Raw genomic sequence first — 60,807 nt, 5'->3', positions numbered from 1 at the left:
CTAGAATAAAGAGTTACATTTATATTTTAAAATTATATTTAGTTTATAGTGAATTATTCTTCTCACTATTTTTGACAGCAAAAACTATAGGCAACAGCTATGGCTGGGGACAGGGATCCAGAGGGAAACAGGGAAATGTAGTTAACAGCAGAAAAATTGAGCTGCTGATAAAAAGTTAAATGATCAGCATCGATTGATGAGCTGAATCATTGGAGATCGGTATCAGATTTTAAAATCCTGATCGGAGCATCCCTAATATTCAAGTTGACTGTGTTTCAAAAACTAATGATGATGAGAGGGCCTGGGTAGCTCAGCATGTAAAGACACTGTCTATCACCCCTGGAGTCATGAGTTTGAATCCAGGGCATGCTGCGTGACTCCAGCCAGGTCTCCTAAGCAACCAAACTGGCCCGGTTGCTAGGGAGGGTAGTCACATGGGGTAACCTCCTCGTGGTCGCTATAATGGCTATGTCTCATTTGGAAGCCTGCGTCCTCCAGAGGTTGCATTTGTTGGCCACATACGTCATCAAGGCTGTCTTGTTTCAGAAAAGCGAGTAGGAGATTTTGAATGGGACCTTTTTTTCACGGGAATTATTAGGATACATGAGGTGTATCCTTCCTTCATGGGCACTCACAACCCACAATTCTTTGGTTCAATGGAAATGTCTAAAAAAATTATGCCAATTTGCCCATAAATATGATGTTCAAACGTAAGTAATTCCCAAGTTGAAGTACCTCAATATATGGGTGCAGAGTATATAATATGTAGAGTTATATTAATATATAATTTAAATAATGTATTAGACTAAAAGTACACATGTACAATCAATTTTCTTTTCTCTTTACATCATTATAACTCTCCTAAAATTTACCTCATACATTCCCTTCTAAAGGGACTTTGTTCCCTTCTCAAAGTGCTTGTTAAAGAGTGGCGTGCTGTCATAGCAACCATGTTATGTTCCGTTTCCCTTTGTCCTATGAAGGCCGTCTTGTTTAAACAAGGGTTGTTTAACTGAGTCACATACTCAGTATACTGCAGCCTTCAAAGGATGTGTCCTACCTAGCACGCAGCCTTCCAAATGACACAGCTATTATGTGGTTCTTGCTCTCAAAGGGGCACGTGATGAGTTGTGCATGGACGCTGCAGAGAATAGCGTGAAGCATCCACACATGCGCTGTCTCCACAGTAACGCGCTCAAGAAATCACGTGATAAAATGCGGCTTGACGGTCTCAGAAGTAGGGGCAACTGAGATTCGTCCTCTGCCACCCGGATTGAGGCGAGTCACTATGCCACCACAAGGATTTAGAACGCACTCGGAATTGGGCATTCCAAATGTATTTAAGTATTTAATTACGTATTTTTAACACTTTCAAGATCTGCCTGCAGAACAAATATGACCTTACATCCTCAACTAACAAATAGGTTTTGATTAGCTTTACTTTGAAAATAAAAACATACAAAGTAGGGTCATTGTTTATGACAACTGAGAAACAACATTTAAATCTGCTAAAGTCTGTATCTTTGTCAGTATCAACATACATAAGAATAATGGCAATCTAATAGAACTGTCTTTTTACACAAAATAAATGTATCATAAAACTGAAGAAATAAGAATGCATTATATCTGTTTTTCCTTTTTATTATTATTATTATTATTATTCTCCCATTCAATGAGGGCAAAATAAAAAATCTTATAATGCACACATTTATTTGCACACAGGAGCCAGATAATTGTGCAGATAATAATCTTTAGAAATGGTGAACAAACTGATTTGATGATGTTCAGGATTGAGAACAATGTAGAACCAAAGGCAAGTTCCATGACAATTCACATAATTATTTTACGAGCACTACAGAAAAGAATGGAGAATAAAAGCACATTTACCTGTATATTTTCTTTGAAGGTTCGATTTTAATCATCATTTTACCTCTTGAGAAAAAAGATTGTGCATGAACTGGCATAAATTCTGTAACAGCAATTTTTTTAAATTGTTTTTATTTTATGCCTGTGCTTTTGAATGCACCCAGCAGCTAAGCAATTTGCATAAATACATTTGAGTGAATAAGACGCGATAAAATGTGCTCAACCAAAAGTTGCTGGTTAATTATTTGGAGAAGAGTGTAGCTGAACTATGTCCAGACACGCTTAAACACGCGCGCTCCTCCGGAACTGACGAGCGCCGATGCTGGTGCATATGGCAAGCCGTTTTAACTTTTATTCATTTCCAGGATATTAATTCTTGATATCAACAATTCAATTTTCACTAGTTAAAATGATAGTTCTTGATATCAGGAATTCGATATCTACTAGTAACAATGGCAATTTTTGATATCAGAAATTACATTTCCACTAGTAAGAAATCAGTAAGAATTGATATCAACAATTATGTTACTAGTAAAAATGTCTATTCTAGATATCAACAATTGAACTGCTACTAGTAAAATGTTAATTTTTGATATCTGAAAATGTATTTCTGATATCAATATAATTTCAGATATTTAAAATGGCTTTCTTACTAGTACACTCTAAAAAATAAAACATTGGGTCAACAAAAAAAAATATGTTAACCGTTTCCACTAGAATTTCTAAGTTAAGACTGCTGGCAGAATTACATTAATTCAAAGCAATGTTTTGAGTATGGTGAATTACCTTTTAGGCCACAATAAAACACATTTTTAAGTAACATGAACTTAAAACATTATGTTGAATCAACTTAATTACTTGCATTCATGTTGAAAATTATTAAGTTCATGTTACTTAAAAATGTGTTTTATTGTGGCCTAAAATCTTCTTCACCTTACTTAAAACATTATGTTGAATCAACTTAATCATTTTCAACATGAATGCAAGTAATTAAGGTGAAGAAGATTAGTCCACAATAAAACACATTTCTGAACTGAGGCTAAGTTTTTATCAACTTAGCCTCCTGCTAAACTACAGGCTATCGCAATGCAATGCCTCCTGAAGACATTTGGGTCTTTGATCAAGAGAGTTGGAGATTTTTGATGGGACAATAAGGACTTCAGAGAGGAATTCAATTTTTAAAATATAAACAGACAACATTAATGATCACTTTTTTCCACATGATATTCAGGCTTACCATGTGCTGTGTCTGCTCTTCTGTCATGACCTTGAGAAAACTTCTTTAGCCAATATGTAGTTATCATGAAATCACACTGAAGCATTGAATACGGTTCACATACTGTTTATTTTGCATTTTTTCTGGTTTTAACATGGAATTCATTCTGTAAAAAATACTGTTGATAAAAAAATAAGCATTTCAAAACATTAATCATATAAAACCGTACCATCCTGCTGATTGTCAGCTTTCTCCAATAAGTGTCTGATGTACATTTTTTTTCTCAAAGGATGCTATTTCCTTGAGTTTTGGGATAATCGTCCCCTCCCATTTCTTGATAAACATGTCTTCTTTCCCATCTGTCATCTTGGAAAATTCAATGTCCACCTGCAGTGCATAAAACAAAAAACAAAGAAATTATTAATATTAACAAATTATGAAACACAACCTTTGTGTAAAGTTCTCTGCAGCTTAGTTTAACATGTATTACCAAGGCTGGCATGTCCAGAAATCTGGGATATTCCTTGAAGATTTGACCAACAGTTGGCGATTTCGATCGTTATCCATCTTCTACGGTAACTGAAGGTTTGGTCAATTGCAGTCTTTATTGACGATGAGTTCTCTGGAGAGGGTCGCATCCTCTTTATCAAGGTCAACCACTCAGTGGGCACTGTTTCATCAGTAATCGGCAGAGAAGGTTGGTCTGTAGGAAGACGTCGTTTCAAATTGTAGATCCGCTGGCTCTGTTGAAGTTTCCGTCTGATGTTCCGTAGTCTCATTTCTATAAATCCACTGTGTGATGGCCCATCAAAAAAATGCTCCTAACATGAGAAATGGACAAATAAAAAGTTGGACTCAAGTATGCTTTTGCAGTTTGTATACACACTGCCAAGTAATTTCATACTCATAAATTAATAATGTAAAACATCCTTACATGTCCTTCATTTTCGCCAAATGGGACATTAATCCTTAATGAGGGGAACAGTGACACAATCTCCTTTGCCAGTGCCAGCTTTTCTGTACCAGATGGATAGCTAAAAAAGGGGCAATACAAGCATATACATGCAGAAACTCGTATTAACACAAACATTGACATGCACACAAAAAAGTTCCCACTTTGAATAATACATTGATACTCTAGACCAGTGATGGGCAAACTCGACCCTTCCAGTGAGGCCACTGTCCGGCAGAGTTTAGCTCAATCCTAATCAAACACACCTGAACTAGCTAATCAATCTCTTCATGATTACTAGAAGGCTAAAGCCAGGTTTTATCAGGGTTGTTAACAAGTTAAATTCTGCAGGACAGCTGCGTTTACATGGACCCTTATAATCGAATTGACTGCTCAATCGGACTAAAAAACCTTCATGTAAACATCTTAATCGATCTGATTGAGCTCGATCCGATTGGAATTTCGATTGGATTGAAAGGGGTAGTTTATTCCTTTTGTAATCTGATCGAGAGAACATGTAAACACTTGATCGGATTGAAAACCAAAACTGAAAGGACTGTGCATGTGCAATGACATTGAAATAGCGTAATGACATTGAAATAGCGTAATGACATATGACGCACGGAACGCGCTGTTCTTCCTGTTGAATAAAGTGTCATCTAAATGAATTATTACGCTATTTCAACGTCATTACACTATTTCAACATCATTGCACATGTGCAGTCCTTTCAGTTTCGTTTTTTAATCCGATGAAGTGTTTACACTCAGATTACAAAAGGAATAAACTACCCCTTTCAATCCAATCGAAATTCCAATCGGATCAAGCTCAATCAGATCGATTAAGGTGTTTACATGAAGGTTTTTTTAGTCCAATTGAGCAGTCAATTCGATTATAAGGGTCCATGTAAACACAGCTAATGTTATTTGATGTTATTTATAACTTATGAGTGCAAATCTGTTAAACAGTTATATACTTACAATCCATGCTTTTCTACAAGGTCACTCACAGTCACTTTAACAAGTAACTTTCTCAAAGAAATTGACAATGTCTTTGTGTCTTCATGTTCTCTCAAGATTGTAGGGGCCTTTTCCTCGAGCAGTGTCAGCAGACCAGTTGTGGTGACAGTCCGGCTTACTTCTGTTGAATGAAACTAAGGGAAAAAAAATTACAACTGAAATGTTTACTTTGAAAATTATAAATAGGAAGAGTGAAAACATGACTCGCCAGTAATGACTCAACTCTTCCATCTAATGGATCCAGTGTGATACTAGCAGTATAATATATTTGGAATTTGTCAAGCTCCTTCACTTCTGAATTAACATCGATGTCAATAAATTCTTGAAAATCTGTGTCAAATCTCAGTATTCGATCAATGGATACTTGTTGAGAGAGCTCCGTTTTGGCTGAGTTAATCAGTTCTCCAACACTTCCAACTGTGAATAGTTTTCTCCATGTTTCCTTCCCGTCTATGAAGACAGTCGCGAGAACTCTGTGTAAAATTGTTAGAGTAAACGTGATTTGACCCTCGTCTTCCATTACCTAGATAAAAGATATAATAACACCATATTATAATGCTGTAATCATACAAGAGTCATAATTTAATGAGAAAATGTAAACGTTAAGTGTATCGCGTTATCAATACATGTAAATAGCCTAGTCAGTGACAAGCAAGGTAACTTAGCACAAATGGCGCGCTTTTTAAACCACACAACACTCATCGCCACAACTATGCAGTGGTTAAAAGGACGTTTTTGGTAAAATGACTGTTAGAGACTAGTCAAATTAGTTCAAACTTAAGGTGCCATGTATATTAACCTTTAACGTTTCGACTTTTTAAAAACAATTATTAGCAGTCATACCCAATAAATAAACAGCTTTGCAAAGCGTGAGAGCTCGCTTGCCTTGACGCTAGTTAACACACAAAACATATTCGGCTACGGAACATGAAAACGGTTAAAACAAACAAATTATGTTTCCTGGACAATTAACACAACTCTTTCTCATGCTATGTGGAGAAATATTTATTATTTTACACGTTTAATTATATTCACTCACCTGAGGCAGACAGACGCATTTCTGAATTCTGACGGCTGGCTAGGCGTCGGTTGGAAAAGACCGCCACCGCGCATGCGCAGCAAAAACATCCCCGTAGTCCCAACAGTTGTTTCCCCAGCGAGTTAAAATGCTTTATTCACATTTTCAACATGATAAATAAATCCAATCATTAAAGTTGACATCGCCTGTTGAGTATTTGCAACAGAATATATGCCTTTTATATAAACATGTACTACTAAATGTGTTTAACACAGTAATTGTGTAAACAGTTGAGCACAATATTTACACATCATGTGTCTGTAGTAACACAAAATGTGTTACAAATCCTTTTACACATATTTTGTGTTCATTTTTAACACATCAATTTTAAGAGTGTACGAAAAACGTAGAAAATCGAACCCGATCCAATTTTTTTTTTTAACGAGGGACTAAAGTTTCGGCGGTAGTGTGCAAGTGTGATTGACATAACGTCGTATTTATTTTTTAACGTGCAAAAATTTCAGCCGCGAATTTCGGACTCAGTGTGCAAGGGCCTTTAAGGACTTCCAGATTTCGGTATTCGGTTACAGTAGGCTATCATCACAAACAGAATCCTGAGCGATTGCAAATATGTGAATTAATTAAGCATAAAATTACTTACCATTCACCACGCGCTTCAATGGGTTTCAGCCATAGTATGTAGTCACTCGTCTGGCCTTGAACATGCGCGCACATGGAAACTGTGGGCCGTTTACACGTCATAAAATTGTATTTTACATTAACTGAACTTAAATTTAAATTATTTTTTATTAACTGAAAATGTTAAACTCTGACAACTCATGATTGTATATTTAATCAATAGGCACAATTTGTGTGTCATCCAAGCTCAATAAGATAACAATTACAAGTAAAAACTGTAACAGTATCTCAGAACTTGATTTTTTATTTCACAACAATATATATATTTAAGTAATGACTAAAGGTCCTCTGAATTAGTTTTTAGAGTGTAACAATCACATTGATGATATCAGAAATGAACATTGTATCAAGTGAAAATGGAATTATTGATATCAAAAATGAACATTGTTACTAGTAGCAATTCAATTGTTGATATCAAGAATAGACATTTCAACTAGTGACAATTGAATTCTTGATATCAAAAATAAAGATTTTTACGAATTGTATTTCTGATGTGAAATTGGAATTTCAACTAAGAAATCAATTCTTGATATCAACAATTGATTTTGAATGGCAGCCTATGGTAACATTTCACTATGAAAATACAATTACAGATATCAAGAATTATAGTTTTTACTAATTGAAATTCAATTGTTGATATCAAGAATTAGCATTTCTACTAGTGAAAATGTAAATGTTGATAACAAGAATTCATATCCTGCGAATGATTAAAAGTCAAAACGGCTTTCCTATTGCCATTCCCAGGATATAAATTGATGATATCAAGAATTAGCATTTTAACTAAAAATGTAATTGTTGATATCAAGAATTAGCATTGTTACTAGTGGAAATGTAATTTCTGATATAAAAAATTTCCATTGTTACTAGTAGATATCGAATTCCTGATATCAATAACTTTCATTTTAACTAGTGAAAATGTAATTGTTGAATTCATATCCTGGAAATTAATAAAAGTTAAAACGGCTTGCCAGGTGCACGCGCTGAGTTTTGTGCAGAGTTCGCTTCGATGTTTACCGCGATTAAATACAAATTTAGAAGGTCAGATAAAAGTGATTGGCGGGCTGCATCAAATCACTGACTTAAATTAAATAAAGACATTGCATCGTACCGGGAGACTCTGAGAAATGGTGGTACGCAAGAAAAACTGCGGGTAGAGTAAATTATAGAAGTATGTAGGGTCCTACTGCGTACCGCCCACTTAAATCACTGCATAAAATGAAATAAATTACTTAATAAATCAAATAAAGGGGATGGCGGTCTTTATATTCCTCTTCTAACCAGAATATATTCCTGAATTACACTAATAACCTTGCAGGACTGTTAGCCTTTAATTAAACTGCAATAAACCCTTATTCAATGACACTTAGGTTCAAGTGGGAATAGATGGATGTATGAATTATTGTTTGTTTGTTTAAAATGTATTATCCATTCGATTTGTCATAGAACGGAAACCTGCCTTTGTCACTGCAGGGTTAGATGACAGTTGAAATCAGAAGTTTACATAAACCTTAGCCAAATATATTTAAACAAAAATGTTCACAATTTCATTGTAGAAAACATTACCTGTCTTAGGTCAGTTAGGATCACTACTTTATTTTAAGAATGTAAAATGTCAGAATAATAGTAGAGAATTGTCAATTTCAGCTTTGATTACTTTCATCATATTCCCAGTGGGTTAGCAGTTTACATACACTTTGTTAGTATTTAGTAGCATTGCCTTTAATTTGCTTAACTTGGGTCAAACATTTTGGGTAGCCTTCCACAAGCTTCTCACAATAAATTTTGGCCCATGCCTCCAGACTGGTGTAACTAAGTCAGGTTTGTAGGTCTCCTTGCTCGCACACACTTTTTCTGTTCTTCCCAAAAATTTCTAGCGGATTGAGGTCAGGGCTTTGTGATGACTACTCCAATAGCTTGACTTTGTTGTCCTTAAGCCAGTTTGCTACAACTTTGGAGGTATGCTTGGGGTCATTGTCCATTTGGAAGACCCATTTGCGACCAAGCTTTAACTTCCTGGCTGATGTCTTGAGATGCTGCTTCAATATATCCACATAATTTCCCTTCCTCATGATGCCATCTATTTGTGAAGTGCACCAGTCCCTCCTGTAGCAAAGCACCCCCACAACATAATGCTGCCACCCCCCATGCATCACGGTTGTGATGGTGTTCTTTTGTTTTATCAGACAAGAGTACATTTCTCTGAAAAGTAAGATCTTTGTCCCCATGTGCACTTGCAAACTGTAGTCTGGTTTTTATGGCAGTTTTGGAGCAGTGACTTCTTCCTTGCTAATCATCCTTTCAGGTAATGTCGATATAGGACTCGTTTTACTGTGGATATAGATACTTGTCTGTTTCCTCCAGCATCTTCAAAAGGTCCTTTGCTGTTGTTCTGGGATTGATTTGCACTTTTCGCACCAAACTACGTTCATCTCTTGGAGATGTGTCTTCTTCCTACTCCTGCGAATACAGATGAACGTGGTCCCTTCAGATATTTGGAAATGGCTTCCAAGGATGAACCAGACTTGTGGAGGTCCACAGTTTTTTTCCTGAAGTCTTGGCTGATTACTTTTGATATTCCCATGATGTCAAGCAAAGAGGCACTGAGTTTAAAAGGCCTTAAAATACATCCACAGGTCCAGTTCAGTACACCTCCAATCAGAAGCTAATTTGCTGATTGTCAAATGGCTTGATATCATTTTCTGATAGTTTTCCAAGCTGCTTAAATGTACAGTTAACTTTGTAAAGTGTACAGTGTATGTAAACTTCTGACCCACTGGAATAGTGAAACAATCAGTCTGTAAACAATTGTTGGGAAAATTACTCATGTCATGCACGAAGTAGATGTCCTAAACGACTTGACAAATCTGTTTGCTAATTTGAAATCTGTGGAGGGGTTAAAAAAATGAGTTTTAAATACTACAGCCTAATTGTATGTAAACTTATGACTTCAACTGTATACATGCACACACATAGGTACATACAAAAGCATCCATATAAATGACAATATAACACCAAGCATGATAGAATAATGACAGCTAAATTAAGCAAACAACAGATGATTGACAAGATAAGTCTGAATGAGTGGTCTAGTGGTAATTAATTAGAGGTTAAAGGTTCTAATCCATATATATATATACAATTCAAGTAAAATGTCAAGATAATGCCAAACATCATAAAATGGTAGTATTAATAATTGTAGTGATAAAAAACAACAACAATAACAGTAATACTTAAAAAAAAAAATAGTCCTGTTAAAATTAATCACTGCCACTAGTACAAAGGATTTTTATATATAATTTTTTTTTTCTGGCCCTGGGCATTTTTAGTCTACAGCCAGAGTGTGTCTTTAATCAATCCGGTTGACACAAAAATGTGTTTCTTGCAAGTGAAAAACAACAGTAAGTCTATGCGCTCCCTGATTTAAAAAAGAAGTAGCCATAGTTGGTGCTGTTTACTGGGAAAAGGTATTGTTATTGCATCATAAATATTAGTCATAAATAAGACAAAGGAAATCTCCTATAAAATGGCTTCCAAAAAGCCTTTTTTCAGTTCTTCCTAACGAAACGGGAAACTAATTTAATGATCAAAGTACTAACAGAAAAGCAATAAAAAAATTTTTTTTTAAATTGCTTTTATGATTTTTGTGTCATTAAGGCCGTGTGTGTGTGTTCAGTGTTTTTTTTTTTTTTATTTACCCCTGACTACTTTTTGTTGTTAAGAACTGAGCGTTATAAAAATCGACTGTTCTTGGTGTTTTGGCGCCTCCCTATGTTCGATCTCAAGCCTTCTGCTTAACCAACACGACTCAACAGCAGCTGCGCAGTGCGCGCAGCAACGGTCGCAAGTACTTCCGGTGGGTCAGCGTCGCCTTTTCGAGAAGTTATTATTTCCCCGCAGACTTTTCCTCAAACATAAATCACAAAGCTATCTCTCGAGCAGAAAGACAACGTCCAGCAGAATGTTTTAACACAAACATCCTTCGGTGAAAAGGAGTTGTAAATCCAATAGACTTTGTGCACTGCACAGGAGTGTGCTCGAGAGAGAGGAAGTAGTATTCAACCATCTTTCCTCTGCTGGCAATAACAAGAACGAAGAAGAGGGTCCAAGTGGGGTCTACACTTCTCCATTTATCCTCATTTCTCCTTATTCGAACACGGAGTCGTGAGGTTGGACTTTCCACGACCGAGGAATATAAAGCATCCACTCTCGGGATCGTAGCATTAGTAGACTTGCTATTTGATTTAGAATTTCTTTTTTAATGTTTCCAACAGGTTTACCTTCCCCTAATGCCCCACCGCCAGCCCAAGAGCCCAGACCGGCAGCTTCTGATGTTTACAACGACAGTAGCTTAACATCTTCTAAAAAGAGGAAAATAAACAGTTCCGATAAGGAGGACATTGATTCAATATCTTTGTCTCCTAAAGCCATTTGCAATTCCTCCTCCACAACCACCACGTCCTGCTCGCCCACTTCTGCACAGCAGCACATCCAGAAGAAGTTGAGGTTCGAGGTGGATTTGATCGGACTGGATGTGAAGATGGCCGAAGAGTCGTGTATCCCCGCTGCATCGTGTTCAAAAGCGAAAAACTCGTTTCTGTCCGGAGGTGTAGATCATCACGCGAACGGACTGACCAAGTCTGCGGGCTCCGCCACCTTCTCCAACAATAAACCCGGTGCTGCAAAAAAACTTGTTATCAAGAACTTTAAAGGTAGTGAAAGTGCGAGGAGCGTTTTCATCTTCCATGTGGTGTCTGTACCCATCTTGTGTTTTCATCTTTGAAAACACCATTGCTCTGCTTGAAAACACAATGAGCTGACTACCTAGACAGCATTTACGCGCATCGAACCGCCTTTGATGGCCACAAATGCTGTCTATGTAGGTAGCTCAAACGGTTTAGATGCATTATCGCTTGTATTCAAAAGGCGTAAACAACTTGAATCACAGTTTTACAAAATTAAATGTCTTGCCTTAACTTTGTTCTGTATGTAGAGTTTGTTAAATAACTTTGGATAAATAAATAACTTTTTATTTTTGGATAACGTGTTACTCCTTCATTTAAACAAAAACAAAAGAAAATAAAACAATCTGATTTGTCTGAAGCACACTATATTTCTTGCACCGTTACTGTTTTTAACCACAAATCCCTTTCCTGTAATCTTTGTTTTGAATGTGTACTTTATCAGAAAAGCCAAAATTACCAGAGAACTACACAAATGAGACCTGGCAGAAGCTGAAGGAGGCAGTGGAGGCCATACAGAAGAGTACTTCAATAAAGTACAATCTAGAGGAGCTCTATCAGGTAGGATATACATTTAATGTGAATATTGCTCATATTTTTTTTCTATTCATATTGTCATTTAGTAAACGGGTAAAAGTGCTCCCAAAAAAGTTCTGTCATCATTTACTCACTTGCATGTTGTTACAAAACTGTAACAGACTCAGTCACCATTAGGGGTGGGCGATATGACCAAAAGCTAATATCACAATATGATTAATTTTATATTGCAATAATGATATATATCACAACATAGTACATTTTTATGAAAATCAATTAAGATTAGTTAATATTAGGGATGGGCATGAGTACTCAGACGTGGCAGCAATGATCGATCATGAAAACGATGATCGATGGTGATCACGCATGATGTGACTTTTCACTTAATTCAAAATCCAGTGACAATTACCTGACAACTAAATACAAATGTGTCAAAAAGGGAGCTTATTTTTTAATTTTGAGATTGATTACGTTGTGACTTTGAGGGTACATTGATTATCAGTGGTGGTGTAGTGGGCTAAAGCACATAACTGGTAATCAGAATGTCGCTGGTTCAATCCCCACAGCCACCACCATTGTGTCCTTGAGCAAGGCACTTAACTCCAGGTTGCTCCAGGGGGATTGTCCCTGTAATAAGTGCACTGTAAGTCGCTTTGGATAAAAGTGTCTGCCAAATGCATAAATATAAAAAAATATATAAATATATAATCATGACAAAGAGTATATTAACTGTGTTTTGAACACCTGTCTCTGCAAAACTTTTGCTAAACGCGCTTTATTATCATTGTAAGGAAGAACTTTGACTCCTTAATGGATATTATTTCATAAAAGTGAATGATTGTCACTGACTAAACGTCCCTGCCCTGCGTGACGTAACGCACACTTGCATCGCGATGAAATTAATGGAAGATTTCCGCTTGAGTTTCCAAGTTAGATATCCGATATAAAGTGTCATTCCGTTGCACTTTCCTCAGTTGAAAGGTGGAAATTCGGACTCTGATAATCCAGTGTGTGAATTAAATACTTCAAAATATTGCCTCTCATATAATTTCCTCTTGATTTGGAACTTGACAATCGTAAAAGTAAAAAAATACAAATAAAATGGAAAAACCCCACACTCAACTTGGTTTTAATTCATTCTTACAACAATGCAAAATTTCGAATTATGCCACATTTCAGTCTGATATGTTGTTTGACCAATATTCTTCTTACTATTTTCATAAGCTTATCAAGAAACTCAAGATGTTCGCAAAGCAATGCAACAAAGAATAGAAGTAAAAAAATACATTAAAAAATCCAACAAAAATATAATACTCAAAGAAAATATCCCAAATTTTGTAAACACTTGCAGAAATAAATATTAAAGAAATATTTAACCCTTCTCGCAAAAAAGCTAAACAAAAATAATGACATTCGTTCGGAGCGCATCTTTTGATATTCATAATATTCTTTTGCATGATTCATTTGAGGTAAAAAAAAATTGCTTATACAACCCCAATTCCAAAAAAGTTGGGACTGTATGAAAAATGCTAATAAAAACAAAAAGTAGTTATTTTGTAAATTATATTCACCTTTTGCCATATTGAAAACACTATAACTACACATTAAATGTTTTTCCTTGTGGATTTCCTTGTTTTTTTAATGTACAGTAATTTAAAATAAAAAAGGGCATTTGGGCAATGAAGGCACAAGTTTAAGTTTAGAACATGGAATTTTATAGGTCTTTAGCTGCACAATTGTACAGGGTCTTCATTGCCGTATGGTGTGCTTCATTATGCGCCACACATTCACAATTGGAATAAAGCCCAAACAATACCGATTTTAGAGGGGGAAAATTCACTTAAATGAATTTATATAGTTAATTTTGGGCTGGAATGAAAACAGACCTTTTATATGTGTTCACTGATTTTGCATCGATATGACTATGCAAAGGTACTCAGAAGGCTGCTTTCTTAAAAAAATATATTTTTTATCAAAGAATATTTGACATTATTATTATACATTGTCAACATATTTTATAAATGAACACTGAGAAAATATAGAATAAATAAAAATACAGTAAATAGCTTAAACATCAGTACAGTATGTTAATTATCAGTCAGTTGCTGACCATTAAAATAAAGAATAAATACAAATTAAATAAATAGCTAAATTAACCTCAGTACTGTTTAGTATAACTGACTAGATTAATAATGCCAGTCAGTCATTGGCAGGTCGTAAAACAAGAAGCATTTATACCTGACAAGAGATAAACAGAGGCAGCAGTGTTACACCGTATTCTGCTAAACAAGTTCAGGGGAAACTAGACTTTTAAATATTACATTTTATAAATGCAATGACTGGAATTGTTCGGTTGAAGGGGGTACCAGACTGAATCCTGAACAAAACATTTTGGTGAATACATGTTTACACATTAGCTTCCACTCAGCTGACAAGCAATGAAAGTTGCCATGTGGTTAGCTATGAGCTCGTTTTCATGGAGATGGGGTCATTGTTTATTAACCCTCTGGGGTCTGAGGGTGTTTTTGGGCCCTTTTTTTCAGTTGCTTAAAAACACATTAATGGCGAATGTCTGATAACACTGTATTCAGCACAAACTGGGCTACAATAATATGTGAGCAACATGTATTTACATGTTTGTATTTTGGAGAAAATAAAGTTTATGCGTGGCTTCTGAAAAAAACACAAATGTTAAGTCATTAATGTAAGGCTATACAACACATACTAAGCATTTGTCCACAATACTTTTGAGAACTGGATCTTGTAGCCTAGAGTTTTTGCTACAAAATGATGTGAAAACCATCCTGATCACTCATTCATACAAAACAATATAGTACTTTAACTTTGGTAAGACACTTTTAGTGTTAGAAAAGACATGTGTGAGGAGGCGTGAATTATCATGAATATTGATGTAATTCACACCTGAAGAGACAAAGACCTCTCCCCTGGGCCTATCAATGAGGAATGTGACAGAAAGAGAATGAATGTGAGGAGACTTAATGATCAAAATCACGTTAAATTAGAAGTAATCTGACAATACATTTTCTTTACATAAAGACTTACAAATTTTAGACCTACACTACTGTTTAAAAGTTTTAGAAGAAGTCTCTTCTGCTCACCAAGGCTGTATTTATTTGATCCAAAATTCAGTAAATTCTTACAATTTAAAAGAACAGTTTTCTATTTGAATATATTGTAAAATGCAATTTGTGATGAAAGCTGAATTTTCAGCATCATTACTGCAGTCTTCAGTGTCACATGATCTTTTAGAAATCATTATAATATGCTGATTTTCTAATATGGGCATATTTAAAGTGCATTTTACACCTGAACAGATGTCTGGAAACAGTCACACTAGGAAACTATGTACATGTTTATATCAAATAGCTTGTCAACTAATGTAAGTAAAACTAAATGACTTACTCATCTGAAATTGTATCCTCTGCTGGATCAAATCACTCTACAAAATGCAAACTTCCCGCTCTTTTTCTATGGAAAATGTTAAATCTTTGTCACTATCCAGGAGCTTCCTCACCTGTGCATCGTGCCATCTTCCAAACGCGCAGAAAAGTTAATGATCTTGATGTTTTTAAGGCACAGTCGGGGGCGTTTACCATTTGCATTGATCGTCTCAGCACATTAACATATGAATAGCGCCCTCTGCCGTGGGTGTGATCACATTAGGGATAATTAGCTGTGCCAGGAGAAACTTTACATCACTTTGTTTCATACGGATTATATTGCAGGATAATATTTGTTTTAAATTTGAATGGTTTTATTTAAATGTAGACATTTTAAGCTTTCTTTAGACATATATTTCATGTTTGTGTGATAAGTATTCGTGAAGTTTCAGTTCATTTTTGTTCATATTTTACAAAAGCACAAGGTTTTGTTGTTATTGTGAGTGTACACAAATAAAAGTAGATCCTTTAAAGTCTCTAATGATGCCTTACACTTATCGCCAAAATGATGGAGTATTTTAAGTTGTTTCCGCTGTAATGATGAAAAAATCCAGCAGGACAAGCCGGCACCTCCGTCGACCCCAGAGGGTTAACTTTCCAGTATGTATTTCACAAACCGTTAGCAACTTTCTGAGAAGACACCGCTCAGCTCCGCACCGCTTAACTCCACCATGTCTGCAGAGCCACTGTCAGCTCAGAGTCAGTTCTGTTAACAATGGAGTTGGAGCAATCTGGTGGACACACTACATGATGACTAAAGCATTGTTTTCTGCATTATATGTTCTGAAAAATAGTTTTCATATCTGTGCATATCGGTAAACATATGCCGAGACCGATATATCGGTCGGGCAATAAATTGGAGACCAGTCAGGACTGCAGGCAAGCCAATCTATCACCCACACTCTCTGCTTTCACAGCCATGGACTTGAAACCTGGGCAGTATGTGGTTTGAATTTGTCCTTCTGGAAAATGCAGGGACGTCCCTGGAAAAGATGGTGTTGCAGTATATGTTGCTCCAAAATGTGTACATATCTCTCTGCTAGAGGTGGGCGATATCTCGATATTTAAAATATATCGAGATATTTTTTAAACACGATATGAATTTTGACATATCGTATATATCGATATATTGTTTATATTCAATTCTGATTTCGCCACTTTGCTCGCTTGCTTTCTCTGTGCTGTGCTCGCTCCCGCCTCCGCTCGCCCCCGTCTCCTTGCTTTTGCTCCCCCTCCCTTCGCGTGTTGTCTCATTCAACATGGCGTCGCCCGCAACCAGCCCGGAGGCAGAACTCGTCTAAAAAAAAAGGACAACTGGCTCCATTATATGGAAATACTTCAGTTTTAAGGCGTCGGATGAACAGCAGACAGATGTCTACTGCCGTGAATGCCGAAAGTTGGTGCCAACCAAAGCTTATAGCAAACTTGTTTTTTGGCTATTTGTTGATGGCGACAACAGAGTTAATGCAAAGATGAGCTTGAGTTGTTTTATTTTTGAATGAAAAGGCAATATGTATTATTTGTTTTAATTTACAGTTAAATTATTATTATTTATGTAATCAGGGATTTTTTTTCTTAAATGTCGTAGAAGCACTTTGTTCTTATATATGCACTGCCTACCTTGAGTTGAGTTGTTTCATTTTTGAATGAAAAGGCTATATGTATTTCTTCCTTTATTTTACAGTTAAATAATAAGAAGCACTTTGTTCTTACGTGAACTGCCTACCTCTTTGCACTTTAATAAAAAAGGACTGTGGTATTTGGCATATTTGTTTTTGCAGTAGTTTTTTTTTTGGGGGGTATTTTTCCTGTAAAGATATCGAGATATATCGTATATCGAGATATAGCAAAATATATCGAGATATATTTTTTGCTCCATATCGCCCAGCCCTACTCTCTGCATTCATGGTGTTCTCACAGATGTGCGAGTTACCCATGCCATGGGTACTGTCACACCGTGGCCCATACAGACACTGGCTTTTGGACCTGACGCTAATAGCAGCTTGGATGGGCCTTTTCCTCTTTGGCCCGGCTAACACGACGGCTTTGTTTTTCAAAAACTTTTTGAAATGACTCTTCAGACCAAAAAACACAGTTCCACTGTTCTACTTTCTATCTAAGATGAGACCGAGCCCAGAGAAGTCGGCAGCGCTTCTGGATAGTGTTGTTATAGGGCTTCAGCTTTGCATAGTGAAGTCTTGCATCTGAGGATGCAGAGGCAAGTGGTGTTGACTAACAATGGTTTAATAAAGTTATCCCAAACCCATGTTCATGATATCCATTACAGATGAATGCTGTGTTTGGGGGACGTCTGAGGGATAAGAGATCACAGGCATTCAGAAGTGGTTTTCGTCTTGCCCTTTACGCACCAAGATTTGACCAGATTCCTTGAATCTTTTAACAATATTGTGCACTGTAGAGGGTGAAATGCCCCAAATCCTTCCCATTTGTCTTCGGAGTACATTGTTCTCAAAGTGCTGGATTATTTGCTTAAGCAGTTGTTGGCAAATTGACAAGACTTGAACGATCCTTGCTCTTGAAGGACCAGGCTGTTTTTGTGGGCTCCTTGTATACTATGACACGATTGCCTCACCTGTTCAAAATCTCCTGTTTCACATCGTCTTGTTATTTTAACTCGTCAAATTGTTATTAGTCTAAAATTGCCCCTGTCTCAACTTTTTTGGAGCATGTTGCAATCATCTGATCTGAAATTGCTATACATTTAAAAAATAATGAAATTCACAATGAAAACATATGTGTAGTTGTAGTGTTTTCAATTTAGCAAAGGGTGAATATAATTTACAAATCACTCCTTTTTGTTTTTATTTTTCATACTGTCCCAACTTTTTTGAAATTGGGGTTGTATTACGAGTGATGATCGTTGTGACACAGTTTGCAGATTACGTTTTTCTTCTCCATGTTGGCTTTTGTGAACCGCACCACAGATATCAAACTTGTTTAAATAACAAGTTCCTTCATATTCTTGACTTGTTTGGGAGTCATCCCATTCTTTGGAAATGTCAGAGTTTGTCCTGGGTCAAAATTGATTGAGTAGTGTGAGTGAACCCACTCTGTGCTCTCCTGTAAAAGCGGGGAAGCCTGCTGGGCTTTTACTCTCTTGCGTGCTCCAGAGGTAGCGCACTCGACACTCCCATGAAAAACAGATGAGCATGTCATATGAGAAGCATATTAAGTGCTTATGAAGTGCCGAACATGAGATGAATGTCATTTGAATTTGCCATAATTTAATGCCATATAAACCCTATCCATGTTTCTTAAATACTCTGTCTCATGTGAAGACCTGCCCATTAATGGATAAGCCCACGCTGCGTACATTGATATTTACATATTGCGATATAGCAAAATCTCTGTTGATTGACACTTTATATCATCTCCATGATATATATCGTCATATTGCCCAGCCATAATCACCATTCACTTGTAGTGTATGAAAAAAAAATGCAATTAATAAGAAATGAGGACTGAGACTAACATTTTACCTAACAACACCTGTTGTGTTCCACAGAAGAAAGGAAATTATAGTGATTTGGTGATGTATGACTAGTATGACACACATGATGGTGTGTAAATGAAGACACACTATCCCTTCAAGAAGAGAATGATATCCTGTTCACAGGATCTACTGTTTTTATCTTTCAGGCTGTTGAAAACCTGTGCTCCCATAAGATATCTGCCAAGCTCTATAAACAGCTCAGAGTGGTCTGTGAAGACCATATCAAGGCACATATTGACCAGTTCAGAGAATATCCTTTTAATCCCAATTTATTTATCTTGCATTTTTAACAGTATTACTAAAGTATTCCTTGCATCATATAGCACTTGAACAGCCATGGAAGCAACAAGTAGTAAGAACAGTCCTGCCTAGGATGCACATCAACAATTTGAGAACATATGAGCTAATATATGAACTGTGATTGTCATTGATTGTACATAATCAGAAATGTATACTATCAAAACAGAAAACCCTTTTTTTCCTGTTCTGCAACTATTTCTTAACGCTTGCTCTACGGATGCCCTAGACAGTGTACTATTCCTGAAGAAAATAGACAAATGTTGGCAAGATCATTGCAGACAAATGGTTAGTGAAATAATCTCAATAGACATGGTATAATTTAATTGTTGTGAACATGTGTGAAGAAAGATACTATTTGATGAAAATGACTTTACTATTTAAAATGAATACTGCTGCTTCACCCATTTCCATTTTCTTTTCTTCTAGATCATGATTAGGAGTATATTTTTGTTTTTGGATCGCACGTATGTTTTACAAAATTCAATGCTGCCATCAATTTGGTATGTGTCCTTTTTTGCTAAAAAAGTTTGACCTATAATATTGGATGATTCACTCATGCTGTCTTACTACCTGTTCCTTTCTCCTCCTGCCACTGGCAATTAAAGATACACTTGTGTTTCATCTTCAGGGACATGGGTTTGGAGTTGTTTCGTTTTTATATCATCAGCGACCTGAAGGTGCAAAGTAAGACAATTGATGGAATACTGCTTCTTATTGAAAGGGAGCGGAGCGGGGAGGCTGTAGACCGCAGTCTGTTGAGGAGTCTACTGAGCATGCTCTCAGATCTGCAGGTTAGGTCTCATGCTTTTCTAATTTTTGTACAACCTTGGTCTCAGTTCTTTGCATAAAGTGAGAAAATGTGTTTTTCGTGTGAGAAGTCTCTTTTTGTGACTTCTTTTGTGTATTTTAATGCATGAATAAAAGTTAAAGCTGAAGTATGTAACTATATAAGTATACTTATATTCCAGCTTAATATGTAGAGACAACAATAGGTAAGCCATTCATAGGCTAATTGTCTTGATAACTATAGTTTTTATAGGGCACAGTGTTTACATATTTTGATAAAATTAAACCATATATGGCTTTAAGTTGTTTCTGCATATTAAGCTGGGAAAGGAGAGCGTATTTAACACTGAAAAAGTTTCATACTTCAGCTTTAAGTAGAAGATTATGAGCATGGTAAAGTAAACAACAATATCTTTATCCAGTTTAATGCCCACAGTTGTTTTTTTTGTAAAACAATACAATAACAATTTTATGACTCAAATCATTCAACCCTTGAATTATGTCTTCCAAGGCTGTTATTGTGCACATGGAATGGATGTAATTGCACCGTTGCTTCTTTTTTGACAGATTTATCAGGATTCATTTGAGCAGCGCTTCCTGGAGGAGACAAATCGGCTGTATGCTGCAGAGGGCCAGACGCTCATGCAGGAGAGAGAGGTGAGTTTTACATCAGGGGAACAGAATTATGTTATGCTTTATCTGGAAATGTCTTTATTACCTGAGCTTGTCTGGGAGCAATTAAGTATTGGTATGTCTCATTAAATGGAAGTAACTGATGTTTTGCTACAAACCAGGCTTGGCATTCTGTGTATTTACCTAATTTAGGAAGATAACATTTCAGTTTTTTTATGCGTAACATAATACATATTGTCTTTGCAGGTACCACAGTATCTTCATCATGTCAGTAAACGACTGGAAGAGGAGGCAGACAGAGTCATCACATACTTGGACCAGAGCACACAGTAAGTATACAGATAATATGTCTAACATACAGAAAACGGGGTCCTTATTTTTTTGCGAAAAAGCTCAATTTGTGAGTGATGTTTATATACGTTTGTCTTTGTAGAAAACCCCTTATTGCCACAGTAGAAAAGCAATTGCTTGGAGAACACCTCACTGCAATACTTCAGAAAGGTATCACACTCACACTATTTGTATAGTTAACAATGCTGTGGTTTGGGGTCCATTTAGCAGTTGTTTTCTTCTCAAATCCTAGGTTTGAATAACCTGCTGGATGAGAACCGTATTCAGGATCTGTCTCTGCTGTATCAGCTCTTTAGTCGTGTGAGGGGGGGAGTGCAAGTTCTGTTGCAGCATTGGATAGAGTACATCAAGGTAGGACTGGGACCCGTTTGGTACACAACAGTTCTGGGTTTTATGTACACTTGGTTGCAAGACTTTTTTTTATGCCTCAGGCCTTTGGAAGCACAATTGTCATCAACCCTGAGAAAGACAAGACAATGGTCCAGGAGCTTCTGGATTTCAAGGATAAAGTCGATCACATCATTGACGTATGTTTCATGAAGAATGAGAAGTTTGTAAATGGTATGAAGGAGGCCTTTGAGACTTTCATCAACAAACGGCCCAACAAACCTGCAGAGCTCATAGGTCAGTTATCACACTTTCCCCACCAATTACTGAGTTGTATTGTTCAAGAGCTTGCAGCTGATTGGATCAAGGAGAATAGTAAAAATTAATTGATGATATGATTTATGTTGTATAGCAAAATATGTGGATTCAAAGCTACGTGCAGGAAACAAGGAAGCAACTGATGAGGAGCTTGAGAAAATGTTGGACAAGATAATGATCATTTTCAGGTTTATTTATGGTAAGACATTTTAAATTAATGCTCCTTTTCAAAGGTCTAGAAGGGTTTACATTTTTGACTGAAGAAAGACTTACTCATTTTTCATTTTAAGGCAAAGATGTTTTTGAGGCCTTCTACAAGAAAGACCTTGCAAAGAGGTTACTGGTTGGAAAGAGTGCCTCTGTAGATGCAGAGAAATCAATGCTGTCAAAACTGAAACATGGTAAATTACATTTCTCGCTTATTTATTTATTTATTTTTTAAACCATCCCATCATGATGACAGATGCCTCAACAGACTGCACAGTAAAAACTGAATTATCTTTGTCCTTCAGAATGTGGAGCTGCATTTACCAGTAAACTTGAAGGAATGTTCAAAGACATGGAGCTTTCAAAAGACATTATGGTGCAGTTCAAACAAGTAATGATAGCTTTTATTTCTACTTATGTACCTTTTTCTATTGTTTTTTTTATTTTATTTTTATGGTTAGATTTCTCAAACGTCTCCTCCTTTTGAATCTCCGTATTAGCACATCCAATGCCAAAATATCCCCGGAAACATCGAGCTGACTGTGAACATTCTCACTATGGGTTATTGGCCAACTTACATCCCCATGGAAGTACATCTGCCTCCAGAGGTCTGTTCTGATAAATTTTGAACACCCAGGTCTGATTACTTCATCAAAGCAGTAATAATATTACCTTTTTATCACCCTTTACTCTCCAGATGGTTAGATTACAGGAGATTTTCAAGACGTTTTACCTGGGCAAACACAGTGGGCGGAAACTACAGTGGCAATCAACATTAGGACATTGTGTGCTAAAGGCTGAATTCAAAGAAGTAATGCAGAATTTATTGTGAAAAGCAATTGGCGATGAAAAACTATTAGCTGATATAATATAAACAAAGATTTTAAGATAAAAAAAACTGCATCCTTTCCAAAAGGCTTTATGAAATATGTAAGGGAACTTTTTCTTTTTCCTAGGGCAAAAAAGAGCTGCAGGTGTCACTGTTTCAGACATTAGTTCTGCTAATGTTTAATGAAGGGGAGGAGTTTTCTCTGGAGGATATCAAACTGGCTACAGGCATAGGTATGGATGGATGTGTCAAGCAACCTTTGCCTTAAATGTGTAAAGATTATATAACAATTTAATTAAGAACCACTCTGACATTCAATACTGATTTTCAGCATTTTATATGTAATTTATATGTGTTTGTTAGCAAATATCATGCTAAATTGAAAACCTCAGGTAAATAATAATAAAAAATAATAAAAATAATGAATATTTGCAGAGGATGGTGAGCTTAGGCGAACCCTGCAGTCTCTGGCCTGTGGAAAGGCACGTGTCCTTACCAAAACGCCAAAGAGCAAAGATGTGGAAGATGGAGACAAGTTCTCATGTAATGATGATTTCAAACACAAACTCTTCAGGATTAAGATCAACCAGATCCAGATGAAAGAGACGGTACTGTCTGTCACACTGACACTTTGATTAGTTGTGCAAAGCAGCATAGAAATCGGGTGTTGGAGAGTTCTTGGTACTCTGTCTCATTGGTTATTGCTGTACCTCACAGGTGGAAGAACAAGCCAGCACTACAGAGAGAGTATTTCAAGACCGTCAGTACCAAATCGATGCTGCCATTGTTCGAATCATGAAAATGAGGAAGACTCTCAGCCATAATCTTCTGGTTTCTGAGGTGTACAACCAACTAAAATTTCCAGTCAAGGTAAGGTCAAATTTGATTGTAGTGATTTGATAGTGAATTTAATATAGTGATTGTACATAAAAGTTGACCGATAAAACACTATTTTGCTTTAGCCTCAAGCTATAAAGCAATATCACAAATTTCCGTGAGCAGTTTCCTCTCCCCGTTATTGGCAGATGTACTTCCATGGGGATGTAAGTTGGCCAATAACCCAGAATGCTATTCTGAGATGCGGGTTGGAGCTGTTTTGGCAGCATGAGGGGGACCTACACAATATTAGGCAGGTTGTTTTAATGTTGTGGCTGATCGGGTTGCGTGCGTATATACAGACACACGCACACACACACACACGCACACACACACACACACACACACACACACACACACACACACACACACACAGGGTTAGGAGGGTTACTTTTGAATTGTATTCCACTACAGAATACAGAATACATAATACATGCTGTAAAATTTTATTTATAATGTATGCCGTTAGATTACTCAAGGTCAGTAATGTATTCTAAATACTTTGGATTACTTCTTCAGCACTGGTTGATTTTTTATTTATTTATTTTTTTTTTTAATTGTTTTGACTATAAAAACTCTGCCAGTACAGTAAGACAAAATACACATTAAAAATACATTCTCTAAAAAAAAAATCTAAATATCTTATGCTGTTTCTATATCAAAATAAATCAAATTGATCTTTTTTTAAGGATCTTTATATATATGTGCTAATATCAAAGGTCATCTAACATTAATTTTCTTAATAAAAAATAAGTTTGTGTCTGGTAACGTGCATGTAAAATGGCTAGAAATAGCATTTTAGCTTAGCATAAAGCTGACAAGTTACACTAGGTTTATTTCTATTTCTTCAGCTTCAAACTTATCTTTCTGCTGAAATGAATGTAACGCATCATAAGAAAAATTTTCACTGCTGTTCAAATGAGAAGAGAAGAACATCATCTCAATGCTATTCTGAGATGCGGGTTGGATTCACTTTGGATCACATCATTTGTATGTATAAATGTTTTCCAACTGAAAGGACTAAATATTCAATTACAATAAAATGCAAAGTAATCTCTTCAGTAATCAAACTACTTTTTGAATGTAACTGTAGTCTAAATACCAATGATTTAAATTGTAACTTCAGTGGAATACAGTAACAAATATTTTGTATTTTAAATACGTAATTCCATTACTGTTCTGTTACTCCCCGACCCTGTGTATATATATATATGTGTCTATATATATATATATATATATATATATATATATATATATATATATATATATATATATATTAGTATTTTCACTTAGGGGTGTACTCACCTTTGTTGCCAGCAATTTAGACCTTAATGGCTGTGTGTTGAGTTATTTTGAGGGGACAGCAAATTTACACTGTGAGTGTACACACTACTTTTCATTGTAGCAAAGTGTCATTTCTTCAGTGTTGTCACATGAAAAGAAATAATCAAATATTTACAAAAATGTGAGGGGTGTACTCACTTTTGTGAGATACTGTACATATAGTGTATATATTAGTGCTGTCAGTCGACTAACTTTTTTTAATCCCGATGAATCGAATACATTTTTTAATAGTCAACCAGGATTAATCTTGGATTTGGAAAATGCTGAAATTTGACAATATATACATCCTTTTCTGTCAAAATGCATTTGTTTCGATCTTGGGTAAGAAAAAAAACAATATTTAATAGATGTCGACCAATAATAGATTTTGCCGACACCGATATCTAAGGTTAGATAAAGGGAGATAACCGATTAAACAGAGCAACATGTCTACAGTACATTGGTAAGATGATCGATCGCAAATGCCAAGTATATTGTAGTGTTACAGCTTGTCAAATTTGCCACAAACATGTAGTTTTATTTATGCCAACATCACCGTGCAAATAGGTGGATTTGCGGAGGCAGAATCAGTAGCAGCAAAGTTGCATTTAACATCCAGCCTCTCCTAGATGACACAGAGCATGACACTGAGCAAGACCCTCCTAAGAAAAACAAGCTTATTCAAAAATCTGTGAGGAACTTGCAATTTCATGATACTTATTCTCAGCTTTTGACATTGAAATGTAAAAGGCTATGAACACAACACTTGTGCAAATGTTATATGCCGGTAATAAGGACGGTAATGTTTATATGCTAAATTAAATGATGGGGGTGTGGTAAAAACATTGTGTGCTGATCGTTTTTTTTTCTCAAGCCGCTTAGTAATATTGAATTTAGGGTTGCAGCCAGTGGCGGATACAGACTGTCATTAATAGGTGGGCCTGGTGAATATATGGAGGGGCCTCGGTTTTTTAAGCTTATTCACGCCTGATAAATATGTCAGCTATAGCAGATCGTTAGTGAATTTAAATAGGCCTATTCCTTGTACTCATGTCAGTCAGCCCTCCCGCCTGCTTTAAACCATAAGGTCATCTATCTGTCATTACACGCAACTCGCATGGCGCATGTAGACTATCACAACGGTAAGTCAGTGCGCGCACGGAGAGCGTGCTGTGGCTGACTCGTGCAGAAAAAAATTCACAGGAGAACGAGCTGACTCCGTATTTAAAAGGAATCATGACAGAAAAAACAGGTATGCTATGGAAATATACTCAGCTTTATTTCGAGAAACAGAGCCAGAAGTGCATTCACCAAACATAACAAATGCCAAAGCAGGAGACGACGGTGAACATTACAACACAAAAAGTGGGCCGCCCCGCAGAATAACACAGATAACAGCATGGCAGATGATGCCCCACATAAAATAATAAACAGCAACAGATCTAACATTGCATAAAACTCGTTAAAAGAGTTGCTACACCCAAACTAAACGTGAATAGGCTTTGTTTTAATAGCCTAGTATCAGAATCAGGTCATCCTTTCAGAAAAAGCAGTAATGCCACGGCGGGCCAGCATAAAAAAAACACAGTGCTGTACAGCAGCCTACCTGAGCTCTAAACCAGGCGGAGTCTCCTGGGCTTCGAGTTGAAAACGTTGATTATGTCATCATAATCCGAACTGTCAATAAGTTCTCTTTCAAACGACAGAAGTGCCAAGTTGTTCAGGCGTCCTGTCAGCATTGATGATCTCAGGCGCGTTTGGATCCTGTTTGTTGCGGAGAAAAGTCTCTCTACGCTGCAGGATGTTAAAGGCAGTATTATGATGGTCCTCAACAAACGATTGATGTTGGGGAAAATGTCGGCAGGGCAGCGATCCAGTACTTCCATTAATGTGGGGAAGTTCTCCTTATCCATTTTCCGTCTGATGTGTTGGATGAATACCGCATGTTCAGCATCAGCAATGTCAATGCCATACAAAGCACACGGATCATTTAAAATGTTTTTCACTCCAAAAGTGGCAGATCCAGGTGTGAAAGAGGCCGAGGCTCTCGTTACACCGTAGGTGTCGTCTTTAAACCTGCAGTTTAACTCTGTTATCTGTCGGTCAATGATGCAGTTCCACAGGGCCCTTAAATCCTCATTGCTTCTGACAGCCGAGGTCTTTCACAGTGTTGTGGTAACAGCAGAGTCATGAAACTTTGAGGGCAGCTTGCGTTCACGAGAAGCAACCGCGTCCCAGTTAGCTATCTCGTGCTTTTCCATCAGCTCCTCTGTCAGCCTGAGCACCTCAACAAAGTCACCCTTCGAATCCTCTCGGAAAGTTGCATATGTAGCTTTAAGTGTTTCAATAAGTGAAATACAGTCCGTCACACATAGCGTTGAGCTCTGCAGCCCTTTGGTGGCAAAATCGCTGTTTTCAAACAATTTGCAAAACGTTAAAAGCATGAAAACAAACTTTTTCGTTTGCACCTGCTGCAACAGCTGGTCTGCTTCGATTTTACTTTGTCCACTAGTTTCGGAAAATCCAGCCACAGTCTCCAGTAGTACATCGAGCAACTGCAAAATCTTATGCACTGACCCTGATTTTGAGCTCCATCTGGTATCACACGAACACTCCAGCTCCATAACCTGGCGGTTGGGATGCATCTCCTTTTGTACCTCCACCAAACGAGAGTGGCGATGGGCTCCGGTAAAGTAGCTGTGTATTTGATTCACAGTGTCAAAAAAAGTACTTACATGTCCGGACGCTTTAGTGGCGGTGCAAAGCACCAAGTTTAGCAGATGAGAGTTGCAATGCACATAGATGGCTTTAGGAAATGTTTCTTTCAAAATAAACTGTACCCCTCCCTTGTGCCCCGACATGACCGATGCTCCATCGAAACAGAACTCGACGCAGAGAGCAGGATCCAGTTCAAGTGGTTGAAGGACCTCCAGGATTTTCTTTGATATCCCTTGCGCTGACAGATCTGCGGCCTCAACAAAGCCCACCGCCCGCTCTTTGATGATCCCTCCATGTATGAATCGCACACACACTGCAACCAGCTCACGTTTAGCTAAATCCTTATACTCATCCGCAAGTATGGCAAAATATTGCCCATGCAGTTCAGTCTTTATTTTACGGAGTAGGATCGATGCTGCAGCTTCAAGCAACTCATCCTGGATGTGGTGGCTCATGAAGGTGGCATTTCTGGGCAGCTTGTTCAGTGTATTTTCAATTTCTGGAGCATATTTTGACATGAACTTGAAGAGCTCTAAGAAGTTACCTTTATTAAGTGCATCCTCGGTTTCTCTGTGGCCTCGGAGTGGGATTTCCAGCTTGGCACACAACATGGCAATGTCCAACAGAACTTTAACATGCTCCCTGTTTCGCTCCACAAATGTCGGGGCGTCACCATGCAGCTGGTTCAAAACTGTCCCGCGGCTTTGCAGTGCATGACTGACCATGTACGATTTTTTTCTTAGTTACCGCCATAGCATGGAGCTTGCTTGCTTCATGTTTGTCGCAGGCTTCTCTGAGACGTTTCCAGTTCTTGTAGCCATCTTTAATAAAAGTAAACTCTGTGTGCATCTCCGGAAAATGTTTACAAGCCTTGCAAAACACTGCATCCCGTTCTTTGCTGTATTCAATCCATTTGAATTTCTCATACCAGTTGCTGTTGAATGAGCTGGTTTTCCACTTATAACAGTAGCTGGAAATGTTGACAGATTTGGCTGAGTGGCAGGTTCCTCCAATGCCGATAGATCTGATGGCATCGCGGTTGTCTCTTTTGACGCTGGTGGCGGTCTGTGTCGGTGGAGTGCAGCGTCAGCCTTCATGTTAACATTAACGCTAGCATGACTTGATAAAAATGCGGCAGTTTCACCGGCATTCCCAGAGCCATTAAGTGTCTCACGACCATCCTCCTCCTCAGGTATGACATGGTCCAAAAGTATGTCATCATCTAGACGTGTTTTTTTTAAAGAGTGTCAATGATAGCTGTTTAGCCATAGCTTAGGTAGGTTCCCGCTACTTCCTAAAGGTGCACGTAACTGCCAACTGTCGGTGCTAACGTTGCGTGATAGCGTAACTGGACTGACACATGATATGCCGACATATCAACTTTTGTAGTTATTTTTCATAGCAACTGTACATATTTTAAAATTTAAATGTCCTCAAGAAACTATTATAATTAAATAAATAAGTAATTAATTAATTATTATTAAAAATTTAAAAAAATTGAATCTGAAATGTAAAATTTTAAATCTGATTGGGTGGGCCACCTGTCAGTCATGCCCACCCAGGCCCAGCCATAAATCCGCGCCTGGTTGCAGCGGTATACCGGTTTCACGGTATACCACGGTTTGAAAATTGACTGTTATCATACCAACATAATGTACATTTGCTTATCTACGGTATGGAAAATAAATGCAACCGGACGGAGAATCTCACATGCCCTTGCGCATCTCCTTTATTCCTTGTCTGCCTGACTCGTCAACTTGCGACAAACACGAACGCACGCGCAGCGGAGAAAATGTCAGAGAGAAGCGAGGCGAGGGGGTCTGACATGAGTGTGTGTTAAAGCAGTGTTTTTTTCAACTGGTCTATTCGGACTGGGTCGCGGACAGCATGGTTCTCCCATTGAAGATATTTTGGGGGCCGACGTAGATTTAATCATAATCTACTTAATCAAGTTGCCCATGTAAAGCAGACATGGGCAACATACGTGCCGCGGACTGGATCAGGCTCATTTATCATAAAAGCGTTTTTATTTTTCATAGAATATTTCAGTTAACATGCATTGGGACCTAACACGTCTCCACAAGCGTTTAACATGCTCAATGTGGCCAGATAAGAGACGAAACACCCCCAGTTTGAGGTTTATACTTGCCCAAATTGGAAATATTCTGCCTAATGGTATACTTATTTTGTGCAATCTGGCAACCATGCACGTCTCGCTTTCCCCTTTGAACAAATTTAGCGATCTGTAGTGTAATATTTTGCTCAAGGAAAAGTGTTATAGGGCTACTCTGTGTCCATTCTTGAGGCTGCTTGTGGTGTTTGGTGCTACTAATTTTGCAGGTAAACCTTCTCCGTGATTAAAATAAATATAAAAGTAGATATCGGCGTCATTGAGACACGGAGGGGTAATCATTGACATGCGAGCAAAAGCAAGCCAGAGATTAATATGTAAATGCATTTTTTATTTGTGCAATTTAGAAACGTTGAAGTCCCTTTGCGCCTGTATGTTAATCTAACTAGCTAGTATTTATTTTTCATAAATACATTTATTATTTTTATTACTATTATTTAAGACTAGCACACTGACCTAACCATGGTAATGAGGAGCCTTTCCATCTGTGTAATATGGGTATAAATTTGTAATATTAGGTAACAAACGGGATAATAATGGGGTCATATAAGTAAATATGCTCTTCAATTTTTAAAAGGGGAGAGACAACTTCCTGTAGATTTTGTTGTTGACATCATCAACTAAAATAATGTCACTTGATGCATGTCCTTGTACTGGAAAACCATGAACAAAACTATGCAACATAAAAGGAAATGCAACCCAGGATACATTTAAATACAGGTTATGTTTAATCTATGGCAGGGCGACACTTGATGTCCAATGTAAAATCTGTCCTGAAGCAAAACCAGTTGAGAACCACTGAGATAAAGGTACAGACAGGAGCTGTCTGGCCTCACTGTCGTGCACCTACAGTATATGTTAACTGTTAATAATCATAGGACATTACTTTAAAAGCTCACACAGCTGATGTTATTTTTCATTTAGTAGTTCATTTAACATGCTATGCTAACATGTAAACTAACAAATTAACATGTTATAGTTACATTATATTTTTTATCATGTTTATAATTCTGTTTATTATAATTCTATTAGCTTTCTTATTTTTTCTATTTATTTATTTTCAAAAGGGAGACTTTTTTTTACACATATGTACCAAGAGTGGACGCCACATAATTCTTAAAAGTGTAACACATACTTCAATAAAAGAAATGGTTTCGGTTTCAATTTCAATTATAATAAAGTGTTTGGTCAAAAATAAATAAATTAATAAAATAACCCTTCTGTTTTCACTGATAATAGTAATTGTGTAATACCTTATACCTTGATATTTTCTGAGACTTATCATACCGTGAAAATCTCATACGTTGCAACCCTAATTGGATTATGTACATATATCGTAAAACCAGAGGTCTGGTTCCTCAAATAATTTTTTTTCAGTCACATTAGTTTTATCACTGGGGGATTTAATACATTAAGGCATGCTTTTTCTAAAAAGTGCTTTACAAATACAAATGACTTGTGTAGACCAATGTGTACCTTCTAATATTTAACAATATACAGGTGAAACTCGAAAAATTAGAATATCGTGCAAAAGTTCATTAATTTCAGTAATTCAACTTAAAAGGTGAAACTAATATATTATTTAGACTCATTACAAGCAAAGTAAGATATTTCAAGCCTTTATTTGATATAATTTTGATGATTATGGCTTACAGCTTATGAAAACCCCAAATTCAGAATCTCAGAAAATTAGAATATTGTGAAAAGGTTCAGTATTGTAGGCTCAAAGTGTCACACTCTAATCAGCTAAACACCTGCAAAGGGTTCCTGAGCCTTTAAATGGTCTCTCAGTCTGGTTCAGTTGAATTCACAATCATGGGGAAGACTGCTGACCTGACAGTTGTGCAGACAACCATCATTGACACCCTCCACAAGGAGGGAAAGCCTCAAAAGGTAAATTGCAAAAGAAGTTGGATGTTCTCAAAGTGCTGTATCAAAGCACATTAATAGAAAGTTAAGTGGAAGGGAAAAGTGTGGAAGAAAAAGGTGCACAAGCAGCAGGGATGACCGTAGCCTGGAGAGGATTGTCAGGAAAAGGCCATTCAAATGTGTGGGGGAGCTTCACAAGGAGTGGACTGAGGCTGGAGTTACTGCATCAAGAGCCACCACACACAGACGGGTCCTGGACATGGGCTTCAAATGTCAAACGTCTTACCTGGGCTAAAGAAAAAAAGAACTGGTCTGTTGCTCAGTGGTCCAAAGTCCTCTTTTCTGATGAGAGAAAAGTTTGCATCTCATTTGGCAACCAAGGTTCCAGAGTCTGGAGGAAGAATGAGAGGCACACAATCCAAGATGCTTGAAGTCCAGTGTGAAGTTTCCACAGTCTGTGTTGGTTTGGGGAGCCATGTCATCGGCTGGTGTTGGTCCACTGTGCTTTATTAAGTCCAGAGTCAACGCAGCCGTCTACCGGGACATTTTAGAGCACTTCATGCTTCCTTCAGCAGACAAGCTTTATGGAGATGCTGACTTCATTCTCCAGCAGGACTTGGCACCTGCCCACACTGCCAAAAGTACCAAAACCTGGTTCAATGACCATGGTATTACTGTGCTTGATTGGCCAGCAAACTCGCCTGACCTGAACCCCATAGAGAATCTATGGGGCATTGCCAAGAGAAAGATGAGAGACATGAGACCAAACAATGCAGAAGGGCTGAAGGCCGCTATTGAAGCATCTTAGTCTTCCATAACACCTCAGCAGTGCCACAGGCTGATAGCATCCATGCCACGCCGCATTGAGGCAGTAATTAATGCAAAAGGGGCCCAAACCAAGTACTGAGTACATATGCATGATTATACTTTTCAGAGGGCCGACATTTCTGTATTTAAAATCCTTTTTTTTTTATTGATTTCATGTAATATTCTAATTTTCTGAGATTCTGAATTTGGGGTTTTCATAAGCTGTAAGCCATAATCATCAAAATTATATCAAATAAAGGCTTGAAATATCTTACTTTGCTTGTAATGAGTCTATATAATATATTAGTTTCACCTTTTAAGTTGAATTACTGAAATTAATGAACTTTTGCACGATATTCTAATTTTTCGAGTTTCACCTGTAATGCTTTATTAACATTTTCCAAACAAAGCCATCCTCAGGTTAAAGATAGAAATGCATTAAAATGGCACCAATTCAAGTAACATTAAAGGTTTCACAAAGTCTAAGTGGGAGTTTGCTTAATTGAAACTAATTCTCCCCATAGGTTGTATATTCATTGCAATGCGCAGTAAATACCTTAAACTGTCATCCTCCACGACATTAATCTTACGACAGACTTTGGCTATCCGCTTTCCTGCAGCAATTGTGAAGTCACATTCATGATTCACATCAGCGTCAAGCGCCGCATTGAACTCCACATGAAAAGCAAACGGAAGAGTCCTAGAGCTATTATACTAAATATCAGCACTCTTGGAACTTTGCTTGTCCAGTCAAATTGATGGACTGGAAATAACTGTTCTATAATTTGAAGAATGTTTTCTGATTAGCACTAATTAAAAATGTAATTTATCACCGCATTCTGCAGCCTAGAACATTTCACTGCCAATAATATATATTTTTCTCCTTCCAGCCTGCTGATCTGAAGAAGAGGATAGAGTCACTAATTGACAGGGACTACATGGAGAGGGATAAGGAGAATCCAAATCAATACAACTACGTGGCTTAGAGAGCGAGAAAATAAAAGGGGTAGATTAGGGATGGAAGAAATGACAGGAGGAGGCTGTTCTCTGTGATGTTGTTTACCTCCCTTTGCACATGGAACATCTTGTTCCAGTTTTTGTTCACATTACCATCTTCATCCCACTGACCAACAACTGAATCCGTTTTCTCTTCATGACTTTGTCAGGGTGCCCCCCCCTTAAATGTCATGTCTGATTTATAAAAAACAATTATTTTGTTAAAATGCTTCTAAACAAAAAATTACTAATTTGAGTGTACAAGGCAACTATTAGAAAATACATTTATTTATTTTCAGACTTGATTCGGTGGCTTTATTTTTTATTTTTTTTGCCTTTGCCATGTTTTTCCCCCATGGTTTATCACATGCAAATGTCACCTAGCATATTGGTGTATTGCCTGTGCAAAGAAAACCAGAACCAGATTGATCAAATTCAGTGTTATATTAGGTGCCAGTGTATGAACGTTGAAAATAGAATTTCCTTTGCCAATGTTTGATAAATTTGTACAATGAAAAGAAGATTCAGCTGGTTGGTCACAAGCAATTTATGTTCTGTGAATGTGATTTATTGCTAAATAGAACAATTGAGACTAATTGGAAATGTCACATATTGTGCCAAGATTAGATAAACCAAGCACTTGTTTTGTTGTAGAAATGTTAACGCTGCTAAACACTAACTTGTACATCTTCCTTTTCCCCTCCCTGCTTATACCTTTTCACATTTCCTCTTTATTTTGTATATACATTTTACACACAACTTAATTTCTTGCTTGACACTTGTCAACTACATTGGAACTGAATTATTTCCCCAGAAACTTCAAACAAGCACTGTTTTACCAAACTAGTGTTTTCACATTTATATATATTCCTTATGTTCTCAATTAGGCTTATATACTGAGAAACTCCTCCTTGTGGCATCACTGGATCTGTGGATTTTTGGCAGTGGTGTTTTGAGAAATCATATACTTAAGTGGACAGATGTCCAGTGTCTGGAAAAAGTATGCCTGTTTTTATTGCCTCAGAATAAACAACTGTATGTGTTTCCATTATCTTGTCCTTTTATTCAGTTCAGTACTACTTAAAAATATATAAATAATAGGGTTAGTTAGCTCAAAGACATTGTTAATTTGGCAGTAATCACAGCTTACATCAAAAATAGGTCAAAAAAGAAGTTTTGAGTAGCAACAACCATGAAAGAAGATTTTTATTTTTATTTTTTTTATTTATAGTAATAAATATGGGATTAGGCTAATATTATAATTGGATAAGTAGTGTAATTCTGCTAAAACATATGTAAACATGTTAAGTGAAATCCTGATGAGAATCAAAACTCCCAATGAGTTTTGATGTAGTTTCAATATCAAATTAAGTAAATACCTCTACTACGCTTTTCAAAACAACGTTTAATTAAACAATCAAACTAATGGCTCTTGCCGTAAAACGTTTACCACTGTCGTAATCGTAAACAGGAGTCGCCTGCAGTTGACTGGAATCGTGGACTTCATTTACCATCTTCAACTGAATATTTACTTTTTATTTGTAGGTTCTGGAGACTTTACAGTTTCGAGTTGATACTATCACACCGATAGTAAGAAACGAGCGACCAATAACGACCCGCAAGGATGTTTAAAAAGTAAGCTTGTGCCGTTGTCAACCTTTGCTAACACAACTTAGCATTGTTACATTCATTGGAGTGTTCCATTAAACGAGTGGCGTTGCCATGTCAATAAAGATATAATCTGTGCATTTATGAACTTACCACTTTTTATAAGGCATGTTAACTTAATATGTGCTCTATATGAGTCAGCAACCTGTTTAGCTACCCTGCTAACTTGTTCATCAGGTCTGTCATAACTCATTTGCATGGTTTATTAATAACGATATACTCGAGCATTTCTTCATAAGAATCAAAAGTAACACTTATTCACAATTGTAAGCGTTGGTCCCAAGTATTTCTAACTTGAACAGCTGATAAGCAAACTGAATGTATAACCTTTTTTATATATACAATACAATATAACTGTACTGTATATATATATATATATATATATATATATATATATATATATATATATATATATATATGATCAGGTGTGTGAGTTGTTTGACATTCAAGGAACCAAACATGATTGTTTTCAATTGTAGAACCTTTTTGGGCTATTATGTATTGTTAATACTTCAGACTAAAATCTTCGTTTTACAATACTGCAATACTTTAAAGGGATAGTTCACCCAAAAATGAAATTCTCTCCCTCATATATCCCATATGTGTATGACTTACTTTCTTCTGCTGAACACAAATTAAGATTTTTAGAAGAATATTTCAGCTCTGTAGGTCCTCACAATACAAGTGAATGGTAGCCAGAACTTTGAAGTTCTAAAAAGCACATAAAAGACCATAAGACTCCTGTTGTTTTGTCCATGTCGTCTAAAGTGAACCAATCCTTTTTTGTGGTGAGAACAGACCAAAATGTAGCTTAATTTTCACTATAAATTTTGACATCAGCGGTCTCCTTGGCAATCATGATTTCAAGCTCGATTACGCTTCCTAGCGCTGTCAAGAGCTCTGCACATACGTCAAGCACTAGGAAGTGTAATCGAGCTTGAATTCATGATCGTGCCTGGAGACTGCAATGACAAAAATTACAGTGAAAAAATAATTTTATTTGTTCACCCAAAAATGATTAGATTGCTTCAGAAGACACTGAGTCGTGTAGATTACTTTTATGCTGACTTTATTTGCTTTTGGAGCTTCAAAGTTTTTGTCATCATTCACTTGAACCTGCAGAGCTCAGATGTTCTTCTAAAAATCTTCGTTTGTGTTCAGCAGAATAAAGAAAGTCATACATTTGGGATGGCATGAGGGAGAGTAAATAATGAGAGTTTAAATTTTTGGGTGAATTATCCCTTTAAGAATTTTTTTTATGTAAAATGGTGTGCATTTATGCCATCTATACTCTTAGTATGTGCTTTCTCTTTGTCAACATAGATTTGATGAAAAGGAGAATGTTTCAAACTGTATCCAACTGAAGACGTCTGTAATCAAAGGCATTAAGAACCAACTGTTAGATCAGTTTCCCAACATCAATGAATGGCTCAACCAGATCATGCCCAAAAAGGACCCTGTCAAAATTGTGAGATGGTAAGAGTTACACCACACTCAGTGTCATCAGTTTTTATTGATATGGACTACCATAATGCATCACTAATCAGGCATGTGCTGTTTTTTTGTTTCTAGTCATGAGCATATTGAAATTCTTATGGTAAATGGAGAGCTGCTCTTCTTCAGACAGAGAGATGGCCCATTCTATCCCTCCCTCAGACTTCTACACAAATGTAAGGCACTTTTCTCTTTTCATTAATAGCAGTGAGATGTTTTCTATGCAGTATGATTTTTGTTGTTTATCGTTATGTCAGAAAGTACATATGTTGCAGTTATTTTTTTCAGGCTAATACCTGTTAATCGTGTGCCTGCTTTCTAGTTCCCTTCATTCTTCCACACCAACAAGTAGATAAAGGAGCCATCAAATTTGTTTTGAGTGGAGCCAATATCATGTGCCCAGGCCTTACATCACCAGGAGCCAAACTCTACCCTGCTGAAACAGACACAGTAGTTGTATCTTTCCAACTGATCTGTCCCCCTGCATTTTCAAATATTTTCTTATAGTTTTAAAGATGCATCCTGAATAATGAATTCAGTTATTTTATTTGAAAAGCCTTGATACTTATGTGTTGTATAGTACAGGTTGTTGTCCTTAAATATAGGTTCACAGGCCATAATGGCAGAAGGCAAGCAACATGCGCTCAGTGTGGGAGTCATGAAGATGTCAGCTCATGACATGTAAGCATCTTTATGCATCTCTTATAATAATAATAATAATACATTTTATTTATAATGCACTTTACATTTCAACTAAATCTCAAAGTGCTACAGTAACAAAGAATTTAAAAACAGTTCCAGGACAAATATCACAAAATCAATAAATAGCAATAAAACACCACAAAGATAAAATAAAAATCATGAAAGTTAAAAGGCCTTTTGAAATAAAAATGTCTTTAGGCCCTTCTTAAAAACCTCCACAGTTTGTGGAACCCTTAGTGTCTCTGGGAGGGCATTCCAGAGCCGTGGGGCGACTGCCTGAAAGGCCCTGTCTCCCATAGAGAATAGTTTAGTCCTTGGTTGGTACAGTCAGTAGGTAGAGGAGCGGAGGTTTCGTGTGGCGTTTTGTGGTGTGAGAAGTTCAGTGAGGTAGGCAGGGGCAGTTCCATGTATGCACTGATGGGTAAGGAGACAGATTTTGTATTGAATTCTGTGTTGAATGGGCAGCCAGTGTAAGAATTTCAGGACAGGTGTGATATGATCGTATTTGCACCTCCTCGTCAGGACCCGGGCAGCGCAGTTCTGAATATGCTGAAGCTTTTGCAGGCTTCTGCCAGGGATCCCGACGAGGAGGGCATTACAGTAGTCCAACCTGGAGGAGACAAAGGCATGGATCAACTTATCAGCATCCGGTTGGGAGAGTGAAGGGCGGAGTTTGGCAATGTTTTTAAGGTGGTGGAAGGAGACCTTACAGAGGTGGCGGATGTGGTTGTCCAATGTGAGATTTGAGTCAAATCTGATTCCGAGGTTTGTAACAGAGGTAGACAGGGTGGTGTGATGACCAAAAATGAATATACTGCTGAGGGAGGAGGACTGGGTTTGGTGTGGGGTACCGATCAGAATGGCTTCGGTTTTACTGCTATTTAATTGAAGAAAGTCATCCATGACATCCATGCCCCTATCTCCTCCAGGCAAACCTGAAGTGCAGACGGCAGTGCTGAGGGGAGTGAGGAGTCCATTTTTATGTATAATTGTGTATCGTCTGCGTAACAATGGAATGAAACTTTATGTTTATGGATGCTGTGACCAAGGGGTAGTAAGTAGATGGTGAAAATGGTCGGACCGAGGACAGATCCTTGTGGCACTCCGCAGCTGACCGTGTGAGGTGATGATTGGGACTGTCCTAAAGCCACATACTCCAACCTGCCTGTGAGGTATGACTGGAACCAGCTTAGTGTAGTCCCCAAGAGTCCTACCTCAAACTGGAGACGATGGAGCACGATGTTGTGATCCACGGTGTCAAAGGCAGCCGACAGGTCCAGTAGGAGGAGGAGAGATGGTGAGCCCTGGTCTGCAGTCATAAGTAGATCATTCATGACGCGTACCAGAGCTGTCTCCGTGCTGTGTGCTGCTGTAAAACCAGACTGAAATTTTTCGTATATGTTATGGATGTGTAGGTGATTGTGAAGTTGGGCTGCAACAACTTTTTCCAGAGCTTTAGACAAAAACGGCAGGTTTGAAACGGGTAATGAGCCAGGATTTCAGGGTCAAGTGACGGCTTTTTTAGATGTGGACGGATGACTGCAGTTTTGAGAGCTGGAGGAACCTGACCAGATTTGAGTGACTGATTGAGGATTACTGTGATCAGTGGACTGATGGCTGTAATGTTGGATTTTAGTAATGGTGTGGGGAGAGGGTCCAGTGAGCATGTGGAGGTTCTCATGCCCTTTATAATCCTCTCCACCTCTGTCTGAGAAATGCATGAGAAGAAAGAAAATGTGTTTAATGGATTTGTGAGACTGATTTTGGAGGAAAGTGGAACTGTGGCAGAGAAGTTGTTCCGGATTGATGCCACCTTGTTGGTGAAAAAGTCCATAAACTTATTGCACTGGTCTGAACTGATGTCAGCATGTGCACGAGTGGGAGGTTTAAGAAGAGAATTTATTGATGCAAACAACTGTCTTGAATTTCCAGTGCAGTTTGAAATTTTATGTGAAAAATATTGAGACCTGGCTATGGTGAGTGCTTTAGAGTAAGATTTTTGGTGTTCACGGTAGGCCTGTTTGTATACATGTAAGCCACTGGAGGTGAATTTCCGTTCCAGGGCACGGCCAGCCGTTTTCATCCTCCGGAGCTCTGTTGTATACCAAGGCGCTGACCTGGAAAAAGTAACTGTTTTTGTTTTGATTGGTGCATGTAACTCAAGGATATTGTAAAGGCTGGAATTATAATGGTCAACGGAGCCATTTACTGATGCAAACTGTGTGACCATTGAAGCTTGCTGTATATCTTGGTTGAAGATGGTGGTATCTATTGCTTTTAAATTTCTGAACCGGATTTGACGTTTTATTTTATGGTAAGGACTTGCTAGGGGCAGTTCCAGAGAGATAACCTTATGGTCAGACACGCCCAAATCATAGACTTTCATATCGGTGATGTCACGGTCATGTCTCTTGCATTCTGAATTACTAATTTGGTTTTTGAATGCAGGTTATACGCATCTACCAAAATGGAACATGTTTCTGTGTATTTGTTTTTTCTTATTTATGTAATTGTTGTTATCTGCATGTTATCAGTTTAAAGAGATAATTTTCATTTTTGGGTAAACTATCTCACCATTTACTCACCCTCATGCCATCCCAGATGTGTATGGCGTTTCTTCTGCAGAACACAAACAAAGATATTTTGAAGAATATTTCAGCTCTGTTGGTCCATACAATGCAAGACAATGGTGACCAGAACTTTCAATCTTCAAAAATCACATAAACCAGCATAAAAGTTATACATAAGACTCCAGTGGTTAAATCTACAGTGGGTACGGAAAGTATTCAGACCCCCTTAAATTTTTCACTCTTTGTTATATTGCAGCCATTTGCTAAAATCATTTTTTTCCTCATTATTGTACACACAGCACCCCATATTGACAGAAAAACACAGAATTGTTGCCATTTTTGCACATTTATTAAAAAAAGAAAAACTGAAATATCACATGGTCCTAAGTATTCAGACCCTTTGCTGTGACACTCATATATTTAACTCAGGTGCTGTCCATTTCTTCTGATCATCCTTGAGATGGTTCTACACCTTCAATTGAGTCCAGCTGTGTTTGATTATACTGATTGGACTTGATTAGGAAAGCCACACACCTGTCTATATAAGACCTTACAGCTCACAGTGCATGTCAGAGCAAATGAGAATCATGAGGTCAAAGGAACTGCCTGAAGAGCTCAGAGACAGAATTGTGGCAAGGCACAGATCTGGCCAAGGTTACAAAAAATTTCTGCTGCCCTTAAGGTTCATAAGAGCACAGTGGCCTCCATAATCCTTAAATGGAAGACGTTTGGGACGACCAGAACCCTTCCTAGAGCTGGCCGTCCGGCCAAAATGAGCTATCGGGGGAGAAGAGCCTTGGTGAGAGAGGTAAAGAAGAACCCAAAGATCACTGTGGCTGAGCTCCAGAGATGCAGTCGGGAGATGGGAGAAAGTTGTAGTAAGTCAACCATCACTGCAGCCATCCACCAGTCGGGGCTTTATGGCAGAGTGGCCCGACGGAAGCCTCTCCTCAGTGCAAGACACATGAAAGCCTGCATGGAGTTTGCTAAAAAAACACCTGAAGGACTCCAAGATGGTGATAAATAAGATTCTCTGGTCTGATGAGACCAAGATAGAACTTTTTGGCCTTAATTCTAAGCGGTATGTGTGGAGAAAACCAGGCACTGCTCATCACCTGTCCAATACAGTCTCAACAGTGAAGCATGGTGGTGGCAGCATCATGCTGTGGGGGTGTTTTTCAGCTGCAGGGACAGGACGACTGGTTGCAATCGAGGGAAAGATGAATGCGGCCAAGTACAGGGATATCCTGGACGAAAACCTTCTCCAGAGTGCTCTGGACCTCAGACTGGGCCGAAGGTTCACCTTCCAACAAGACAATGACCCTAAGCACATCGCTAAAATAACGAAGGAGTGGCTTCACAACAACACCGTGACTGTTCTTGAATGGCCCAGCCAGAGCCCTGACTTAAACCCAATTGAGCATCTCTGGAGAGACCTGAAAATGGCTGTCCACCAACGTTTACCATCCAACCTGACAGAACTGGAGAGGATCTGCAAGGAGGAATGGCAGAGGATACCCAAATCCAGATGTGAAAAACTTGTTGCATCTTTCCCAAAAAGACTCATGGCTGTATTAGATCAAAAGAGTGCTTCTACTAAATACTGAACAAAGGGTCTGAATACTTAGGACCATGTGAGATTTCAGTTTTTCTTTTTTAATAAATGTGCAAAAATGTCAACAATTCTGTGTTTTTCTGTCAATATGGGGTGCTGTGTGTACAATAATGAGGAAAAAAAATGAACTTAAATGATTTTAGCAAATGGCTGCAATATAACAAAGAGTGAAAAATTTAAGGGGGTCTGAATACTTTCCGTACCCACTGTATATCTTCAGAAGGGATATGATAGATGTAGATGAGCAACAGATCAATATCTAAGTCCTTTTTTTTCTATAAATCTCCAATTTAACCAGCCCTGACCAGTAGGTTGCGATATGCACAAATAATGTGAATTGAAAGTGAAGATTTATGGTAAAAAAAAGGACTTAAATATTGATCAGTTTCTCATCCACACCTATCATATCACTTCTGAAGACATAGATTTAACCACTGGAGTCTTATGCACAACTTTTATGCTGATTTATGTGGTTTTTGGAGATTAAAATCTCTGGTCACCATTCACTTGCATTGTACAGCTACAGAAGAAAGAAAGTCATACACATCTGGGATAGCATGAGGGTGATTAAATGATGAGATAATTTTTCTTTTTGGGCAAACTATCTCAAACTATGTATACAGTATACTATAGATTTCACTTACACATAGCATGTATCAAATTACATAGAAAGCATTATGCATGAGGTCAGTCAGAGTTTCAGTTTTGGGTCTTGAATTGAACAGAAATTCTGACTTTTAAGTTTACAGTAAAAGGTTTTACAGCTATGATGGTTTATTGAAGTGTTATTGAGATAATAATGCAAACTCTTAAAACAATGATTCCTTGTCTCGCTTCACTAAACAGAGAGAAAGTAAACAAGGGAATTGGAATCGAGAACGTTCACTATCTCAATGATGGACTATGGCACATGAAGACATATAAGTAATGACGGATATGAGGATGAAGTGGAATCATTTGGATCCCGTGTCACCAGGCTGCCCATCTACTGTTTACATGAATGGACTCAACTGTGTACCATGCAGAATGCTTTAAAAGCAACCCCATTTTAATGCACAAATAAAATCTGCATTCACGTCATACCAAACTTGAAGTGTCTTTTGCAAAAATGAGCTCAGCTCAGACTCTTAAACAACTGTATTTGTATGTAGACTTCCCTGCTGTCCAAGGCAGAAAACTGTTTTGCATTTCCTGAGATAGATTTAGGCTACTGATTCCGATAAGTCTACTATTATTTTTGAAAAAGATGAGTTTCCCCCTAATTCTACCTTCATACAGATGTTCAGCTTTGTCATAACGCACTGAAACACTTATGGTTCATTTGAAAAAAGTGATTCAATGCTGGAATCCTAGTCCTGATAACTCTAAAGTGATCACTAACTTATTAAGGTTTCAAATGTATTGTCAAAAAGGCATTGATAAATAATATACATTAGCATGACTAAATACATGCCATCAAACAGATATTTTCTCATCTGTCCCATAAAACTGTTAAAAGGTAATCAATTCTTTAAAAATACAACTGAAAAAGCAAGTATGCACCCTTTTGTACCATTTATGGAAACTATTTCTTTGTATGGAAAAAGTTCACCCCTCCAATAATATTGGAACAAATGTATGGCGTTAAATGTTGGACAAAACAGCACGTAAAATGTAAAACTGCAGAATTTGCAAATCTCAAACTCGAGCACCAAAAAAAATATGATTGTGCACACAAATTAGCAAGTCGCGAGCAGAAATAACAAAAAAAAGATGTGAACAAACGCGCAAGTTACTACACACGCGCGCAGATCTGAACACACGTGCGAGTTATTTTCTGCACATGCGCGCAGCTGAAATCTTTACGCACTCAAGTCAGTTTTGGCACTCAAGTCAGTTTTGACACTCAGGGGCTGGGCCCAATCCTTTCTTTTAACAAATGCTATTGGCTGCTGACCAAATCCTGTATTGATTGGCTGCATCTCTTCGACTCTCTCGTGATTGGCTGTTGTTGGACGAGGACAGACAGAAAGCGGGAAATTTTTGTTTGTTTATTGACAAGAAAAAACATACAAAACTCTCTTGGGGGGAAATAAGAAATATACATCTATAGGAGCAATACAATTATTGTCAGTGTAAATGAAAGAAAAGTGTGCCCTACACAATACTGAACAACAAAAAGCAAACAGCAAGGTATTAGTTTAAAAAATAAAACATCCTTTAGACGTAGCATACAAGTGTATATTTATCAAAACAATTGTCCGGATATATCACTACACATCTTTCTTGCAATTTTACTAGACATTACTTTTTCAGTGAGGGAAATACAATTTATAATTGTTCATAAACCATGTAAAAGAAGGCTTCGAATATCTCCACTTACTACAATGAATATGATATTTACCCATGTGAACAATCATATTAACCAAATCAGATAGGGATGAATGTACATTATCAATATAAAAGAGAATTTGTGATAAGTCAAACGTCGGGATGTCATCAATCTTAAATGACAGCCAATTATGTAAATCAGACCAGAAGGTTTTTCCCATAGGACATAAAAAGAACAAGTGTTCCAGAGTCTCATCAGCCCTGCCTCACAAAATACACAGGGATCTACTTCAAATTAAAAAGTAAAACTCTTTCTAAGAAAGTCAGCAACCGGATATATTTTATAAATTATTTTAAAGTGAGTCTCTTTGACTTTAGGGAAAATGGGCCATTTGATGAAATGTGGTTTATCTATGGACAAGGCATTCTTATTTGGAACTTGTACACACAATTCTCTATTATAATCCAAAAACATTCTAGATAAAAAAAAAATCATTAATACATATGTTATTACATTTACTGTAATGTAAATTACATTAATTAATTACTAGATTTGGTAAGGTTTGTGAAAGTCTTATTCTCACATACATCAATGTGTTTTGGATTAACTGTAATAATGGTAAATGTATTGATTTACACATTTTATTATATTCTCTATAAGTGTGGTTAAGATTATACTTGAGCAAAATGGCAATATGTTCCAAGAAGTTACCATTATCATCTAATATATCATTCACAAACACAATACCCATCTACTACCAATCACTTTTAAACAATGATTTCCTATTAATTGTAATGACCCTGTTGTTATTCCATAGGGTGGATCCATGGGGAGAAAAGTTTTGGGTAAATATAATTTTACAGTATTGGAGAAGTTGTTTGTGGAAGTTTGATAATTTAATAGGAATCTTAGTTACCTCAAAATCACATTTTATAAGAAATTCAAGCCAACCTATTTTATTAAATAGAGATCTAGGTATGTGAAACCACATAGAGTAAGGTTGTGTGATTTCAACCACTCTTAAATGCCCCAAACATCAAAGTCCAAGGCATTGATACCACCCTTATCATACTCTTTCACTAACTGTGATTTCCTAATATAATGGGTTTTATTTTCCTAAAGGAGGGAACTGGAAAGATTGGGAATCAGATGATGACAGACAGTAAAGAGGTTATGGTTTCTTTCTAAATTTGTCCTTAATTTATTTTATTGCGTTTATATATATATATGTGTGTGTGTGTGTGTGTGTGTGTGTGTGTGTGTGTGTGTGTGTTTCTGTTTTTTTTTTTATATATAACTGAAAATAGGTGGAAATACAGAACACAGCAAGGCGTTTAGTGAACCTGTTGAGAGGTACCCTATCTATCATCTAACGTTATGTTGAAGGAAACGTTAGTGTTTCACAAAATAGTAAGTGTAGATAGCTAGATGTCAGATAGTTCCCAGCTCGTTAGTGTGGTACTTCAAGGGCCATCCACTACTCATCAGCCTCAACATGAATTCATTAATATCTATGAAATGCAGGCTCAGAGAGGAAGCCAGTCAGGCCCTGGGACCTCTGGGGCTAGGAAAGCACAGCAGGTGCAGCAGAATAAGGCCATGTTAGGAAATCAAGTGTACATTAAGATTCTTATTACACGGCTCTCCGAAATGTTTGATTCTGATTTGTCAGTAACATTATATGACCGATAATGATCGTCGTCAGTAGCAAGGCTTTATAATGACCGCTCATCCAGCCCTTCTTTCATGTCGGATGGATGCGCTCTCGTTTTACTCAAACGCAGCTAGTGTCATCTTGCCTCTCTCACACACACACACACACACACACACACACACACACACACACACACACACACATATATATATATATATACGCACAAAACATCTTACAGCTACAAGAAATTTAGGAGGAATTTAGAAAGAAACCATAACCTCTTTACTGTCTGCCATCATCCACTTCACAATCGTCCCGCTTTCTGGCTGTCTTCGTCCAACAACAGCCAATCACGAGAGATTCGAAGAGATGCAGCCAATCAATACAGTATTTGGTCAGCAGCCAATAGCATTTGTTAACAGAAAGGATTGGGCCCCGCCCCTGAGTGTCAAAACGACTCGGTTACTAACGTAACCTCGTTTCCCTGAGAGGAGGGAACGAGTATTGCGTAAGTAGCTTACGCTATGGGAAAACTCTGTTTCTCGAGAAATATTGAAGTCTTTATGTAAAACGCATTGCAGCTGCACAGCAGACAGCAATGAGCGAGGCAGCTCGGTCATTGGCTGTGCTGCGGCAACTTGCTCGAACCAATGACGGGGCGACTCTGAACGCGCGACCAATGAGTGCGCTTCACGCCCACGCGCTCAGAGCCCGCCAAGATTGGCGTGGCTAAGGCTATATATTAGGCCCGTCATGAGAGTTCTTTAGGTTCAATCGACTGAAGCGACTGACCAAGCACATGCACGGCAGCTTACGCCAATACTCGTTCCTCCTCTCAGGGAACCGAGGTTACGTTAGTAACCGAGTCGCTCCTCTCGAGAGGTCTCTCCTATTGCGTAAGTAGCTTACGCTATGGGAACACCATGCAAAACGCCGTGCGTGCTGACTTCAGCTCTATAAAGCCAGAGGCAGACGCCTGAGCCTTAAAGCAAAGTGATTATTCAACGAGCCGCCAACGGCGAGCTATATAATGGGATAATACAGAGCCTTTGCCCCAAGGTGGCCCATGGTGGGAGCTCATTGTAAAAACACACGCACATATCTTATGTACTGATTTTTCTATTTACTGATATGCATAAAAAACCCTCTAAGTCAGTCAGAGACGGACCTTATAAGGGAGGAGATAATGCTCAGCATATACGTACTCCAGTCCATACTACAGTCAGGCTGATAGAATGTTGGAATGCAATGAGGGGACCTGTAGGTTATAAAACCTGATAAATGTCGAAGGCGAGGCCCAGCCTGCCGCCGCACAAATATCCTCAATGGGTATCCCATTCGACCACGCCCACGAGGAGGCCATGTTCCTCGTAGTGTGAGCTCTGACGCCTAAGGGGCATTGAAGGCCCTTGGCTTCATAAGTCAGCGCTATAGCATCTACTATCCAGCGCGATATTCTTTGCTTTGAAACTGCGAGACCTTTAGTGCGGCCACCAAAGCATACTGAATAATTGTTCCGCCTGTCTGAACGAGGCAGAACGTTCCAAGTATACTCTGAGCCCTGACCGGGCAGAGTAAATTAGCGTTGCTTTCGTCTGCTGGAGACGATAGGCTGCCAGAGATATCACCTGTACTCTGAAGGGTGTGGAGAGCACTTTAGGAATATACCCGTGCTTTGGCCTAAGGACAACTCTGCAGTCGTTAGGTCCAAATTCCAAGCAAGCAGCGCTTGATGACAGCGCTGCAGGTACGCCCACTCTCTTGACTGAGGCGAAGTGCCAGCAAGAGCGCAGTTTTGAGCGAGAGCTGTTTAAGGTGCACGGTTCGGAGAGGTTCGAACGGGGCACTCTTGAGTCGCCCAGGACCGTGGCCTGGTCCCAGATCGAGGGGGCGAGGAGGGTTCATCCTCCTAAGCCTCTTAGGAAACGTAATGATTAGGTCGTTTTTCCCCAATGAGCATTCTTTATCAGGATTGTGTGACGCTGCTATGGCAGCCACATAGACTTTGAGCGTGGAGGGTGTGCGCCCGCCTCCAGCAGCTCTTGCAAAAGGCGAGTACACTTGGTATCTTGCACGATTTGGGGTTCAAGCTCTTGGTATCACACCAGTCACTGAACACTTTCCACTTTTGGGCATATAAGCGCCTCATAGAGGGCTCGCGCCTCAGTGATGGTTCTCAACACTCCGCTGGGGAGGTTCTCTGGAACCCGTTGAGGGGCCATGCATGAAGGGCCCACAGATCGGGCGGGGATGAAGAATCATCCCGTTGGCCTGCCTGAGGAGGTCCAGCCTCAACGGAATCGGCCATGGGGCAGATTGCATCATCTGCATTAGTTCTGGAAACCACGCCTGGTTCTTCCAGAGTGGGGCTACCAGGAGCACTGCACATTTCACCTCCCTGATCCGACTGATGACCTGAGGTAGCATCGCGATCGGGGAAAAGCATACAAGGGGCTGCTCGGCCAGACTTGGGCGAAGCGTCCGTGCTCTTTGAGAAGAAAAGAGGGCAGTGCGCATTTTCCCTGGAGGCTAAGAGGTCGACCTCTGCCTCGCCAAAGGTTTGCCATAACCACTGAACCGTCAGGGGTGGAGAGACCATTCTCCTGGGAGAACTTTGTCTCTGGACAGCATGTCCGCTCCCTGGTTCAGGACACCTGGCACATGCGCTGCTCTCAGCGAGCGCAGGTTGTGCTGTGACCATAAGATGAGCTCCCTGGCCATAGAGTGCAGGGAGCTCGACCTGAGTCCACCCTGGCGATTTATATACGATACTACCGTCATGTTGTCCGCTCGGACCAGGACGTGTTCGCTTTTCAGGTACGGAAGCAGGGCTCTGAGAGCCAAGGCGACCGCTTTCATTTCCAGACAGTTTATATGTAGGCGCTTTTCCGGTTTGACCAAAAACCGGAGACAGGCCTGCCCTCGTAAAGGGCCCCCATCCTATTTTGGAGGCATCTGTCGTGATCATTTTTCTCCGTGTGTTCACGCCCAGACTCACGCCGGTTTGATACCAGTCGACGGCCTTCCAGGGCGTCAGGGCTTTTATACAGCCGTGATTCGCTCTGATTAAAAAGTGGCCCGAGCGCCACGCGTGAGTGGGGACACGGCTCTTGAGCCAGCGTTGGAGAGGACGCATGTGCAACAATCCTAGCTGGAGTACAGCTGATGCGGAGGCCATGAGACCGAGCATCCTTTGAAATTGTTTGACGGGGGCGCGCGCGCCCGCTCTGAATGATGTTGCAAGGCGCCGAATAGCGAGCGTGCGCTCTGATGAGAGGCGCGCCATCATCTGCACTGAGTCTAGCACTATTCCCAGAAAAGAGATATTCTGGCTGGGGGATAGCACCCTCTTTGCAAAATTGATTCTCAGACCCAGGCATTCTAGATGGCTGATAATCCAAGATCTGTGCGTCATTAACTGACTCTCTGATTGTGCTAGGATTAGCCAATCGTCGAGGTACTTCAGTATTCGCAGTCCCCGCTGTCTCAGGGGGGAAAGTGCTGCGTCCATACATTTCGTGAATGTACGGGGGGCCAATGATAGGCCGAATGGTAGTACTGTGTACTGGTATGACTGTCCCTCGAAAGCGAATCTCAGAAATGGCCTGTGATGAGGCGCTATCGGAATGTGAAAGTAAGCGTCTTTCAAATCAACTGATAGAAACCAATCCCGGGCGAACTTGCGCGAGGATATGTTTGGTCGTTAACATTCTGAACGAGCAATCATTAAAGCTTTGTTCAGATGTCTGAGATCTAGGATGGGGCGGAGGCCACCGTCCTTTTTTGGGACGAGAAAGTAGCGGCTGTAAAAACCCGCCTCGCTCATAGAGGGAGGAACAGTTTCTATAGCCCTTCTCTATCAGTTTGAGCACCTCGGTGCGTAGAACATGTGAAACATCTTTCCTCACTTCGTCTCGACCACCGCTGAAAAGCGGGGTGGTCTGCGAGCGAATTGAAGCGAGTAACCGTGTTTTATTATGTTCAAAACCCATTTCGGCATGTCAGGGATTTTTTCCCAGGCTTTTGCTCACACAGATATGGGCTGAATGCTGGCTGGGGGCGTGTCGCAGTGACGTATGGGCCCTGCCGGCGAATTACCTTGTGCTAACACTGAGCTTACAGCTCTCAGAGGCGCGGGAGCGCGCTGAGCAGCTTTGTTGAGTGCCGAGTGCAGGGGTGCGTGTGAGATTACAGGCACGCGCGCTATCTCCGTAATGCTCGCAGCATGAGCTGGAGAAATGTTTGAAACTTTATAGATAGTGTTTACGGGTGGGGGTGCATACATTGTAATAGGCATGCGCACCACTTTCATAAAGCTTCCCGTTCTTAGCGGGGAGCTTCTTGCTCGCACATCGCATCTGTGATGCTCGCGGCATGAGCCAGAGAACTGTTTGAAACTGTATGGGCAGCGCTTATGGGTGGGGGTGCATATACCGTAGTGGGCACGCGCACCATTTTCATAAAGCCTTCCGCTCGCGGCGGGGGTTTTTTGGGCATGCATACAGTGTTTGTGTGTAGGGGTGCATGCATGACAGCAGGCACGCGCGCTACCTTTATAGTATTTCCCGCTTTTACTGGGGAAGTGTTTATAACTGTGGGAACAGTGCTTGTGTGCAGTGGTGCATACATGACAATAGGCACACGATCCACATTTATGGGGCGTCCAGCTTGAGCTGGGGAAGTATTCGGCACTGTTTGGACAGTATTGATATGTGGGAATGCGCACTTTAGTGTGGACACGTGACCCTTAGTGACACAGGCAGAAAATGACTCTTTTTGTGATTTCTGTGTGTTGCCGTTAAAACGGCGTTTGATTGCAGGTGAGAGAGTTCTGTGACAGGCCCATTGACTGCTGTACAGACATTTCCAGCCGCCTGTAAGGGGACTGGGTAATGCCTTGCAGGAACCACTCGTCCAGCCGGCTGCGGGCGGGTTCTTCCGGAGAAGACCAGTCGAGCCCGAGGTCTTCCACGGCTTTGGACAGGATGCGGACGATCTCTGAGTCCATGCTGGTGCCCGTGCTCGTGTCCGCTAATGTCGACGGCGCGGGGTCGAAGGCCGAGCCCGGCCAGTCGTCGGATGCAGCGTCAATGGAAAGGCTGTCATCCTTTTCACCGTCGTCCCCTGAAGCGCCGAACGAGACGAGACCCACCGCTCCGGAGGGGTGCTGGTCTGCCTGTGTGAATTGAACTGGCGGCAGGGATTCCTCGGTGGTGGTGAAGCACGCGGGGACTGGCCCGGCGTGGCGTCACTGAAGTCTGCGTGCTCTGGCGGCCTCCGTGAGCGGCGCTTTTCTTCGCGCAGCTTCGAACAGAGGGGATGGCAGCACGGTGGTAGCAGGCTCGTTCGCGGCGAAGGCGGCAAAGCGAGCGCGCAGCTCGGTGAGGCCCAGGGAGTCACATTCGGGGCATCCGCCTCGAGTGAAAGCTGCTTCTGCGTGGTCAGGTCCCAGGCAGCGAGCGCAGAAAATGTGACGGTCCCCGTCAGGAAGAGGGCCTCTGCATGAGGCGCAGGTCGAAGGCATTTGAAACAACGCCTCGAATTTGCTCTTTTACTAAATGACAAAAAAGCGTCGCAGAGGCGAACACTTGCAAAGTAGCTTAGTAAAAGGATATCAAGGTGATTCGCGCCGGATGGCGTAGCAGAAGGCTTTGAAGGCGGCTGAAGGTGCCGGCGTCCTCGTAGCAGTCCTGCTGTAGGCTTGTCGACGGCGGGCGAAAAGACTCCAATAATCCGGAGGATCCAGCGAAGAGAAGGTCTTTGCTGAAGGAGATTAAATCTAAAGAACTCTCATGACGGGGCACCTAATATATAGCCTTAGCCACGGCAATCTTGGCGGGCTCTGAGCGCGCGGGCGTGAAGCGCACTCATTGGTCGCGCGTTCAGAGTTGCCCCGTCATTGGTTCGAGCAAGTTGCCGCAGCACAGCCAATGACCAAGCTGCCTCGCTCATTGCTGTCTGCTGTGCAGCTGCAATGCGTTTTACATAAAGACTTCAATATTTCTCGAGAAACTGAGTTTTCCCATAGCGTAAGCTACTTACGCAATAGGAGAGACCTCTCGAGAGGGAACCAATTTGTGTGCGTAAAGATGTCAGCAGCGCGTGTTCAGATCTGCGCGCGTGTGAATCCTATCATGACTCGGTTTTGTTATTTCTGCTCGCAAGTTGTTAATTTGTGTACACAATCATATTTTTTGTGCTCGAGTTTGGGATTTGCAAGTTCTGCAGGTTTACATTTTACGTGCGAGCTGTGTCATGGTGCTCACACTGTTGTATTTCACTTGCGCGCTGTGTTTGTGCGCTTGCGCTGTTTTGTCCAACATAATGCTATACAAATGACCAGGGTTGGAATCAGGTGCACCAGTATGGAGGACTAAACATGCATAAATAATAAATGAATAAATGTAATAATACAAAAATAAATAAAGGAATAAATATCTTGATAAAACAAATATAATTCGTTTTTAATTAAATTTATTCCTGAATTTATTATTGTATGAGTTGATTCCTTTATTATTTTCTATATTTATTTTTAACTTTATTTTTATTCTTTTTAGCTTTTAATTATTTATTCATTTATTTTGCATATTTTTTTTTTATTTATGTGTTAATTTATTTTGCATATTTATTTATTCCCACATATATATATTTCAATATTTATATATTCCCATATATATTTATTTATTTATACATGTATTTATTTTTACTTTTCTGTGTGCAACATGGAAATGAGGGAGGCGGTCCTTGCGGAGCTCCAGTGCATCATTGGTCGAGAGCATTATCGGAAGCAGATGGACGTCCCACCTTAGCACCTTTTGACTCGTTTTGCAGAGAGTTTAACAATCCAGGACGTGCTTCTACATTCATACCGGCATACAGCTCTCCTAAAACATCAATAAGCACCTCTACTCTAAATGAAACAGTTATTTGATGCGTGAATATCCACTTCATTAGCATGTCGAGCAACTCTCTAGATATATGTGAAGGGTCAGCATATACATGCATAAACGATCAGGGAAATGAAGCATGGTTGTATCTTTTACAATGAACAATCATAACAACAGAAAACAATATTATGAATTTGCAGACATCAAAATATGAAGTTATATACACAGAAAAAAAAGAAAAGGACAAGGTTAAATCATATCATTTATGAAACTTGCTCATTGTGTGGTTTTGTTGAAGAAACAGCTCCCCACTACTGTGATTGTAGTATAACCAATACATCTTGGTTTAACTGAAGCTCTTATGTTTATAGCCCCACAAATAGCTTTAGTTTACACGCGATATGGCTATGACCTAACAATCAAAACAAGTCAAGAGTAATCGAGCACACGCTTCAATCTAAAATAAGCCAATGGTAAGCAGGACACGCCCACATAATTATCATACAAGAGACAAAAATGTAAGAATAAATACAAAAATAAATACATGTGGGAATAAATAAATATAAAAATAAATGAATGCATAAATAAATAAATTATTAAAAAAAAAAAAAAAAATAAAAATGTTTTAAAGAATAAAAATAAAAAGAGAAAATAATAAATAAAGGAAAAAAAGTCATACAAAAATAAATTCAGGAATAACTTTCATGAAAAACTAATTATATTTGTTTTATCAAGACATTTATCCTTTATTTATTTTCTTATTATTACATTTATTTATTTATGTATGTATTTATTATTTTTTAATGTTTAGTCCTCCATATACCAGGTCCAGAGGATTAGAAAATTATTAGTAAGTATTTCTGTAAATTGGTTTTTAGCAATTGAGGCATGTGGCCCCAACATGCCCATATCAGAGGAGCTCTCAGAAGATTGCTGAGTCTGGCAAGGTATTCAAAATCATTATAGTATATGAGAAAAAAATAAGATCTCTAGCAATATATCAAATGTAGTTTCTTTTTTTTTTTACTTCTAAAAACATCCATATAAACATTTACGTTTTATGGGTGCATGTAGGGCTGAACAATTAATCCAATAAATACTTGAGATTACGATTACACCTACCACAAATAACTAATTGTGAAAAGTGTCAATTATAGCAGTCCATTTAGGTCTATTCATGTTGTCAATATTTTCCATTAAATTTAAAATTTTACGTACAGGGATGCAAACAACTCACTTATCTGCCAAAGACACTTTTTTAAGATAATTTGCCACAATTTGTTTGGGTACAATTATCTGTTCTGAAATCATTTGTAATGTTTCACCTTTCTCACCTCAAGAGTTTGCATCCCTACGTATGCTTTTGCAGTAGTTGATCATTTTAACCAATCATGTCCATTGCTCGCTTCTGTGCATGATTTATTCAAAATTTGAATAACAGCTTAGTTTTTATGCTTCTGAGAGGGCCAATGTAAAGTTGACAGTTTAGGTAACTTGATTACTGATGTATAAAACAGCAACAAAGTCATTCAGGAACACAGTTCTGACCATTAAATAATCCTCAATTATGTTTTTTTTCATGATTGTGCAGCCCAAAATGCATGTATTTATTCACTGCACTACATCATGTGTGGAGTGTACTCTTTTATTTGTAAACTTTCCTTTGTCCAGTACTGTTTTAAAAGCAGGTGACAAAGAACATCTTAAACCTCAGAATCCTTCTGCACACTGATGTTACATCACGGTGGAACGATATCAAAAATGTCACAAACCAGTATATGCTAAGCTCTAAATTATATAAACAACATTTTGATGTTTAAATTGACAATTTTCAATTCAAGACTAACTTATAAGTATATTTGGATTACGTAAACCACATTCATACACCGATCAGCCACAACATTAAAATCACCTGCCTGATTTTGTGTAGGTCCCCCTTGTGCCGCCAAAACGACTCGGTTACTAACGTAACCTCGGTTCCCTAAGAGGAGGGAACGAGTATTGCGTAAGTAGCTTACGCTATGGGAAAACTCTGTTTCTCGAGAAATATTGAAGTCTTTATGTAAAACGCATTGCAGCTGCACAGCAGACAGTAATGAGCGAGCCAGCTCGGTCATTGGCTGTGCTGCGGCAACTGCTCGAACCAATGACGGGGCGACTCTGAACGCACGACCAATGGGGGCGCGCCTCGCGTTCGCGCGCTCAGAGCCCGCCGAAATTAGCATAGCCAGGCTATATAATGGACACCCCGTCATACGAGTTCCTTTAGGTTCAATCGACTGAAGCGAACTGACCAAGCACAAGCACGACAGCTTACGCAATACTCGTTCCCTCCTCTCAGGGAACCGAGGTTACGTTAGTAACCGAGTCCTTCCCTATCGAGAGGTGAAAGTGGCCCGAGCGCCACGCGTGAGTGGGGACACGGCTCTTGAGCCAGCGCTGGAGAGGACGCATGTGCAACAATCCTAGCTGGAGTACAGCTGATGCCGAGGCCATGAGACCGAGCATTCTTTGAAATCGTTTGATGGGGGCGTGCGCGCCCGTTCTGAATGATGTTGCAAGGCGTCGAATAGAGAGCGCGCGCTCTGATGAGAGACGCGCTGTCATCTGCACTGAGTCTAGCACTATTCCCAGAAAAGAGATATTCTGGCTGGGGGATAGCACCCTCTTTGCAAAATTGATTCTCAGACCCAGGCATTCTAGATGGCTGATAATCCAAGATTTGTGCGTCGTTAACTGATCCTCTGATTGTGCTATAATTAGCCAATCGTCGAGGTAATTCAGTATTCGCACTCCCCGCTGTCTCAGGGGGGAAAGTGCCACTTCCATACATTTCGTGAATGTACGGGGGGCCAATGATAGGCCGAATGGTAGTACTGTGTACTGGTATGACTGTCCCTCGAAAGCGAATCTCAGAAATGGCCTGTGATGTGGCGCTATCGGAATGTGAAATTAAGCGTCTTTCAAATCCACTGATAGAAACCAATCCCCGGGGCGAACTTGCGCGAGGATATGTTTGGTTGTTAACATTCTGAACGAGCGAATCGTTAAAGCTTTGTTCAGATGTCTGAGATCTAGGATGGGGCGGAGGACACCGTCCTTTTTCGGGACGAGAAAATAGAGGCTGTAAAAACCCGCCTCGCTCATAGAGGGAGGAACAGTTTCTATAGCGCCCTTCTCTATCAGTTTGAGCACCTCGGTGCGTAGAACATGTGACACATCTTTCCGCTTGCAGGTCCGCTTTCGTGAAATGGACTGGCGGCGGGGAGATCTCTGGTAGCGGTGACGCACGCGGGGACTGGCCCGGCGTGACGTCACCGAAGTCTACGTGCTCCGGCAGCCTCTGTGAGCGGCGCTTTTTCTTGCGCGGCTCGAACAGAGGTGGCGGCACGGTGGAAGCAGGCTCGTTTGCGGCGAAAGCGGCAAAGAGAGCGCGCAGCTCGGCGAGGCCCAGGGAGTCGCATTCGGGGCATCCGCCCTGAATGAGTGCAGCTTCTGCGTGGTCCGGTCCCAGGCAGCGAGTGCAAATGACGTGCCGATCTCCGTCAGGAAGAGGGCCTCTGCACGAGGCGCAGGCTGAAGGCATTTGAAACAACGCCTTGAAAAATTGCTCTTTTACTTTAAAAAGCGTCGCGGGGGCGAGTGCTTGCAGTAAAGGATATGCGATGTGCGCCGGATGGCGTAGCAGAAGGCTTCGAAGGCGGCTGAAGGCGCCGGCGTCCTCTAAGCAGTCCTGCTGTAGGCTTTTCGACGGTGAAAGACTCCAACAATCCGGAGGATCCAGCGAAGAGAAGGTGCTCGCTGAAGGAGATTAAATCTAAAGGAACTCGTATGATGGGGTGCCCATTATATAGCCTGGCTATGCTAAATTCGGCGGGCTCTGAGCGCGCGAACGCGAGGCGCGCCCCCATTGGTCGTGCGTTCAGAGTCGCCCCGTCATTGGTTCGAGCAGTTGCCGCAGCACAGCCAATGACCGAGCTGGCTCGCTCATTACTGTCTGCTGTGCAGCTGCAATGCGTTTTACATAAAGACTTCAATATTTCTCGAGAAACTGAGTTTTCCCATAGCGTAAGCTACTTACGCAATAGGAGAGACCTCTCGATAGGGAACAGCACCAACCCAATAGCATTCTGAGATGATGTTCTTCTCACCAGTTGTACAGAGCGGTTATCAGGGGGCGGCAAGATGGCGGCCAAGGTGGGTGATCTTTCTTAGTTGCGGACGTTTTAGTGGTGTTTTTTCCAAATATTTGTTGATGGGATAAATTCATGTCATACTTTATAGACTACATGAGTTTTACATTGGATTGTTAACTAAAAGATAGATTTTGGAATAGTTCCCCCTCGGTCGAATTTCGATTTCCTCTCACAAAATGAAACCGAATAAGGACAACAGCTCTGGTGGTGCCATTAAACGAAAAGAGAAGACGAATTCTAAAACATCGAATTCAGTGGAGACACAAAAAAGTCAAGATGAAGGGATAAGTGATGACATTGAGATGGCAGATCACACATACTCGTACACCTTCGAGAAAGACCTTCAGCGTATGCCAGATATAGATGACACGCCAGAAAAACCTCGTTCCAAAAAAACTAAAGACGAGCCGTCGCTTCCTGAGATGCAAGAGAACATTGTAACTCTCTTATCCAAGAAAATTAATGAGAGTTCGGGGCACCTGGAGAATCTGATTCGAGAAAATACGCTCAGCATTGCAACCCTGAAAAAGTCAATTGACTTCACGCTGAATGAAGTTAAGGACTTAAAAGACGAAATGAAAGTGCTGAAAGAAATCACTAATCGCTGAGCTTGAACGAAAAGTCAACGAAGCAGAAAGATATCGGCGGAGATGGAACTTGAGGCTGCACGGTGTTCCCGAGAAAACGGATGAAGATCTCAAGCATCTGGTGATTGGAATCTGTGGTTCAGTTGCTCCAGAGCTTAAGGATAGATGCCAGGTTGATGTGGACATTGTTCATAGATTGGGTCGGAAAGAACAGGGCAGAAGCCCAAGAACAACGATTATTCAGTTCACGAACAGGTCTACTCGGGATCTACTCGGGCGAGAGTAGAAGAACTGTGAATTCCTTCAAGCGCAGCGTTTGCGGTTTACAGAAGATTTAACCGCGCTGGACGTGGAGAGGCGAAAACTATTGTGGCCCACGGTGAAAGAAGCCAGAGAGAAAGGTCGTAAAGCTTTTTTTGTGGGGAGTAGAGCCTTTGTTGATGGCGTTGAAATTTTCCCCAAATGAAAATAAAAGTTTGGTTTTGGTGGTTTCTGTCCAAAGAATAAGCAATACTATCTGAAAGAGAATGGTAGAGGGGGAGTGAGGAAAAACTAAATAAAAAATAATAATCTCCCAGGTTAAATTGTAAACTAATAGGAATTATGCACCCTTTGAGTTACATATACCTTAGCTCTTAAGTTTTTTTTTTTTTTTTTTCTTTCTTCTGTAATTTTGATTGTTAAAAGTTCATGTCGTTATGATTTTGTTCCTTTAATGTCAGGGGTATTCGAGATTTAACTAAACGAAAGGCTGTTTTTTTGTATTGCAAGAGATATACTGTAGATTTTTATTTCTTACAAGAGACTCATGCTTGTTCTTCAGATGTGGATTTTTGGAAGTCTCAATGGGGTAGTGAAATTTGTCATTCTTTTGGAAGTAATCACTCAGCAGGAGTTGCAATTCTAAAAGGTTCATTTAAAGGTAAAATTGTTATTAGCAAAGTTCACAGTGGGGGTAGGTGGATAATTCTAACAGTATCCATTGATGGGAAGATGTTTTTGTTAGGTACTGTATATGCCTCAAATATTCAAAAATATAATGTTGATTTGTTCTCTGATATTGAAAATGAGATTAATAAGGTTAGAGAAAGATTTCATGATGTTGAAATTATTCTAGGTGGGGACTTTAATATTGTCCCAGATGTTAAGATGGATAGAATTCCTATTCCAATTAGACCATCTGCAACTTATTCAGAGTTATCTGGATTTTGTGATAAATTGGAGGTAATTGATATATGGAGATTTAAACACCCACTTTTGAAAGAGTACACATGGAGTAATGGGGATGGGTCTAAACAGTCAAGAATTGATTTTTGGTTAATTTCTAATTCGTTAGAACAAAATACAAGTAGAGTGTCCATTGAACCATCAATATTATCTGATCACAAAATAATTTATCTTCTCATTATATGGAATAACGTATCTTCATGTAAAGGCTCTAAGACCTGTTGGAAACTTAATAATAGATTATTGGAAATTGATAGTTTTAAACATGAAATTAAGAGAATAATACAAACATATTGGAATCAAGCTAAGCAGACACATTTATACTGTAAGAATTGGGAGTTTATGAAGTTTCAGATTAGACTTAGTGCAGTTAATAAAGGCAAAGAAGTTGCAAAATTTAATAGATCAAAGGAAGAGGAAATTATTAGAGCTATTTGTAACATCACTGATAATAATAATGACAGGAACTCTAATCTGTTAATGAATCTGCAGGCTGAGTTAGATAAATTATATATAATCAAAGCAAAAGGAACATTTGTTAGATCACGAAGACGTTGGTTAGAAGAAGGAGAAACTAATTCCAGATAATTTTATAATCTGGAGAAAAGGAATGGAGAATATACATCTATTAGAAAGCTTAATATTAATGGCCATGAAACACAGGACCCTGTTATTATTTCAAAATATGTCTCAAATTTTTATGGTAAATTATATTCCAGCAGTGCATGTTCTGTAGACAAAATAGGTGAATTTTTAAAACCCCTAAAACATAATATAGATAGTATCGATGAAGAATTTAAAGACCTTTGTGATCAGGAAATATCCATTTTAGAGATTAGAACAGCTATAAATAAATTAAATTAAACAAGTCCCCCGGAAATGATGGCTTAACTGCTGAATTTTTTAAAATATTTCAAGATGATTTAGTTGAATTTCTGTTAATGGTCTTTAAAGAATCTATTGCTCAGGATGTTTTGCCACCCTCCATGACACAAGGTCTAATATCATTAATTCCAAAGCCTGATAAAGACCTATTATTACTAGATAATTGGCGCCCTATCACCTTAATTAATAATGATAGTAAAATTATTGCTTCCATATTCGCTGAAAGGTTAAAAATCAGGATTAGAAACTATTATTGATGAGGGGCAGTCAGGTTTTATAAAAGGAAGACATATTTGTAATAATATTAGACTTGTATTAGATCTCATAGATTATAATGAAATTATCAATGAAAATAGTTTTATTCTGTTTGTCGATTTTTACAAGGCCTTCGATACAATACAACATGACTTTATTTTTAAAACCCTTGAATTTTTTGGTTTTGGGACAAATTTCAAAAAGTAATCAGAACCCTATATAATAAGATTAATAGCTCTGTAAAACTGTCATATGGAACTTCTCATAGATTTGAAATTAAAAGGGGGATTCGACAGGGCTGCCCTATTAGTCCACTGCTTTTTTTGTTGGTTACACAAGTTATGGCCATTCATATTAAGAAAGATACTTTTCGTGGTATCAGAATAGAAGATACAGAAATTAAATGCACACAATTAGCCGATGACACTACCCTTTTCTTAAGAGACTATACTGAAATTGAAAAAGCAATTAAGTGTCTGCAGTTCTTTTCATCTGTATCTGGTCTTTCCCTGAATATTAACAAATGTGAGTTTATGGCACTATGTTCCTGTAATTTTACAGCAGTATGTGATATTCCAGTGAAAGAAGTTGTCAAATATTTGGGGATCAAGATAGCTAAAAATATGGAAGTCAGAAGTGAGTTAAACTTCACTCCTGTCATTCAATCATTTGAAAAAAAACTTAATTCTTGGCTGATGAGAGATATCTCTTTAAATGGTCGTGTGTTACTGGTTAAGGCTGAGGGTTTATCTAGGTTGGTTTATATTGCTCAAGTGTTAGATGTACCCCCCTCTTTAATTAAAATGATAGACACCAAACTTTTTAGATTTATTTGGAAGAACAAATCACACTATATTAAAAAAGAAAATATTTGTAGATCAAAAACAGAAGGAGGATTGAATGTTTTGGATTTTAAGACCTCTAACATGATATTTAAAATAAAATGGCTCCAAAATTATTTAAAAAATAAACAAAGTATATGGTATACAATACCTAAATTTATATTTAAAAAAGTAGGTGGTATAGAGTTCATATTGAAATGTGATTATGATATTAACAAAATACCCATTAAACTTGCAAGTTTCCACAAACAAGCATTACTTTCATGGACTCTTATGTATAGTCATAATTTTTCCCCCCATAAATGTACCATTTGGAATAATAGATATATAAGGATTAAAAACAAATCAATATTTTTTGAGAATTGGTTTGAAAAGGGAATTATTTGGGTTAAACAGTTGATAAAAAAAGATGGTGTTTTATACA

General features: G+C 39.0%; 3 protein-coding genes across 3 annotated transcripts; 2 read left to right on the top strand and 1 right to left on the bottom strand.

Annotated features, from left to right (window-relative positions):
• Nucleotides 1-3,023: 3,023 nt before the first annotated feature.
• Nucleotides 3,024-6,128, bottom strand: LOC127660185 (uncharacterized). The gene is made up of 6 exons (XM_052150298.1): nt 6,091-6,128; nt 5,416-5,574; nt 5,013-5,185; nt 4,017-4,116; nt 3,573-3,903; nt 3,024-3,469 (listed from the first exon to the last, which is right to left on the bottom strand). Exons 2-6 carry the CDS (start codon nt 5,569-5,571, stop codon nt 3,459-3,461), a joined length of 771 nt encoding a protein of 256 aa, XP_052006258.1. The 5' UTR covers nt 5,572-5,574; nt 6,091-6,128; the 3' UTR covers nt 3,024-3,458.
• A 4,456-nt stretch (nt 6,129-10,584) lies between these two features.
• Nucleotides 10,585-34,670, top strand: LOC127659855 (cullin-4B-like). The gene is made up of 20 exons (XM_052149813.1): nt 10,585-11,477; nt 11,953-12,068; nt 19,166-19,269; nt 19,535-19,604; nt 19,746-19,819; nt 19,948-20,110; nt 20,673-20,762; nt 20,985-21,067; nt 21,172-21,239; nt 21,322-21,440; nt 21,521-21,713; nt 21,829-21,933; nt 22,025-22,135; nt 22,247-22,332; nt 22,442-22,549; nt 22,639-22,752; nt 22,898-23,003; nt 23,206-23,378; nt 23,488-23,640; nt 33,385-34,670. Exons 1-20 carry the CDS (start codon nt 11,027-11,029, stop codon nt 33,478-33,480), a joined length of 2,583 nt encoding a protein of 860 aa, XP_052005773.1. The 5' UTR covers nt 10,585-11,026; the 3' UTR covers nt 33,481-34,670.
• Nucleotides 34,671-34,948: 278 nt separating this feature from the next.
• Nucleotides 34,949-42,645, top strand: LOC127659856 (malignant T-cell-amplified sequence 1-like). The gene is made up of 6 exons (XM_052149814.1): nt 34,949-35,125; nt 36,482-36,634; nt 36,731-36,828; nt 36,975-37,108; nt 37,266-37,333; nt 42,386-42,645. Exons 1-6 carry the CDS (start codon nt 35,115-35,117, stop codon nt 42,465-42,467), a joined length of 546 nt encoding a protein of 181 aa, XP_052005774.1. The 5' UTR covers nt 34,949-35,114; the 3' UTR covers nt 42,468-42,645.
• Nucleotides 42,646-60,807: the final 18,162 nt, after the last annotated feature.

Source organism: Xyrauchen texanus, chromosome 19 (genome assembly GCF_025860055.1).
Source record: "Xyrauchen texanus isolate HMW12.3.18 chromosome 19, RBS_HiC_50CHRs, whole genome shotgun sequence".
Taxonomy (NCBI): Eukaryota; Metazoa; Chordata; class Actinopteri; order Cypriniformes; family Catostomidae; genus Xyrauchen; species Xyrauchen texanus.
Note: the sequence above shows the minus strand (reverse complement) of the source record. Positions and strands in the feature narration are given on the sequence as shown.

Bases quoted from the DNA above. Each gene is read 5' to 3' on its own strand.
- LOC127660185 (XM_052150298.1), bottom strand. From the start codon at position 5,571: ATGGAAGACGAGGGTCAAATCACGTTTACTCTAACAATTTTACACAGA. The intron at 5,186-5,415 runs GTATCCATTGAT...TTTTTCCCTTAG, and splicing joins AAACGGAGCTCTCTCAACAA to TTTCATTCAACAGAAGTAAG. The intron at 3,904-4,016 runs GTAAGGATGTTT...TTCTCATGTTAG, and splicing joins TTGGCGAAAATGAAGGACAT to GAGCATTTTTTTGATGGGCC.
- LOC127659855 (XM_052149813.1), top strand. From the start codon at position 11,027: ATGTTTCCAACAGGTTTACCTTCCCCTAATGCCCCACCGCCAGCCCAA. The intron at 21,068-21,171 runs GTAAGTATACAG...TTGTCTTTGTAG, and splicing joins TACTTGGACCAGAGCACACA to AAAACCCCTTATTGCCACAG. The intron at 21,934-22,024 runs GTAAGACATTTT...TTTCATTTTAAG, and splicing joins CATTTTCAGGTTTATTTATG to GCAAAGATGTTTTTGAGGCC.
- LOC127659856 (XM_052149814.1), top strand. The intron at 36,829-36,974 runs GTAAGGCACTTT...CCTGCTTTCTAG, and splicing joins CCTCAGACTTCTACACAAAT to TTCCCTTCATTCTTCCACAC. The intron at 37,109-37,265 runs GTATCTTTCCAA...ATAGGTTCACAG, and splicing joins CTGAAACAGACACAGTAGTT to GCCATAATGGCAGAAGGCAA.